Source organism: Rhinolophus sinicus, chromosome 2 (genome assembly GCF_057876585.1).
Source record: "Rhinolophus sinicus isolate RSI-liver-muscle chromosome 2, RSI-T2T, whole genome shotgun sequence".
Taxonomy (NCBI): domain Eukaryota; kingdom Metazoa; phylum Chordata; class Mammalia; order Chiroptera; family Rhinolophidae; genus Rhinolophus; species Rhinolophus sinicus.
The window spans coordinates 143,193,092-143,265,180 of record NC_142502.1 but is presented as its reverse complement, the minus strand read 5'-3'; the positions used below and the strand labels follow the sequence as shown (position 1 = coordinate 143,265,180).

Here is a 72,089-nt window from a genome sequence, read left to right as displayed (position 1 = left end):
TAATTATTATTATTATTATTTTTTTTCTCTTTGGCCTTGTAGTTTTTATGACTCTTTTTGTCATACAGATATTTTAAAGTTTTATGTGTCCAATCTATCTCTTTTCCTTTATGGTTTCTTCCTTTGCTTTTATGTTTAGACATACTTCCCTACCCAACCAACCAAAAGTTGTATTATCTTTTGGTTCTTTTATATTTTACTGTGTGATTCAAAGTAAAATGGGGATATACAGGAACAGGAAAGATTTTCATGCACATGTTCTACTTCCCAGGTTTGGGGGAGTGTTTCAGAACTGTAAGCTTATATGTTTGAAATGTTCATCTCAGGAACTGATTTAAAATCCATAACTTAAGGGAATGAAAACTCTTTCGAATGCATTCCCAATGTGCAGTGCACATGTACCTGATCTGCAATCGGCAATCATGTCAAAATGTGTCAGCTCATTTCATATTCTTTTTAACTATCCTTTGATTAAGGGAGTGCTGTATCAACTTATGTAAGCCTGCAGTCAAATCTACCTTCAAATTATTAGCACCTGTTGAGAAATGTCCTTCCCATTCTATACACCAGTTCATCATGTCTTATTTGTAATTCACTTGATGATTTTGATATATCATTATAAATACTATATGTGACTAAGTCTTTACACTGAAGCTTTGTTCTTGCAAAAATGGCAGAAAATGTGAATTGCATACTGTGTCCCTGATACAGATGTGTGGATCTAGACCAAGCAGGTGTGGTGCTAGGCTGAGATGATAAATCACCAGCCCCAAATATCTTTATGTTGGGAAACATGCTGTCATTAATGTTTGTTTACCTTGCACCATTGGGTCTAATGGAATGGGAAAATATTTGTGAATTCACTGTTATTGACAAATAATTACTAGAAATTAGTTTATTACAAAACAAAATTAATGATTTAGTCCAAGCACTGGCAAACTTTTTATAAAGAGCCAGCTGGTAAATATTTTAGGTTTTGCTGGCTATAAGATCTCTATTGCAACTACTCAACTTTGCCTTGGTAGCTGCCATAGACAGTACATAAACTCATGGGCGTAGCTGGGTTCCAATCAAGCTTTATTTACAGTTGGTCTGCAGGATTTGGTCCCTGGGCTGCAGTTTTCCAATTGCTATATAGTCAAAGAATTCATTCCATAACAACCGAATTTTTCAGTTGCTATCCTGGAAAATATTAAACAAATGCTCCTATTACTGGTACTTTAAAACTTTGACTTTAGTGTCTTAAGGTTAAATTGGAAAGCCTTTTCAGAATTCTTAGAAGAGTCATGATGTAAACATGGAATTATTGGTTAGGATTAGATCACATCAATCTCAAACAAAGGGTTAGGGTCTCACAGCTTCTTTGATATTAGTGGGTCATAACTTTCTTTCTGAACAAATCTTTCTGTCTTCCCAGAGCTGGGCATAGCTCTGAATTCCAGTGGGGGCCAGGCTTAGAGGCAGGGGAGTATATAGGTATCATACATTTGTTAGAGTTTGTCACTATGTGATCACAACAACTGAACACTCCAGAGCTCTAAATTACAAATTTGGATTGTCTGCTTTCATTCACAGAAAAGTGCCTACTATAAAAGTAGCAAATGCCAGATTTGTCCTCAGTATCATTGCTTCATGCTTTAGTATATCAGGATAACTGACTGAAACTTTTGCTTTTGTTTTTGATGAATTCTTTCATGGTGCAGAGTGTGACCTGTTTGTCAATCTCTGATTAGATGTTATTAATCACATTTCAAAACTAAATAAAATTTGGGGTGGGGTTGGTTTTACATATACGTATATGTACATATATGTATACATATATGTGTGTATATATGTATTTTTTGAGGGGATAGGATATATATATATATATATATATATATATATAAATATGTAAACAGTTTAAGAAAATAGCTTCTTGTGAACTCCCAAAGATCCACGAATATTTATTCCTGCAAAATTTCAGTGCTATTAGTGCTTAAAGGAAGTTGCATTTCATATTTTGAAAACTTCCTGTCTATGATCAGGTTTTTGTTGTTGTTCTTGTATTTTGTTTGTTTGAATATACTTGGCAGGCACTTTGTTATTGCTTGGCAGTTGGCTTATTTTTGGAGACACTTCAAAGCAACTGGAGATAATATATAATAATTAAGGTAGATGTTCAAGTTGGGGATGATATTTTTGCTTAAAAATAAGGTATAATGATAAGTAACAGGACTGATTTTTTTGTTATGTCATAGATTGAGGTTTTAAAGGATTTTTCAAATGTTTTAAGCAGTGAAAGCATCATTGAAATATGTATTTGCCTCCTAAGATTAATTTTTGAAGGACAACTTCCATTTAGTTATGGAAACGAAGATCTTTTTTAAAAAGTCTCATTACTTTATATTTACACCTTGAAAAATGCACCTCTTAATCTCCCATAGAAAGATCATTTGGAAGACTATAAGACACTGTCAACAACTTTGTAATTTGTGTCTCTTTCAAGAAATCTAGGGATGCTCTGCTGCTAATTTCCCAAACTCCCATCAGCCCCACATGATGAGATTTAATGATGGGAGTTTTCCTTTTGAATACTTATAATTTATGCTGTCCTTTGTAGGTGGTATTCTGAAGGTGACCAGATGAAGGGACAAAAAAAGGAAGTCTTTATTCCTCCCATGATGAAGCCAAGTGGTGGAAAGGAGCAAGCTGGGGGCTCCTGGGGGGCAGGGGAGAATAGAAGCATAGACAGGAAAAAGAGAGGACATATTCAAAGGGACAATACATGGGATTATTTTTATTTAAAATAGATTTAATTTGAAGAGGATGAAGTCTGTATTAACAAAGAAATAGAAGTAACCACGAAGAAGTTTGAACTGAGACTGTGGAATGTGTTTTTGGTGTTTCTCTTTCTCTCTCTTAAAATACATGTGCACCACCCCCACCCCCTGCAAATACAAACATTTATTGTTCATTTTCTAATTGCAAAAGAAATAGATATTTAATGAAGAACACTTTTAAAACAAAGAAGTCAATTGGTAAAAATTACCCATTATTGATCACACAGAGATACTAATGCTAAAACTTGAATGTGTGTGTTCTCCCAATTAGCTCCTTTTTCTTCTTCCTTTCTTCCCTTCTCTTTTTCCCTTTCTTTCTAAAATTTCCATTCATTTCCTTTTTTTAAATAAAAGAGCATCTATCACATTAAATATGTTTTGTAAATTGCCTTAGTATATAGCAACATATCTAAATATCTCTGACTATATCTCTTTGTCAATGTGCATTTTTGCCAGCATAATTAAAAAAAATAACTAGTTCAATTTTTGCAATTATAAAAACGATAAACATTTATTACTACAAAATAATTTAGAAAATATACAAAACAAAGGTAAAATTGTATTTAATACTACAGTCAAAAGTTGCTGACATTTGTTCTACGGGGCACCTGAAAGACGGTATTTATGATAAAATAAGCTTGGGAAATTTTGAATTAAATGCCCTTATGTAGGTTTTCTTTCACTGCAGTATTTCTCAAAGCCTTTAATATGTTAAGTATATTATGGTGCTCACAAAAAGGACATGAAATGTAGAGTTTCTCAAACTTGTTTGACTTGAGAATGATTTATTCCAACAGATGTTTTCTTCAGAACAAACTTTGGTAAACAATGTTCTTTACACACACACACACACAGAGGCATACTCACACAGTCTTTGTTTACTATTTACTTAGTTCTAGGTGGTTATTTTAATAATTGGATAATTAATTTAATATGTCATGGACATCTATTCACATCAATAAATGGGGAACTGTGTCATCGTTTTTAATAGCTGCAAAGTATACCACTGATTTTATGCACCCTAATGTTTTTAAACAGCCCCCTTTTGGTGGACAGTTGTTTCCATTTTCTTGCATTTGTAAATTATGTTGAAATCACCAATCTTGTACACCTCTTTCTGTAAACTTGCCCAATTATTTCCTTAGGATAAACTCCTAAAAAAAAGATAGTATAGGCCTTTTAATTTATCTGTATTTCAAGATTAGTTTCTTTGCTCAGAAATATAAGCTTTTCATAAAAAAAAAATAGGGTGAAGATTTACTTCAAGTGTATATGCTCATGAAGGTTGAATTAACAGGAGCAGAGTGGGCTATGAGATATGATTCGCTAAACGCTTGCAATTGTTCACAAGTTATAAAGAAGTGGTTGTCAAGACGCATTTTTCAGTATGGAAACTGGGAGCTTCCCTTATTTAAAAAATAAAGTGGAAAAGCAAGTTCAAAAAATGTTATCTCCTTTACCTCCTTGTAGAGAATTAAAAGCCTTGGAGGAACAGTACCTTCTGGGCTTTAAATAAAACACATTTTAAATTCAAGTTAACATGAAGAAATAGATCCATACTGTTTCTACAAGTGATTTGCCTCTTGTCATTAATTAAAGCCTGACATACTGTATCCAGTGTTTAGAATTATGACTTCATTCTACCAAAGGTCCCGTAGCTATTTCACTGGATTTTACATAGGCTAGGGTCTCATCCTGCCTAGAATAAAAAAGTAAGAAAGCAAATCTGTTTGATCAGATTTTCTCTGTCTGAATTTTGGAGTCTGCATTGAAGCTTTTGAATAATTATATACAGGACTGAGCAAAGGCTATTGTTTGCTTATGTGGTAGACTGAGATCAAGAATGTTAATGTTATCTCCAAGGACACTTTTTAATTTATATGAAAATTGTATAAACAGGGTCACCAGGGCTAAATGGGATGTCAATGACCTATGAAGATCAGAAAGTAAACAAAAGATCTTAAAATAAGCATGTAACCTGAACACCTCGAGGGTTGTTGTATATTAAAAGGCAATTGTTTATATAAAGAAAGGGAAAATTACTTAGTGCTAATTCTGTTTGTGACAAGCTCCTTCTTCCTCAATCCATCAGCAGAATGGTGGTGAATGGGGTTTCTCTCAGCCTATTTTGAAGGGCTGTGAAGAAAACCAACATGAACTGGCCTTGACAATCATTATGGCCTTCAGAATCCTACCCATTTCTTTTAAAGCACTGGTTAAATTCAGGCTGAATTCTTTCTTTAAGATAGGTGTTGTTGAAGTAGCAGGACAGCCAAGGGACCTGAGTAAGATTAAAGGAGTAAAATATGGTTGACAGGAAGAGATGGGTAGATTCTCTAAGGTACATGTTCAACGATTTCTTTGAAGCCCAAACTACTGTCTTCAAAAGGAATTACAGCCAGATGGGGAACAAATGGGAACATGTCTTTGGGTGGGTAACTCACAGAGTTTGGGTTCAAGGGTGGAGGAGTGCTGCATCCCAAAAAATTTCATGAAAAAAGGACAATGAATTAAGAACAAGAAAGCAGATTTTATCATGGGTTAACAGATACATATAATTATGGATCTGAAACTGAAGCAAATAAAGACTCACTGGAATAAATAGTTTCCCATAAGAAGCAAAGGATGTATTAGCGCCCCCCAAACTGGCAAGGGTATGATTCAAGGAGCAGTGTGATCTAGCAATTATGTACACTGCCTAGAATTCACTCCAGGAGCTCCTAGTTACACTGTGTGACTCAGGGGAAGTAATTTGACCTCTCTGTGCCTGACTTTCCTCATCATTAAAAGGGGAGTAATAATAACACCTACCTGCTAGATTAGTTGTGAAGATTAAAGAGTTACTACATGCAAAGTGCTTGACATGTAGTAAGAGCTTAGTAAACATTAACCATCATAGTTTTAACATTTGAAGACCCAATAAGATGGATGCTCTGCTAAATGATAACTATTCTGCTGCCTGCCATTCCACCTGATAGCTTAATTTATTTGGTTCTTCCTGACTTTTTGATCTTTAAGTTACCTTTCAAAATGTAAATCATCCACAGTCTCCTACCCAAAGCTGTTATCGATTAATAAATACCACAGTAGGGATTAATTGGCCATCCATATTGCCTGGCTGGGGTGGGTAACACTTCAGGGAAAAGGGGGAGGTGAAGAGGCAGTGGGAAAGCTCATAGGACAAACTTAACCCACCTTTTATACTTCACACCAAAATTAACCCACCAATTACAATTTCGCTAATTGTAAGGAAACTCTCTGAAGCCTCCGGTGTTTCAGTGCCGAGCACCGGAGCGAGAATGTACCTATATCCTCTGTGAAACAAATAGATGGCTGTGACACATTTTCTGGTTTCTTGCCTGATCACGGGAAGGAAAAAATTATCTCATTCAAAGGAAGTCATGAAAGGGGAGAGACTTGTGTAGGTTGATTGTGAAAAAGACCATGTGAAGGAATTCAGGAGTCTTTGCTTTGAATGCAGGGTTAGGAAAGCTAAGTTTGCACATGGCTGAGGCTGCAGGCTGGCCCAGCACATGCTTGAGGCATCAAAAAAGAAAAGAGAAGGGAAGGGAAGGGCAGACATACTCACACAGTCCAAGAAGAAGCTATTTTTATAAACATACATCCTATCGAAATACTAAGCTATATTTTATGGTTTAATGTTTCTGTTTTTAAATTACATATGGCAGAGTCGGGCATGATACTCTTCTTAATGTTTGGTGTTTCTATGGTATTGATCTGATCCCAGCTGCACTGTTTGTTCAGTGGACCAAGGCATTCATCTTTAAAGTCAAAGCCAGCTGAAAAGTTGTTTTATTAGAATAGTGATTCTCAAACGTTTTGATTTCAGTGTCTCTATACACTCCTAGAAATCACTGAGTACATTTGTTTTGTCATCATATCCTTAATATTTACCATATTAGAAATTAAAACTGAGAAAAATTCAGCCATTCATCTAAATAACAATAAACCTATGTTATATTTACATAAATAATTTTCTTTTTAATCAAAATACATTTTTCCAAAACAAAAAAACAGTGAAAAGAGTGGCAAAATGTTCAGCTTAATAGACGACAGATTCTCCTATCTGCTTCTGTGTTCAATTCGTTGTGGTATGTCACATCATGTAACGTCTGGAAAACTCCACTGTACTCTAATGACAGAGTGAGATTGAACACACAAAAAATATTTTAGGGTTATTGTGGAGAGAGTTGTGAATTCACAGGCTACTTGAAATGGTCTCAGGTAACCCCCAGGAATTTCCAGACCACGTTGTGAGAACTGCTATTCTAGGTTGAAGGCTTAGGCTTGGTCAAGACTGGTTTGACTTGACTTTATTGTTGTTTCATTACTATAGTTTATTGATTCTAAGAGGTTCATTTTATCACACTCTGAATTTGGGGCTTCCATTGATAGTGTCTTACAATAGCTATTATGTCATAATTGTCATTGCCTGTGCAAGCATGAACTTGGTCATAGCTATTCCTATTGTCACCATTTTGGTGGGATTATGTGAATTGTTGCCATTCTCTGTTTGGTTTAATTTCTGTGGAAAATAAGAGGATATCTAAAGGAAATTGTATTAAGAAACCCTGGATTTCATTAAACATTGACCCTGTGCTCCCTAGTTTTCAGTTTAATGAGAACGCTTAGATAGTATTAGGTTGGTGCAAACATATTGCGGTTTTTGCCATTGTTTTTAACCTTTTAAACCGCAATTACTTTTGCACCAACCGAATGAATACCTTTGTTTATTTGTGAGAAAAAAAGAAAGACCCTTCCTTTCAAAATTTTCCATATAATTAGGTGTTGAAATGAAAAGTTACTATATATGCAGAAAGGAAAAGACACAGAGAAGTGGGGTGTGTTTGATGTTATTGAAGCAATTTTGGAAGAATGACTAGAATTCTTCTTTTTTTTTTTTACACAAGACTGCAAGTGACTGCTTTATGGTACATAAGAAGGGAATAAACCCACAGTAATTGTGACTGTATTGTGTGCTGTTACTGAGAAATGTGCAAAATAATTGCCTATCACATGCTAAGCAATATACTTGCAGACCCAAGAAATTGCCAAATCTCTTGGTATAGAGGAAAGATGCTACACAGCATTGAGAGGATGGTATGACCAATTTATGCATCACATAAGATTATCATTAAGATGAGATGTCATAGTTTAATTGGTAGCATTTTTTTCTTTCTCAGACATCCATGAAATAATTCATGTCTTATCACTGATGTCAACTTAGATTGAGCAAAATTTTTAACAATATTCTTGATTGGTATATTGGTTTCCTGGATCTGCCACAACAAAGTAACACAAATGAGGTGGCTGAAAAACAACATAAAAAATTTCATAATTCTGGAGGCTAGAAGCTGTAAATCAAAAGTATCAGCAGGGTCATATATGTACCCTCTGAGACTATGATAGAATTCCTCCTTGCTTCTCTCTAGTGTCTGGTGATGGCCATCAATTCTTGGAATTTCTTGGTTTGTTGCTGCATCACTCTAATCTTTCCCTCTGTAATCACAGATGTTCTCTCTGTATGTTTATATTCACATGGCATTTTCCTCTTATAGGACACCAGTCATATTGAATTAAGGGTCCACCCTACTCCAGTATAACCTCATCTTAACTAATTGCTTCTATAGTTACCCTATTTCCAAATCAGGTCACATGTTGAGGTACTGGGGGTTAGGACTTCAACATATCTTTTGGGGGGAGACACAATTTGTTCCATAAAAAGTGGTAAAGAATATGTAAAGTCTATCGCAGAAAATTCTGTGTATTCCCAAATTTGTTTCATATTCTTCCCTCTTGGGCAAAATATAATTTTTATTTTCCAGTCCCCTTGCAGTAAAACAAGATCATGTGATTAGTTATGGGCAATGAAACCTGAAAATGAGTGACCTGTGTGACTTCTGGGCCAAGGCAGTGAAAAGCCCCTGTGTGACTGTTTAGTTTCTTGGTTTTTCTTAGGTAGTGAGTGTAAGAGCAGTTTGTTGAGATCTCAGCAGCTTGGATCTATGAGTTGCCGTATGGATGGTAGGTGAAACGTTACACTGTGGACAGTTGTCTGACCTACAGCAAACTTTATGTCAGTGAGAAATAAATTTGTATGTATTAAAACACAGAGATTCTGTAGTCATTTGTCACAGCAGCATAATCTAGCCTATCCTGATTAATACAAGAGGATGAACCAAGAGGTAGAAGATGACATGAAACTGTGAATTTCCAATTCATTTTCTGTAACTATATCAACTAATTCTTTCTAAGAATAAAACATTCCTTTCAACATTCAAAAATCAATTAATATAACACACCATATCAATAGAATAAAGGACAAAACCACAGGATTGTTTAAAAAGATGCAGAGAAAATATTTGAAAGCATCCCTTTTTATGATTAAAAGCACCTTTTTATGATTAAAAAACCCCCCAAACTCAACAAACTAGGAGACATGAATGTCTTCAATCTAATAAAGTGCATCTACGAAAAACTCAAAATTAAGTAAAACTATGTTCCAACTTGAGGCATCCCCTTTTTCCTGTTACTGTTTGATCTCCATGGCCCAGAACAGTGACTTGCTGCTTTTCAGAAGAGCAATATCTTTATTTTGAAGATATACCATTAACATACACTTGTGTATAGTAGTTATTAAAAGGATAGGCATCGTCGTTCTTCATTAACAAGCTTCCTAAATCTTAAAGGTTTATAATAACAAGAGTTTATTTTTTGCTCTTATGACATGTCCGTTTGTGGTTGGCTGGGGGCTCAGTTCTACCACACCTTCTCATTTCAGCATCTAGGCTGATGGAACAGCCACTATGTTGAACGTTGCTGGGTTTCATGACAGAAGGAAAGTGTTCTAAAGGATCTTGCACCAGCAATTACGTGTTCCATCCTGGAAGTGACACATGCCATTTTTGCTTACAATTCATTAGACAGAAGTAATCATATGGTGCCACCCAACTGCAAGGGGTCCTGGTATATGTAATTCTTCCATGGGCTCCCAAGACAAAGAATTTTAATTGTGTGATGAAGAGATTCATGGATTACTTGACTGTAAAAAATTCAAGTAGCAGAAAAGTAGGTTACTCAGAAATACCCCAGAGATAACCACTGTTATCAAGTTAAGTTGTATATTTTCTAGACTCTTAGAGAAATATACATATGTACACACACACAGAAACACATTTAAAAGTATTCCGGTAGAAATGCCATTCTATAATCCGTTTCCCCTTGCCCTTAGCCATATAGCAAGGTCATATTTCTCCACGTCAAGACATCTGAGTCCATCTCACATCTTGTAACTGATGCATACTCTTCCGCTTTATGGAGGAACCATGGTTTGTTTAACTCCCTATGGAGGAACATTTAGGTTCTTTCTAGTTTTTGATATTATTAAACATTTTGCAATCAATACTCTTGAAAATACATTTTAGCCAGTCATAAATGTTTGTGACTGACTGAATAAAGATGACAAAAAAAAAAAAAGAATGAAGACAAACTATCACCAGTGGTTTGAGATTCCAAACACATGGTTAGTAAAGAAAAAAATATATTATTCAAACCCTTTCGCCATGGTTCAGTGTATTTCAGAATGGCAATAAAGAGATAGGAATTCTTTATGTTAACATAGCAGGTCATTTACATTAGCATTTCTAGAGCTCCTTTAAACTCCCAGATTCCTGTTCAAGTAAAAAATTTTCCTGATTATAAGATTTAACATCCTCTCTCTGAGCCTGTGGAAATAAGGCATATTGTAATATTATTGCCTTATCTGAGAAGTCTGAAGCTCCTGAGAAATGAACAGGATGGTAATGTGACTCCTCATTTATTTTTATCTTCAGTTTCAATTCCTTACTATATATATATATATATAGAGAGAGAGAATGACTAGTTATTTAAGTGAGAAATCTGAATCTAAAGATAGTCAGGGTTTTAGCAGCTTAAAACAATCAAGAGTACGTCAGCTGGAACAGCTTCATGACTCTTGACTATGGAGGTGTTTACAGTCCCAGGAGGAGAGTGGCTTTGGCAGCTCTCAGTTTTGATGGGTTAAGTAGTTTGTAGTTGTTTGGAGGGAGTGTGTGTGTGTGTGTGTGGGGGGGGTGGCATGGGGGAGGTTACTGTGGAAGATAAATGAGTTCCTCAACTTATGAACTTACTCCCCAGGCTACTCAACTCAGCTTAGCTCTCCCGACAGTTGCTTGCTGGGGTTCTCACTGTGAGAGAGTCAGCACCATACTTGGAGCCCTGCAGGAAAAATAAACCCCACTGAACCAGCCAAAATACTGGGGAGGACTTGAGTAGTGTAGTAAATTCCAGATCAGGGGGGAAAATGTGGCTGGGGGTGTGTTAAATATAGACTGGTGCCTATCGCACATTCTTACTCACATGAGCTTTATAAGGGTGCATCACAAAAGACACCTGAAAGAAACCAGAAAAAAAAAATTCTTCTTCAGGCAGATCTATTTCATGCATGTCTAAGCTGTATATGGTATGCAGAGCATATTTAAAAAACTATGTTCTATTTCAGAAATAGAGACTGTAAATAATGTCATCAGGGATTATAACAAATTATGTCGGATTTAGGAATATAGGGTATGTATGGGTTATTAGCTTGGGTTGCTTAACAAAATGCCATAGACTGGATGACTTAAACAATAGAAATTTATTTCTCACAGTTTTGGGGGCTGGAAAGCCTGTGATCAAGGTGCGAGCAGGTAGGTTTCATTCTCAGGATCTTCTCTTGGCTTGTAGGAGGCCACCACCTTGATGTGTACTCACATGACCTCTTCTTTGTGTGTGCAGAGAGGGGACGGGGGAAGAGAAAGAGGAGAGAGAGAGTCTGAACTCTGGTGTTACTTTTTATAAGGCTACTAATCCCATCATGAATCCCTCTACTCGTGACCTCACCTAACCCTAATTACCTCCCCAACATACCATCACATCGGGGAGGAGGCGGGTGTCAACATGTGAACTTGGGAGGGACACAAACCTTCAGTCCATAGTAAGGGGTGTTAAATTCTTTGCTTGCTGTTCAGTATCCAACAAGTTCCTGGAAAATTGGACTTAAAAATTTTTCTATTTGGATAATCACTAAGCTAAAAACCTGCACTCTAAAAATGATGCACCTGCAGACAGACATTTATCATTATCCTCTTCATCTTACACTGGGCAGAACTTCCCTACTTTTATTCCCACCCTCATCCCTCACATAAAATCCTCATGGAATTTTTTTTTTTAAATTGTGGGTTCAGATGCACATTAAAGTAGAAGAAATCAGTAGTGAAAAGCACATTTGAGATGCTGCTCCCAGGGGCTGAGCCCTAGAGAAGCTCCTGCTTGTTAATTTCTCTACTATCTCTGCTATCCAAATCTTTACTCGGACTTCATTTTGTTTCTAGCTGAAGTCCCACAATTAAAGGACCATTTGGGCTAAGGAGTGTTAGCTTTTAAAATGCAAATATTTGTCTCTGTGTGTGTGTGTGTGTGTGTGTCCACTCGCGCGTGTTTAGAAGGAGAATGCCATATTAACAAACTACTAATTATTCTGACAATAGAGGAATTAGTTAATTCAAGTTCAATCCTTGCTGTCAGGTAGCTGAGGCTAACTCCACGGTGAGCCCAGAAATTATTTGAAAGGGAAGAGATGGAACATGGAGTAGTGGCTGTGGGGAAAGGTCAGAATGCGGCACCAATGTGTTCACGCCAGTACCTTTAGCACCTTGAGCAGTGCTTGCCCCACAATGAACACTGTAAATATTTGTGGGATGAGTGAAATGAAGAAAGACTATTGAAATATCTTTGCAGAGGATACTAGAAGGTGGGTTTTGAATTTTGTGAAAGGATTCCAACATAGCATAATAACTGCCTCTCTCTTTTGCCAATATATCCTGAGTGTGATTCCTTGTTTTCCTTCCTTTTCTTCTTTGTCAATCCTTGATGGCCTTGATCTTGGAGGCTGTCTGATCTGTTGCTATCATTGCAGGTAAACTCTTCACTCTCTGTGACTTACACTTGGAAATGAAGGGAAGCCTCTTGTAGAAAAAGGATGCAATTTTAGGAATATAGGGAAGGCAATTACTGATGGAAGTCTGGAGTCTTTCATGTATCTTCATTCCTTAGCTCAAGGTTTCAACATATTTGGTAGTACAGCAAACGAGCACTGGACATTTGTGTTCTAGCATTTGTTTTGCTCTAAATAACTGAGTGATGTGGCACCACGCTCTTCTTAACTTGTATCTTACTTTTCTTAGAATTCTCCCCTTAGTCCCTTTTGAACCAAGTGACAGTGTTTTCTGTACAAAGCAGACCTTCAGAACCTTGAATTATCTTTATGTAAAAAGATTTCAAGTGATGTCATTCCAGGCTAGATTTACTATGAGCAGTAATAGTATTACTTATTTTGGAAGTAACAGCATCAAGACAGATATGAATAGCTGATTTATTTTGTGTCTCATTCCTTACGTCTGATGAGTCATTAAATTATAATTAATGATGAGCATGTAAGGAAAGGAAGTTAAGATGAAGGAAGAACTAATAATTTTGGTCAAACAAGGAGTTGGTTGTGACCTTACTCAGGAGCAAGAAGCAGGCTTTGGGGAGCGGTCCATTCTTACCCAGAGTATTGCCACATTCTGATTCTGTGATGGAAGAAGTAATTCAGCCTCTCAGGTGTCAGTGTCCTCGTCTGTAATGTGACAGATTTGGACTGGATGATCTCTAAATTCAACTTTTTTCTTTCTTTTAACTTGTTTATTCAAAAACAATTATGGAGGGCATACCATGTGCCATGCATTTTTCTAAGCACTGGAGACACAGCGGTAAGCAAAACAGACCCTTGCCCTTGTGGAGTTAACTTTCTAGATGGAGAGAGATACAAACAAACACATAATAAAAAAACATAATCAAACCCACACACGCACAGACACACACACACACACACACACACACACACACACACATATTTCAGAGAGTGTACCAGCATGATGATTTTGAGGTTGGTCTGTGATGCTTCGTATAACAGTATTTTGTACCTTTTAATTGTTGATTAATATTCTATGTATAGATTTACATGGCTTTGATTTTTATTTTATTTTTATTTTTTTATTTTTATGTGTAGTAAATGTTCAATACATGGCTTTGAAATAGGGGCTTTCATGAATGAGACCTTTTTTTTTTCAAAATACAGATCAGAATCTTGCTGCTGAAAGGAAAGTAAGTGTAGAACTACAGGATGGATGGAATCTTCTGCACGGTGACCTCACTGTTGGATCACCTATCACATTTCTCCCGTTGTCGGGACACATCTTTCATTCGTGTCAATGGGCTTCTTCCTTCCCCCGAGGGTCAGTAGGAGGCTGCACACTTAACAGTACCTTGGCCTAGTCCTCCAGATACCTGGCTATCAATTCCAAAACCCCACTCCTGGGGACCACACCCTCCCGACCTTTCCTATCACTGATAACCTAGTTTCTTAGTCGTGCCAGCAGCCAGCCAGTGCCTTTGCCTGATCTCTAAGTACTGCAAGATAGAGCATAGTCCCCTGTCCTTGGCTGCAGGGGTCCGGAACACAGATGTTAGTTTTTGTGCTTAAGCAGGTGAAGAGATTTCACTGGTGGTGGTGAGGTTCCCAGGCTCCTCCTTGCGCTCGCTGCTTTTTTCTCGTCCTCCCACTTGTTTGTTTGAACGGCAGGACAGGCAGAGCTGGGGGGCAGAGACACTGCTCACCTTGGGGCTCGTCTTTGAGAAGCAACTGATCTTCCTGTTGATCAATTACTGAACAGAGCCAGGCTGGACAATCCAGGGAGGTGATTATGACATGAAAAAAGGCACAACTCCACTCACACAGTTTTAATGACGTGATAAATAAATTATTTTCCTAGAGAAATAGAACTTGCATTCTGACAGGTTACTTGGCCTGGAGTCCAGTTAGCTGATGTTTTTGCCTCTTGCAGATACTACTTTGCATCACTGGTACAGCAAGGGGTGCTCTAACAGCTCTGCCTTAGCCTTTTGCTCAGTCTTCCTGGGCAACAAGGAGAAAAGCAGGGCAACCCAGCCCTGGTTTGGAGCAGTGGCGTGTGTAGTTTCAGGGTCAGTTTTATCTGACTGCTCTTTTCTTCCCCATGATGTAAAATTTCCTTCTTCTCTTTTGAAAATCAGGCTTTCAATGGATGAGTGCATTGTGATATATTCAAATAGTGGAATAATATGTGACAATGAAAAATGAATACATGAGAATAATGTATCAAAGTGGCTATATCTTAAAAAGTATGGAGTAAAAAAGACCAAATTACATATGTACAATATGATACCATTTATACCACATTTAAAAATATGCAAAATGATTCTTTGTATTGTGCAGGTAAATATACATGTGTATAAAAGTATAAAGATATGCTTCGGTATGATAACCTCCAAGTTCAGAATCAGGGTTTAGAACCCCCAAGTTCTGTCGGGGGTTGGAGAGGAATGCATTTGGGAGGGTTATACAAAGAACTACAATTATGCTTGTAGTATTTAAATTTTAACATGGATGGCAGCCCCAAAGGTATTCTGTATTGTTATCCATACATTTTTGTATATTCAGAAACATTTTACAATAAATGAATTAAAGACTATTACAATGAGACTATTATTGGTATTTTATTCTCTAAATTATTAAACTTCTAAAGGTTTCATATTCATTTATTTTCACCAGTTGCCAAATTTCAGATTTTGGCAAAGAAATTAAGTTCAGGAGGAATGTTTTTTTTTTATTTCAAAAATTCTAAATGTCAATGAATTGTTCTTAGAAGGCAGTTTTACCCTGTGAAACAAATACTGGTACTATGTCAACCTGAGTGATGTGGAACACAGGATTTTAAGTAAATGCTGCTGTAACCCCCCTTCCCAAAGAATTCTGCAATTCACTTGTTCACTGATAAAAGTATTTAAGGAGAGTGCTATGTCTAATGCACTGGAATAGGAGTCATGGGGGGAGTGGGATGAAAAAAATTCACTTTACAAAATGTGCAATACCATATGAAAAGCAGAAATCACCACCGTGAATTCTAGCCAGTGTCTAAAGAAAAAATGCAGCAAAGTAAAATGGACGTGTATCCACAGGAAGCAGCTGTACCAGAATGAATGGGTGGGGTTTGTTGGGTCATTTCAACCTCATCCCAGTCTGGAATGGGGTGGCAAGAGTTGGACTTGGGTCAGGGCCTTCTGGAGCTGAGCTCAAACCTCTCAAACTGTCCAGGCCCCTCTGTACCTCCTTCTCTGATTCCCTGTGGTTTACATCCTGTGAGAAGAGCCCATTGTCTCGTGAAAATCTACAAAAGCCACTCTGAATTGGGGACCCCACTGGTGTGCTCCAGAGCTGTGGGAAAGGCTGACATCCAGTGCCCTTGAGAATGCAAGTGGTACCCTAGCAGAATGGAGATGCAAAGGCAGAGGAAGAGAAATGATGCAATTTCTTTCCCAGCTAAGGAGAAGGGTAGCAGAAATGAACGAGATCTGTGAGGAAATTTATATTAGGGGATAAACAAATGAGTTTTGTGCCCGCCTCTTTAAGTCTCTTCAATGCCATGTTCATTTCTCTTTTTTGATTACCAGGTAGTGCTGTCCTTAGTCTCTTGGGGCATACTTCTTTACCGATCCAGCACAAACTACCCCTCAGGGCTTAAAGACAAGCAGATGACAGATGATCAAGGTATGCCTCTCTTAATCAAACTGCCGTATTCACCCATCTAAAGAGCTGTTTAAAAAACACATCTAGCACATCTCAGCCTCCAACATTCATAGCTTATTTATGCCAACTTTCACTTTTGAAAAATTTAAGGAAATTCTCATGCAGGCTATGACCAAAGGAGAGGGCAAGCTACAAATGTCCTAGGCAGGGGAGGGACATGTCTTTATTTTAAATTCAGTTGTTGATTTTTTTTTTAGCTGCTGTCTTGACCTTCCAGCCAACTTAAGGATTGTGTAGGTTAACATTGAAAACGTAAACTCGTGTGGCCAGAGCGCTTTTTCTAAATGATGCTCTTGAGGTAGTTCTTCATTTGTTGGCTGATAACAACTATTGTTTCTTTTGACATTAAGCTGAAGGGAAGTACTTAGCACATTTTCCTTCTGTTTACCTACTGAGCACCTACCATGTGTCCAGCCCTGGGCTGGGCCCTTTCTACCCAATGCTAGCCCTCTGCCATTGTTAGGAATTTCTTCATAATGTTTCCTTTCCTTTCCTTTCCTTTCCTTTCCTTTCCTTTCCTTTCCTTTCCTTTCCTTTCCTTTCCTTTCCTTTCCTTTCCTTTCCTTTCCTTTCCTTTCCTTTCCTTTCCTTTCCTTTCCTTTTCTCTACCTGACTTTATTATAAGGACACGGTATATATATATATATATATATATATATATATATATATATATATATATATATGCTTATAACATACAAAATATGTGTTATTCAACTGTTTATGTTGTCAGTAAGGCTTCTGGTGAACAGTAGGCTATTAGTAAAGTTCTTTGGGAGTCAAAAGTTATACATGGCTTTTCAACTGTTCAGGGTGATGGTTCCCCAAACCCCTGCGTTATTCAAGGATCAACTGTACTTTCCAGTATTTACCCTTTGATGGAGTATTTTGGTTGTATCTGTGGTATCATTACATGGGATATCAACCTGCGAATTTGCTATCTTAGCTAATGAACCTTTGAAAACAGTGGAGTTTTAATTTTTAGTCTCAACGGAGGTGAAAGTGTGGCAATAAGACACACACACATTACATCTAACTCCTGTCAGCCTTTCAGTGGCAGGAAAACGGCTTTTCTGTGGTACAAAGGATACTTTCTGTCTGCCACTTGGAAAACTTGTATAAAACAAGCCCCAATTTGGGGTTGTTTTTGGAGGGCAAAGGGTGATGCTGTCTATCTGACTGCACTTGGTGATATATTTTAATCTACGATTTATGCAACCTGACATTGACGTTCATTTAGCTCAGATTACAAGCAAAGTAATTCACTCCTTAATGAAGTGTATCCTGCATGACATATTGACCATGTGAACTGACAATCATTGCTTTAAAACAGGCCTAGGTTACATTTTCTTTTGTCATTGAAAGTAGGTTGTCAGTTAATAAACTTGAAACAAAGCCTACTGGCCTGCCATTCTTCCACAAGTACTTTATTGGTGCATTAGGGAAGCACATAGTAAAATCAACTACTGTAATAGAGGGAAAGAGTGAAAAAGGGCATGTACTACTCAGTGTCATTCAGAGGAAGAGCCTTCCCACGCATTTACACAAGCCCCTCTCAACTTTCTACTTTGAAAAAATTTCAAACCTATCGAAAAGTAGACTATATGATACCATGAGTATCTGTATACTTTTCACCTGGATTCACTGATTGTTAATGTTTTGTCACATTTGTGCACGCCCTGTCTCTTTTGTGTGTATGTGTGTGTATTTGCATTATTTTAAAGTAAATTACAGACATCATGACACTTCACTCCTAAATACTTCAGTATGTATCCCCTAAGAATTAGGACATTCTCTCATATGACTAAAATACCATTATCACACAGTAAGAAAATTGACATTTCAATGTTATAATCTAATATGTGGTACATATTCCACTTTCCCCAGTTGTCCCCAAAATGTGTTTTAAAGTTGTTGTTTTAAAATCCAGAATTCAATAAAAATTTTCACCTTGCATTTGGTTGTTAAGCATTTATACAGAATGTTATGAGTAAAAATAAAAGCACAGGAGCTTTGATGCACGGTGATCTGAAAAGGATAGTGATAAAGTGCTCGTAATGCTTTGTACCAAAGTATTTCTAATAAATCCCATTTGTAAAGTAGATAGTCCATATTAGTGGTTATTGTTTTTCAAAGTGCTTCAATCTATTCCCATTTTACTATAAGTAAACTGGTGGGCATGTAGAAATATTACTACCTGTTCATGATTTTAAAAACTTCAATTTCAAAGAACTATTATGTGTTTTATTCTAAGGTTTCAAAATAGTTGTAGAAAATTCAGTAGTTTAGAGGATTCCCCCCAACTCCACTCAGACAGGGAAAAGAATCATGCATTTTCCTGCTTAAAGCAAAGTTTTTCAGTGATATGTTTAGAATGAATTATACGTTTCAGATAATTGAGTTTTCTTTTAATTTAGACTTCTACTTATTCTCTTGAAAGCGAAATGTGTTATAATTAAAATTGGAAAGAAACATTAATTTCAGAGGACATTCAGTGGGGCAAATGATGGTTTTATTACAGCTATGGACATTCAGAGATCAAGTTAAGAGTATGTGGTTGAATTCAGTGTTGCAAAGGCACTTTACTTCTATAATTACACGTGTCTAAGGTCTTGTAAAGTGGAGATATAATTGCTTTAGTGTTGTATTGAAAGGAAATATTGAGAAGCTTCATTTTGTGAACTACAGTTTATGTGAAACTTATATACTCCATTTTATATTATATTTTCACTAGCAGTGCAAAAACGATTGTAGAAAATAGGAGAGGGGAACTGTGACCTTCTTCGTTCATTTTGTAGAAAACAGTAACTTCAGTTTTAAAGAAGCAAAGCAGTATTATCTTTTTTCATACTAAATCATAAAAAAAAGGCTTATGATCAATGCAATACATTTAAACACAAAACCAAAAAAAGAAAACCCTTGTCTATTGGTGATTGTTACTGAATTTTAAAATTAGCCAGAAGTTTCTTCCTACCTTTCTTTTGATAGTAGAAAAAATACATTTCATCACATTTAAGACATATTTTTCACCTTTTGATATCTGAAATAAGGCTGTATCTTAAGAGATGTTATGAGATTTTTAAAATTAGGAGTAATTTTCCCTTTCCTAGTGATATTATATAAAACAACCGTGCTTCTCATTATGCTAGGTGAGACAAGTCAGACAGAGAAAGACAAGTACTATATGACATCACCTATATGTGGACCCTAAAAAAGTTAAACCTGTAAAAATCTGAGTGAAATGGTGGTTACCAGTCAGTGGGAGGGCGATAAGATTGATGATATTTAGGGGTACAAACTTGTAATGAGTAGTAAGTAAGCCACAGAGATCTAATATACAGTAATGAATATAGACAACAATATTATACTATAATTGTGTAATATAATAGATATTGTTTCAATGGCAATCATATTACATTATATATATGCATCAAAGTACCATGGTATACACCTTAAACTTATAAAATGTTACATGTTAAATTTGTTCAATAAAAAAGAGATAATTATGTTTCTTATAGTTGGTGGCTTCTTAGTTTCAATGAAATATAATACTCAACAATACAATATTATGCTATACTATACTATGCCTACTTATGAGTAATCCATATAAACAGGAAAATAGGTTCTTTGAGGGTTCTAGAACTGAGTATTTGTATGGTTGAGAGATTAGATGTGTGGTCCCAAAGAACTTATAACACAAAGGATGGGATATCGTTAGAGAAATCAACAAATATCAAACTAGATTTACTGAAAAAAATATCAGTGGCTGATTTATCAAGTGCCTTTTTGAGGAATGTAATTTATTGGTTTTAATCTATCGGCTTCTGCATGTTTATTTCTGGTTTTGTTGGATTTATTGGAGAGTGTCAACTTTCTATTCAGAGTGTCAACCAGTTCTACAATCAAAACTAATGCTTTCAGGCATCTACATCATCACTGCACTGTACACCTGAAGCTGAAGCTGAACAATAATGAACGTCAACTACAAGTTTATATGTGTGTGTGTGTGTGTGTGTGTGTGTGTACTTACAAGAAGCGGAGTACAGCATTAGGAATAAAGACAGTGGAAACGTAATGGCTGTGTGTGATGTCAGAGGGATAGTGGATGGGGGGCGGGGGTTGACACAGTGTGAAGGATATAAATGATAAACATCTAAGTATTACTTTGTTTTGTGCACCTGAAACTAATAAAAAAAATGAAATAAAAAAATTAAAAAAACACACACTAATGCTTTCAAAGTCCAGGCAATGTGGGTATCCGCTGGGTATTTACTGAGTCTGAGAGTATTGTTTCTGTGGACAAACCATTACTACTGAGAGCCATCTTAACCCTGGAAGCTGTAACTCACAGATTATTCTGAAGATATGGACTTTGTAGTCGTAGCATTTCCTTGCATTTAAGAGTGTTAGAACTAGCTGAAGTTTCCTATTGGGACATGTGTGGTGGCCCAAGGAAAACAACTATTTCAACATTCTGATCGAGTCTGGGCACAGGATAACTTAGTGCTATTACAGAAAGCGGATGGGTGTTGCACATACCCACAGGTTCTGGTAACTACACACACTTTTCATGTAGTTTAGGCTTATTCTGGCCTCTCAAATAACAATTCTTTGTTTAAGATACAGTTTCAAAGTCCTGCATTCCTACTGTCACTAACAGATGGGCAAAATTCACACACGGCCCAAGTTGGCCTGGCTGAATCAGGCTGCAAGTCTAGAATATTAACAGCATGAGCAAAGAACTTTAATTGTTTCATGAAAATCCAGACTCTTCCACACAATTTTCTCTAATGAATCCAAGATCCTTTTATGGAAACATTTTGCCTCAGAATCCTGGACACTAAGATCTGTGCATCAAGGGCTTCATTTGTTAAGATAATTAAGATCTTTTTAATTTATATATAGAAAAATTTTAAATTTTTATTTCTATACCTGTATATCAGAAAAAAATACATAAATTATAAGCCTAGTGAATTTTGACAAACTATACCTGCATAAATAGCATCCAGCTCAAAAATCTGAACATTTCCAGAATTCTGGTAGCTTCCCTCATGTCCCTTCAATTCAACTACCCAACTGGACCTTTGGTACCTTATTGATTTTAATCTTCAGGAATAAGCAGGCTCTACATTTTGCCCAGTCCCATTAATAAAACGGCCACAAGTTCTTCTCCATTTTTAGTAACGTGCTCAATACAGAAACACTATTTCTTCCCTTCTGTATTTCTCAAAGCCATCTTCAAGGGGTTGGTAGATCTGACGGGAAAGTGATGTCGTAGATTTTTCACAGGAAATTCTCACGTGATGCTGATGTGGTTGTTCCATCTTCATGCTCGCAGACTAACGGCTGCTTCATATTCTAGTTTCAGAGAGGGGCTGCTGGGAAGAAATAAAATAAGGGGTTTGGGGACATCTCCCAAAATAGTTGTAACAGAGGCAGAAGGGATCGTCCTGGAACAAGTACACAGTCATCTTGATATAGGATTTTAGTTGGCAGAGGGAAAGCCAAGGTTTTCTGAGTCGCATAAGCAGAGTATTTAAATGCATTAAATGTGTTCCCAGAGGGTAGCGGGGTAAGAGGGGCTGGTAGATGAGGGTAAAAGGGATAAAAAATATGGTGATGGAAGGAGAACTGACTCTGGGTGGTGAACAATGTGATGTATAGATGATGTAATACAGAATTGTACACCTGAAACCTATGTAACTTTACTAACAATTATCACCCCAATAAACGTTAATAAAAAAATAAAAAAGAAATAATAAATGCATTAAATGCTGGGGAAATCTATAGCCAGGAAATCTTGAATAAGTAACTCTTTAAAGGTAACGTGGACGACTTTCTACATGTGCTCCCCAAAGTGGCCATTGCTAGGATCAGAAGAATTGCCCTGTGAACTGGCTTGGGTTTCCTTTCTTGCTATTAATGGGACAGCAAGAGGGGTAGGGAGGCAGTTAGTCTCCCCACAGGGTGGGGAGGTTAGTTAGTCTCAGCTCTCCATGCTGACGGAGTGGCGTGGAAGGAAATGGACTGGAACAATCAACTCCTTTCCACAGGGTTGTCAATACAAACTTTAGAAAAATAATTCTAGAGAGGTTAATATTTGACTCCGAGGCCTTGATGGTGTATGGCATGTGTATGGGGGTGGGGTTGGGCATGTCACTGAAATTGGCAGTTGACGCATATCCACCATTCTGAGAACTGTATCCCCTGCCTGTATGATTTAGCATGACAACCAGATTACATTTATACAATTAATTAATGTTTGCTTGACCACTTTTATCCAATTTCTTTCCATAGCACATAAAAGAGAACCTGACATAAATTTCTCTTTCAAAACAATTGACTTAGCAACTGCTGACCTTCTGTTCTGTCATTCTAAGGATTGATTGGATATTGTTGAATTGTTTCATTCTACAGTAATTAAACATAAAATTAATTATGCTAGTAACCCATTATTTCTCTGAACCAAGGACTAAGTCATTTGTTTTCGCTTGGTTACTCTGAGACCCTGCCATCAGATGAACAGGGGGGAAAAAATCATATGTTGCAAACAGAAACTAAATATTTTAAGGCATATGTTAATGGCTAAAATATAATCTGAAAGCTTCTCATTTCCATATGCACAGCATATTGAATTTGTTTAATGTAATTTAGGCCATAAATCTTCTACCTTATGATACGGTCATTTAAATATTTTCTCAGGTGGCTAATCATTTGAAAACATGTCAAGGCAGAATATATGTTAAGAAAGAGAGACGGATGGATAAAGCTACCAATATCAGTGAAGTCATCATGAATCTCTAATTCTTGATTTGGTTTGCTGCTCAACTGAAATGAAATTTAGTTCACAAGTCATTTTCTTTGTTAGTTTTGTGTAGAAAAATGCTTAAAATTACTCTGATGTTAAGAGCATTGAATCTGGTACTGCGAGGCCTGCAAATCTGACAGGACCGAATTATCCAAATGTATGTGCTGATGGAAACCAAAATAGGTTTCTGCGATTTTCATTAGTGCAGGTCATATTAATTTAATTAACATGACTGAAGATGATATCACTGGGTGAGGCAGCAGATACCTAGCCTTGACCTATCACTCACCTGTAGGATATAAAATGATGCACCTGACAAATAGGTATGCAATCTCATATATTTCATATTTGGAATTGGCCTTTGGCTATGGGTTTCCCTATGGCTTTGGGATATAGTCTGAACTTCATCAGAGGAAATTCTTGGTGTTTTTCAAAATGCATGACTATGACCAGTATTTTAAATATTGAGCTGATTCTTGGATATGGTTATACCTTGTGTAATTTGGACTATCGTCTCTATTCCTTCTCCTGCTGAGCATTCTGTTTTTTTACCTGGCAGTTGTATTCACTCATTATGTTGGAAATCTTCTCCTAACCTGCCTGTGGTTCTAGGTGGGGCTGTGAATCATGATATCCCACTGTTTCGGTCATGAGGGCAGATGTGAGGCCCAACAGAACCAATTGATGGCCCTTTTTAGGATTTGTCTCATTGGAAATAAGAGAGGAACGAATGTCCTTTGGTAAACAAGTTGCCTACCCAATATTTATCTTTATTCTGCCCTTTTTCCTTATGGACAAAATCCCATTTTTAACTTTATTTTATTTTTTTTTTTAGAGTGGGGATGTTCCCAGTTGAAAATATCCATCCCCTCACACTCTCCTGGAGCCAAAGGTGACCTTGTTCCCCATCTCCAGCCAGTGTGATATAAATGAAAGCCCACTGTATGGGACTTCTGGGGAGTTATTGTTCTGATCAAAGGGGTCACACTCAGCCGACAAGTGACTTTTACCCTCACTCCTCTCCCTTCTTCTGCATGAAACATGCGTGCAATGATGTCATAAGCCTGCTAAGGACAATGGAGTAGGAATTGGGAGGACCTTGAATCATTGAGACTGTTTCAAGTAGCTGCACCAGCCTCATTCTGCTCATGTTCGGAATTCTTGCTGTGTGAGGCAGCTAAAACCTCGATTTAGTTATGCTACTGTGAATGGGTTGCTGTTATATTCAGAAGGACGTGGTCCTAATGGGTATAGACCTTTCCCTATGTTAGAACAACTTTCTAGAGAAGGTCCAGCTGCGAAAATGAGGTCAAGCCACAAAAAAAGTCAAGAGACCAATAACAAATCCAAGTCTTCAAGTCTCTTGTGTCTCGCATTTCTGTGTAGACTCAAGCTGTGTTATATGAACCAACGGAGCTCTCTTCTCCTGAAGTTTCCTAAAGTTTGGTTTCTGTCACTTGCAAATAAAAAGAATTCCTGGAGCTGAGAAAATAAAAACAAACATGCTCTCAATGCAACAAATATCCAAAACTTATCAGTGCTTCCATTTAGCGCCCTATCTGCTGGGATGGATGGAGGAAACTTGGGGTCTTGATTTGACAGAGCTGGTCCAGGGGCTCTGGAATGTCACCTAACATTTTTGAATCTCAGTTCTCTCATCTTCAGAACCACAAAAGTAGATTAGATGATCCCAGGGCTTCCCTCAGTTCCAAATGATTATGATTCCATGTTTGTTTTGACAGTATGGGCTGGGAGGGCAAGTATGAAATACATAGATCAATTATTAAAGAAATGTATTTAGAGATTTTCCATAATCACCCCCTCCTACAAATTAATCAAAAGAATGCAGTTATGGCACAAGTACGAATTTGCTGTGGACCTGGTCACACAGGTCCTAAGTGTTGTTTGTCTATGAAGGTGGTATGTGTGGAGTGAAGGAAAGAGACAGGCTTTCCTGGGGGTTAAATTACTTCTAAGCATTGAATTGTAGATCAGAAGGTGACTGTCATCATCACATACTCAAAACCATCATAATAATAACGGTAAGTACAGATCACTGTACTATGAACTCTGCTGTGTTTTTTTCATGCATTATCCCATTTCAGTCTCATAGTAATGCTTTGAGGTATATAATTATGTCATTCCCATTTATAGCTATTTGTTTTACTTTTTTAGTCATAAACTGAATAAGTCCCCATTTGAAAATAGTTGGAGCTTAGTATTTTTTTTTTTAATAAAGCAGAGAAATCTGAATACCAATGTTGACTCTAAAGCTATTTCTACATTTTCTCACTGCATATTAAAGGAAATAATGGGTTCCAAAGGAAAAGCTGATTGGGAGTTAATTGTGTAATTACATCCAAAACGATTTAGTTTATTAATATACCAGTGCAAGAGAGACTTTTTCTACTACACGCGTCAGTGGAAATTCAGAGGTACCCACTGAATCAAAGTTGCATTGACCTGGGAGAAGATAGGAGATGAACAAAATCTATATACAAAATTATCTTTGTGACAAATGTTGAATTAGACTTAAGAGTCATCACATGGCTTCTGTCCAAACCATTTTTGCCTCATGATTGGATTTTGAAGGGAGACAAAACTAACGTTTTTTGAGTCCCTTCTGTGAGGCAGGCACTGGGCTAGGTCCTCTCTACAACACATCTCATTTAATCTCCAAGGCAGCCTTGGGAAATAGGTATAATTGATTCCACTTTGCAGAGGAGGAACAGAGAGATTAAGTAATTTGCTCACACAGGCAGGGAATGATGGACGGATCTGTGAATCCAGGTCTCTCACCTGCCAGAGTCTAAACTCTCACAGCAGGTGGGAATGTGGTGTGTCAGTTTTGCAAGTTCCACGCTGAGAACTGTGGTAAAATCTACATGTCTAGTGAATGAAGGTCAATGTCAGCTGTAGATTGCAACTGCTTTTGTACTCTGAGTTGACAACAAGCTGAGAATAAAGAGTTTAACCTGAAGAAAGTGAGTTGAATGGGCTATAGAACTAAATCTGTTTTTATCCTGCAAAGATTTTCTCTGGGAGCTCTGGACCCATGTTAATAGCAAACTTTTGGTACATTTTACTCAGCTGATGCCCGGGCTTTTTCCTCAAAGGAGATAAATGTAACTTTCTTGAGTTGGTGCTTTCCTAGTAGCATGAGAAAAAGAAAATCAGAAAAGCGAGATCTCCTAGTGGACCTGTTCTGTCTCAAGGACAGGGTATAAATTAAGTCATTTCAGTGCCACGTGAGTCTGAAACATTCTCCTTGAGGTGAGAAAAAAACAAAGAGAACAATTTCGTATCACTCTGATTGGGGAACAGAGGATCAGAAAATATTTAGTAATCCCAGTTTACCAAAAGGTAGTGGAATGGGTCTGGGTCCACCTAAAAATAACTGGTGCCACTTATGTCATCTCATTTTCCTTCCCCTCCATTCAAATAAGGTCTATCAATTTTTAAAAACTTCCAGGGAAGTAGATAACAAAAACTTCCTCTTAGTAACCCTCTAAACCCACCTCAGTACTTAATAACCCTGATGGCAGGACATTTTTCCCTCTAGAGCAAACCTAAATCATTACAATACAGGCTAATTCCATTTCCTGTCTTGTCTCCAGTGAGGAGAAAGGACAGCTGTGTACCATCTTCCCGAGAGTAGAATTGAACACAACTGAAAAGAGAGGTGCCAAATCATCTTCAGACTTTCGTCGTTCAGGCAAAATACTCATCGCATTTACATATCAGTAGTTCTCAAACCAGCGCCCGCAGCATCTGCTAGGAACTCGTTAGACTTGCAAATTCTCAGGCCCCGCCCCAGAACTGCTGAAACAGAAACCCCCGAGCGTGAGCCCAGCAACTGGTGTCTCAACAAGACTTCCGGGAGATCTAGACGCTCCCTAATGTTTGAGAACTACTAATACGGTAGATACTTTGATTAGATGTGAATGATTATTACTAATAATAAGCCTAATGTATAATTCATAACAGTCTTTTAAAGTTTGGTGTATATGTTGATATATAACTATGCATATATTTACGTATCTATTTATGTGAGACTTGTTGGTTAGCAGTTGTACACAAATGTCTGTGTAATTGAAATCTTTAACAGATGTAAATGAAGATACCCTCTGTCCAGGCACAACTGTTCAACTCTGGCAGTTTGGTTGTGCCTACCTGGGTTTATATAATACGTGTTCAACTTATAAAAATAACAGAAATATAGGTTGGAAAATAGAAAATAATGAGAAAACTCTCTAAACAGATAGCCATTTTTAACTTTTTTGTTATCTCTCAGATGTTTGTCTCCTATGTAAAAGATAGATGTGTTCTCCCAGGTGAAATCATACTATGCGTATGGTCCTCTAATCTGCATTTTTAACTTAAGACTATGCCATGTATGCCAACAAAACCACACACACACACACACACACACACACACTCACACACACAGAGTCATTTTTAATACCTGCATGGCCAAATGCCTATTGGTAGAGCATTAGGTATTTTCAGTTTATCTTTTTTTTCTTTTTAACCATTGTAGAAAATGGAAGTTCCATTAAGCAATGAGTAAAGTGGTGAGGTAAACCTCAGATAAATATCAATATCCTCGGACTTGTGTGGTCAGGACCTCACTGTTCTGTATCAGTTTTGTAAAAGTTAGACAACCAGGTATTAGCTGGGCTTCTATCTCATTACAGGGCCCTCCATTTATAATTAAACATGATAGGAAAGACTTTTCTTAGGGAGTACTAATGTGTGGTACATTCCACACAGTCTTGATATTTTTAAGAGATGTGTTTTCAAAATTTAATCAATTTATATTTAAGTTAATTTATTGGTATCTTTCCCCTGATTGGTTGTGACTGCAAACACATGGTTTTAGAAAGATTGAGGACCAGTTTATACCTGTGAGATATGGTAGAACTAACTAGAGAGCATAAGAATTGCACCGTTGGCTTTGGCTGCATGACTGCACAACTGGAGCAAGTCTTAGAATTTCATTTGTAGTACAACCTGTATAGAAGAGTTATGGCTAGAGGAATGTTTTGAGTTTCTCCCAAACATTTTGAGTGCTGTGCTACTGTAGCTGTGTGGTTTGTAGCATCCCCATTTTGAAACTTATCTTTTACAGAAACTTTTATGATACCACAATCAATAAAATGTTAAGCTGCCATTGTACCATGGACACTATCTTTTCCTCTAACTCTCAGTAAAGTGGAGCTATGTTAAAGGATTCTCTCTTTGTTCTTCACTCCAGTTTAGCTTTGGGGAGCTTGGCTATGCTAAAGAGAGATGGATGCCTTGAAATGTTACCCAAATCCCTTAACTAGAGTCTTGATTATTCAGATTGTGTTGCTCAGTCCAGATAACACCCATTCATGGAAAAGGTGAGAAAACACATCCAGATTGGAAGAATCGAGACAAAAAGCATTCCCAACAATTTCACGTGGGGGTACATTAACCATCGTGAAAACTTTGCCAATTATATACTTTTGGGCATGGCTTGTGTCTGCCTAGCCCAGGTAGAGAGTCAATAAATACTTGCTGAACGAGGGAACGGAAGAAAACATTTTCATGACCATTTCAATGGGGCAACCAGGAAAGCTGGTTTAAATGTCAGCTAAAAGGGTATAGAAGAAAGCTTGTAAAACACTTTACAAAAACGTTCACCCTGGCACATATCCTTATTTAAAAAAAAAAAAAAAACTACTAAAAATATTTGTTTTGGGATCTCAGCTCAGGTTGTTAAGATGTTCCAAAAATATGGCATTTATTTTCTGAGGTCCAACATTTAGTAATAAATATTTGCCAAGGTACATGTAGCCTAAATATCCAACAGCTTATTTAACAAAATAACTTGCCTAGAATAATCAAAAGTTCTCAAAGAACTATTGGTTATGACTAAGGTACGCTATTAAGACTTGACACACATCATATCCCTTTCCAAATCCTTTGAACCCTTAAAGATCTACTTTTCGTATGTTTCACATATTTGTAGTTGTTTGCTTTACGTATTCTTCCCTATTTTGAGCAGGAAAAAAAAAAAACCTCCACTATTTTATTTCTTTTCTTCCTATGCTGTCACCTTAAGATGTAATGTGTTTTTTCTTTGAATAGAGTAGAAAAAGAAAGATCTTATTTCACACTAACTTGGAAAGGTGTAAATTTTAAAAAATCAAGCATTCTTGTAGCAGACAGTGCAGTATTTTACAAATGTTAACTTATTTAATATTCATATGAATTGGGTATGACCATTAGCCTCATTTTGCAGGGGAAATTGAGGCACAGAGAGGTTTTATAACTTTCCCAAGGTCACACAGCTAGAAAAAGTGGAATTCAAACATAGGTAGTTTGGCTATGGTCCATGTTCTTACCCATGCCCTGTACTGTGAAGCTTTTCTGAGATTACTGCTATGTTGGGTCATCCAAGGTCATTGCCTTCACCTTAAGGATTGCAATGACCTTGAGAACCAAAAATGGGAGGTTCATTTTTGAGAATTTATAGACTAAGAGCTGCAGCAATTGCCTTGATTTTTCATTTTTCTCATATTACAAGTGATGAGCTTAAAAACCTGACATTTGTAAAGAAATAATAATTTCAGATTGGGAGGGGGGTTTTTCTACTGTAAGTGGGAATTTTACAGGAATAAATACATTTACTGAGAAAAAAAGTGTTTTGTATCTGAATTACAATGACTTTATTTTTCCTAATAGAAGTTGCATCTCAAAGGGACAGTTGGTGATGAACGCTTGAACTAGAACTAGGATGGTTGCATACACCTCCCTCTTCTCGTTTTGTTCTTCCCCTTCACCTAACCCTGTAGAAAATACAACTGCCAGGAAGAAAAATATGGGAAAACAATACTATTAAGTACAGCACAGGTGCTATTTTCATAGGTGCTCATGGTGTTGGGAAGTGTTAGCTTTCTTATTTTTTACATTCTCTATGAAGCATTATTGCCATTTTTCTGAGATGCACATACTACAACAGAGTCCAAGATTACTAGGGAAAGAGGTTTTAGTCCCTCCACTTGTTTGAGAGAGGACATTTTGAAAGAAGGGAGAAAGAGTGGGAGCCTCCTAGAGCAGGCCCTATCTGAACCTGGTACTCAACTTGAACAAAATTTTTTGAGTGAAAGAGTAGGAGCTTTCTGATTTCACTTATTTTTTTATAGTGAATCTTGTTTAACTTTCTTATAGAAGAATGAATAAAAAAGATAACCACCATGAGTTTCAGCTTGCCTAACACCAGAACTTCATTTGGCAGCTGCCCAAAAAATATCCCCCAAGAAAAAAATCTACCAATTCTATTTTCAAATAAAATCGGTAAGGAAAGATATCACAAAGTGTTGCAATCATAAGGATTTTTTTTTTCAGAGGAAGTAAGGTTTTATGTAATTCAACTTGCAGACCTCAACACTTTGCAAATTAAGGCAGCAAGAAGTTGGAGGCTCATCAGTGGGTCAAGTTTTGATCCTCAATATGTAATAAACATAGACAAATAATTACAAATATTTTCAAACTACTGATTGTTTTTGTCAAATGTTAACAACGATTGTTTCCCAGTTTCAAACTGATCATTGAAGTTAGTTTTGCTTCCTTCTCTTACCTTAGTAAAAATATTCTAAATTTGTATGTAAAATCCCCATATCCTTTTGGTTTCTGACTGAGTATTGACAAATATTACAAACAAGCAGTTAAATCCTGTCCATTAAAACTTTATGCCAATACTATTTGTATACACATAACCTTCAAGGTTATGTGAGGGTGATTAATTATAATCTTCATTTTTTTCCCTTCACGCTTGAATATGAAGTTGATAAGGAATAAAAATGAGGACAGCCAGCATGATCTTGGACCAAATCACCTGGATATCCTATTTGGTAATAATCTATTGAGGAGTCATTTACAGGGGAAGCCGATTGCTCCTGTTAATGGTCGTGTCAAGGAGTAGGGGGTCAGGAATGGGGAAGATAGGGGTGGGTGGAGTAGAGAGCAGTACAAAAAGAGACCACAGTGTGCTACGATGTGCTGCTGGTGTTTTCAGATTAAGATGGGGGATTAAGGAATTTTACTCAGCAATTTGAGATGCTTTGTTAGGGACTGAGGAGATTTGAGCTGCTTTGTTCTCAAACCACATGTTAGTGAAAAAGCAAACAGGCACTTAATCCTGACAGACAGCAGAACTTGACATCAATTTGCCCCTTGGGAGGTGACCAGGAGTTCTCTGTGACAGGCTGAAATGGCCAGCCCTTGTTTTCCTGGAGCCTAGTGCCAACATTCCATCCTAACCTGCATTTTTCAGCAGTGTGGCCATAACTTAGACAGTTGGGCTGACCAAGAGTTGTGAGATATTAGAGACCTGTACATTTTTTTTTCCTGAAAACAAAACAAAAAACCGTTTAAATGCAAACCTACAAAGTGTCAAAAATTTAAACATATTTCAAACAGTTTTAATATTTTGGCCACTCAGTTTTGAAATGAAATATAGAAAGGCTGAGATTCTTTCCTTTTGAAAATACTGGATAGTTTCCTCTCACAATGAAATCACAGGGCAACATACCAATTTTTGAGCCTATACATGATTGTGAAATAAACATCAATTCTTATGTAGATCTTTGAGAGTTCTATTGAACAACCAGTTATACTTTAAGGTCATGTCCTTCAAAGTCACTGAAGTAGGACAAAAGCAAACAAAAGGAATAGGAAAGAAACTGACTTTTTGAATTGGATTTGGTACATTAGTAAACTTATGTGTACACAGTTATATAGTCTGGCATATAATCTCAAATTGTGGTAATAAAACTAATTCTGCCATCTTGAGTTTGTGCCACCCTTAATCCATTAACCTAAAATGTACTTTTTACTAAGCTATTGATTTACTAAACTTTGGCATGTGTGAGAAAACCATTTTAAAATAAAAATTAAAGCTGAAAATTTGTAACGCATATTTCAAAACAAATCGGATTACATTAAAAATATTTTTCTGGTTGAATACTTAGATAATGAATAGCTCCTGTACACTGTAGGATGTAAAAATATGCTACATCTTAATTATAAAACAAGATTTGTCACCAGTGCAAGGTTGTTACATTTTCACACTATTTACACACAACAGCTTTGAGCCCAACCACACCTTTGCCTCTTGGGAGGTGACCAGGAGTTCTCTGTGATCGGTTAAATTGGCCAGCTCTTGTTTTTCTGGAGCCTACGGCCAACATTTCCATCCTAACCTGTATTTCTCAACAGTGTGGCCATAACTTAGACAGTTGGGCTGACCAAGAGTTTTGAGATATTAGAGACCCATACATTTTTTTTCTAAAAACAAAACAAAAAACATTCTAAATGCAAACAACCTACAAGGTGCCAAATATTTAAACATATTTGAAACAGGTCTAATTAATATTTTGGCTTCAGACCGCAATATAAAATCAGGAAAACCTATCTCTTCATTAGCTAGCTACTGACTACTAAACCTACCTCTACACTAACACTGTAGGTGATTTTCTCCATTTTCTATGAATTCAAAATTTTCTTTTTAAATAACCATAGAGTTATTATTCAAATAATCATTCTTTCAGGATCGGTGAGACCCTCTCTATGTTAAATATCACCAAACTCATTTTCAAATGAGCTGAAAAACATGATGCTAGAATGTCTTGTATAAGAAAATCAAAATCACTTCAGATTACCAGAGAGATGGTTATCTTTGGTTTTGAAGCTTTAATTTGAAGGAAACATACCTTTGCATTGGCCCAAGCAATAAACACATAAAGGCATTTGTATGCTTAGTTGCCAATTCTGAAGACCAGAGGTCATTGCCAGTAATTTGTATGTCCTTAATTACTTATTACAGAAACCAGTGGGAGAGACATCTGAAATTTAAAATGCTTCAAAGAGACACACATTCATTCATTTCATTTAAAACAGTCTACGCTCGCCTGTAGATGGCCTTTGAGTTGTGTTGTTGCTGTGTTTTTATGAAGGTTTTTCCAAGCAGATTATAAAGATCAAATACAGGGTAGCTGAAATCAGAAACACAGTATTCATTCATTTAACTCTGGTACAGTAGAGCAAATTCAGGGTGACTCAAGGGACACAATGTCTTGTAAAACATATGTACTTAATATAAGGGTCATAAAACTTATTAAATTAAAAGCCAGGTTAAAAATAGGAAGAAAATTTATGCTGCTGTCTAAAATAGCAATAATTTCCCTTTGGCCTTTCTCTTTCAAAGTAATATAGATTCTGGTCAGGAGAAACAAAAAAGTCAATTTACGAAATCTTCACGTTGTAGGACCAAATGCAAATGGCTTTTAACTGCACCATGCATTTTATTGGGCAAGTGATATCGCTGAAAATAGAGGAGCAACAAGATAGGATGTTAAACTCTGAGAAGTACACTTGTGTTTCGGCTTCACGGTGGCATTGTTTCTGAGCCTCAACTACAAACCACATTAGTGTTAGCTGGTGTCCAGGAAGAATAATAGCTTAAGGGATATGAGGACAATAGAAACAATATTTTTTAAGTAGTTGATCTGGCTATGGACAGTAGCATGGTGGAAAGAGGGCACTGCCGGAGCGTAGACAATCCGTGGTTGTTCAGTGAGGGCGCACAAAGCATCCCTGAACAAAATCTTCTAGCTTTGCTCAGGCCAGGTTTGGGTTGTACAAAATCTATGGAAACCAGAAAACTTGAAGTCCGAATTGACCTCCTATTTGTGTCTCACTCTGATGCTTCACTCTGGGCCATACTAGGGTAGAAAATGACACATTACCCTGACAAACTATTTCAAGGGTTTGGGACTGAGGGTGGCCTCAGTGTTCTAAGCACTCATATCCTTTTGTAATCCACACAGCTAAACTATATTGAATTTGCGCAGATGTTTATCCTCAACATGATAGCCATTTTTCTAGTTGGTGATCCTAGGTATAGCACCATAGGAATTTGAAACCAAATAAATATCAGTTTTCTCCTACTGTATTCACACAGGAATTTGTTTGGAATTTTATCTTCACACAAAAGTCTTATGGCTGTTTGTTGAGAAGGAGCCTTGCTTGGTCATGTGTCTGTTTGCTCTAAGATACATTCCTGCCCTTTCCTCGCTCTTTTGTATTCTAGGGGGCTTACCCCTGCAAAGTACATTGCCATATGGCTTCCACAAAGCTACTGAGAGAGCTACTGAGTAGGGAGGAGGGGAGAGGCCGATATATCCCAACCTGTAACCCCTAAGCTTCTTTGAAGGTAGTTCTGGTCATGGCTGTCTCTCCTCTGAGGTCCCAGAACCTGCCCCCTTCTCTGCGTCCCTTCCATCTAGGAATGGCAGTGGCTTCCTGCTGTTGCCAAACTCTTGATGGTCTCCATTTGGCCTTTCAGTTCTTCCAACACCTTTGTGACTAGTTCCCTAGTTTAAATCCCTCTGTTGAATTGTCTGTTGATGATTCTATTCTCCTGACTGAATCCTGACTAATATAGCAACGAATGTAAGTGCTTTTTCACTTATAGGTTATTTGTTCAAAATGTAAGAGATTCTGTTTGAAGTCTTTGGGGGGAGGGGGTTGTCTTTATTTGTCCATTGGCCAGTGAGTAAACTGCTGGCTCACAGTGGTCACTTTGGCAGTTGGTGCTCTTTGGTAGAAGTGGAACAAGCAGGTTGGAAGGCAAATTAAAGAGGTGAGAATCATCAAAGGCTCTTACAGGATTTCAAGGGTATGAGAGAAGGCACATTGAAGGGGCCCTGTGGACATGCTGTTGACCTTGGCTAACTCCCTTGAGGTGGATAGCACTAAAACTGGAGGCTTCCTATGGCCCTTGAAAAGACTCTTCTAAAACCCCATAATCCATTTTTCGTTTGTCCTTGAAGTCTTTTTTTTTTTTTAATTCTCAAGTAACTATCCTGCTAGTGTAAAAAATAGCCTCATTTGAACAAAGATAGGACGTATACATGTGCAACTCAGAAGTCCCACTAACTTCTTTCAATCAATAGAGGAATCTACAAAATCATAGAGCAAATTCTCTCTCTCTCTCTCTCTCTCTCTCTCTCTCTCTCTCTCTCTCTCTCCCTCTCTCTCTCTCTCCTCTCCCTCTCTCTCCCCACACACCCTCTTTCTCTACTTGGTCATATTCCTTAACAAAGCAAAAAATTGCTTTCCATGATAAAACTTCATAGGCTGATGTTTGGAATGAGTTTGCCCCAAAGAGTTCTAAATGCTAGGGAAGAAATATACCCAAGCCCCAAACCAAACACTTTGCCTTTCAAAATACCATCTTGAAGGTTGACATTTGCAAAGACCTTGGGAATATAGCATGTGGGGACTTTCATCCTGTTTTCCAGTGACAGCTGGGCCTGGTCCAAACAGCTCTGCCACTAACATTGTCATTGGGTGGCATGAGTGGTACTGGAGGAAAACATTATTTCTGCTTTCAGACTCAAAGCCTTTGGGCATCTATTCGCTGTTCAAGGAGCTCACACTGATCTGAGCCATATTTTCATCAGGCTCTTGGTAAGGCTTGAAAGCATGAAAATGGAATGCTCATTTTATTTTATTTTTTTTGAAGTCTTTCTTTTGAACCCACTAATTTTATGAAATTTAAGCACATTGTTCATTGTGTAATTATAGATGAAATATTAGAGAAGTGGACTAATTATACACAATGCACTCAAGCCCAATTAAACTAGCATCTGTGGTGAATGTAAGGGTATTCTCTTTCACTAATAAGAAATACTTTCTGAACAACAGAGAATAAAATCGTTAAATTGGATATGCTGTAGAGATTATAAATATCCTATTAGCATATAAAATGAGGATTAACCTTATTTAATCACTGCATGCCAGATCATCAAAAGTCATATTTAACCCCTGTAATGTTTCTGTATCCATTCTGTAAAATAATAATAAAAAACCCACTATTAATAAACATCGCTCACTAGATGCTATTCTCATGTACTAAATTAAACTGTTGGAGAAACTCAAGTATTTCCTTAGTTGCTTAACAAAACAGCAAAAGCATTTTTACCTATTCCTTGTGTTATTACAGCTGATTCAGATGTATGTCATTCTATGTCATGTCATTATGTTGGAAAGGTGCATCTCCCTGGCTGGGCAAACTAGCCTACTTCAAAATAAGTAAAATATACAATCCATTCCAGCTAGCACCACAAGTGACCTTTTGAAAATGTAAATTAAGTGATTGCACACACCCAGGGTGTGTGTTCCCAATGAAAATGTATGTGCTTGAGACCTAGGGCCACCATCGCTTGAGGTATTAATTGGCAGACAATGAATCCAGGGATATTTGTGTTTTAATCTGGGTCACAGGATGTTCCATTTGAAGATACTGGTGACTCTTGCTTTAGTGATAAATAATCAGGTCTGGGCAGAGCAACCTCTACAGTTCAGCAAGAACAAGAAGTTATCCAAATTCAAGTTATAGCTGATGAAAAATATTGGTTACGTGCAGTAACAAGAAGTCAGTGACAGCACAGCTGAAGGCAGCAAGTTCATGTATCATTCTCATGGACTGTGGTCTTTCACAGCTGAAGGACAGAAATCAGGGAACGGATGGGCGCCTGCCTCACAGGCAACTCTTTGTTGAGATAGAGCAAAAGAGCTGAAATCCATCTTGCTTCCTCTTTCTTCCCTCTCTTTTTCTTTTCCCTTCCTTCTTTTTTCCCTCCCTCCCTCTCTTCTTCCCTTGCTTCCCTCCTTCAAAAGTGTTCTTCATATTCCTTCCAAGATTTGAAGGCTGTTTTCCTTTCATCCTTGTGACAATCTTAAGGAGCCTGGAATATAAACATATTTATAAATATTGAGGATGATTGTGGCTATTACAACTTCATGTTCCTAAATAGGTACACTTATTTAAAAAAAAAATCAACACTTATACTTTTTCTTTTAGTGGAGCCTTCTTACTTTGCCTCGTTACTCTAACCTGAGCAAACATGTTCCACCCAAACTTCTGTGAAAACTCAGATGGAATTGAAAAGAAACAGAATAAGCTGGAGTAACAGGTCTGAAGGAGGCAGGGCCATGCACACTGTCCCAGCCCAGGATCAAGGACTGAATCCAGGAATGCAGAAAGGTCTGTGTGGGAAGTTGAAATATGAAAAAAACAACACATCATACACATGACATAATGCAAATTATTTCACAATGCCAAGAAATCAAAATGTATGTGCCAGAGAAACTATAGGGACCTCCTTTTGCGTTCTCAGACCACAGCTCGCTATGCCAAGGTGTTTTCCTTTTGGCTCAAAGCTATTTACTTGGTTCAATTTTTCTCCAGGTTCCTTGGCTTTTAAAGCCACTTGCACAATAAAAAATATATATATATTTAGAAAATCTCCTATGGCTCCTTTCTGTTATAGAAAAAGCAATGTGAAGTATATATACTGTGTTACTAATAACAGCTGTCTTGGCCCTTTTGAACAAACCAACAATTAAGAGTTTCAACTTTTATTTCTGTTCTCCTTAAACCCAATCGAAAGGTACTCTGCCTTTCAGGAGCCATTTTTACAATTCATGCGAAGAACTGGGTGAGTTAAAGAAAATCTTATGCCTTCAAATTTTCGATGAGGGTGTGGATTTGCCGTGACAATATCACTTTAAAGAGACCTATTTTTTCTTTTTTTTTTTGTACTCCCCAGGTCTAGCTTGCGTAGCAATCTAGCCTGGCCTCAGAATCATTACATTATGGGTAAATGGTTTGGTTGTGACACAGGATCGTTTTGACTTCAGAAAGGCAGTAGACAGTGTCTAGAAGGGGGAAAAGAAAAGGTCTTTATTGAGATGATCAAAAGGGACATAAAGGCAAAAACTGACTTTCACTGCTACAGGACTGGGGACCAGGCCTCCAGTGTCCTGATTGTAATTCATTGCTTGTTTCTAGGCCCCATGACAGAATTCTTCCATAACAGACAGAAGACTTTGTGAAATTGTAAATGAGTATGACTTCAAGCGCTCTGTGGAAATATATCCTCCCTGTACAGCCCATAGATTATTTCTGCTTAGTGATGGTGGCGCACATTTCCCGTAACTATCAGAAAGAACTTAATTCAACTCACACCACATCACTTTAAAATTGTGCAGCTCTCTTAATCAACCTTTTGTATCAGCCACAAATGTGCACTATGACCTAATTTGAAAATGTCTCAAAGTGCTGACTCAAACTGTTAGTGAATAAAGGCGAGTCATTCCCATTATGACACTAATGCAATGCAAAATAAAATGAGTTGCATCAGCTGAACATTAGTTTGCAAAAATATTAGTGATTGAAGCCATTTTCTGTTCATATTTTATTTATACGTATGTATGTATATCTGCATCCATATGCATATATTTATTTATTTATTTTTCGTGGTTTTTTTTTTTTTTGAAACAGCCTTGCAACACATTTTTAAGTGCAGAGGAAGTCACATTTTTAACACTGACAAAGCTGCCAGATTAAAAGTAGATCATATGTACACCATGATCTCCCCTCTGTAAGATGAAGACATATTCTTTCTGAATTCTTATTAGAGCATTCATTCACATATAAGCAATAACATATGAAAATTATCATCTTCCCTGTACTTTGGTGCCAGATTCCAACATTTCCAACAGCTCTGGTATTGTTTACTTCTTACTACTTTGTATCACTCACAAATTCTCTGGCTTTTGTCTTTTGGAATAACCAGGATTTGAAATTTATTTCTTTTATGGACCCTCTTCCCCATTCTTTTCACTTGACCCAAACAAATATATTTTTTGAGATAGGAATGCTCTTTAATAAACATTGGTCATTAATTACTTTTGAACGAAAAAAAGTAGGATACAGGACTAGAAATTATTTAGTCTCACCCCAGGGATAATACTTTATGGAATGCAACATAATTTTTCTTTTTCTTATACAGTTTAAGTGGTTTTGAAGAAAAATGTATGTGTTTATTTTATGCATATACATTCTAGAGCTAGTGTTGGTTTCAACCTATAAACTGATAATTAATACTCGAAAATAAATTAGCATGAATCTTTCCTAAATTAGAGAAATTGTCCCAATGGTCAGTCAGAAATACTGCCCTGTAACACATTCTGGGCTCTTGAATCCTGAAAATTCTGAGCATAAACAGTTATGTATTAGAGATCAAGTTCTTCTGATTTTATTTATTTAATAATGAAAACAAGCCAAGCACACAAATACAGAGGAGATACGTTGCTCTTTAAATTTTTCAAGAACAAGAAGTTTTGGCTATCAAGAAATTATTTATCCTGCTTTAGGATATCTCTCTATCTCTATCTCTATCTCTGCCTCTGCCTCTGCCTCTCTCTATATATCAGTATAAGTGATAGGTAGAAAACACAGCTAAAAGAAAATGCTGGCAAGCTTAGTTTATTCACTTTTTTGAAAAACAAGTGAAACTTTAAAGCAAGATGTGTAGAAATTTGCTCTGTGATGATTTTAGTATTTTAGTCCATTTTCTATTATATAATATGTAGCTTGGACTGTTTTTATGACCTGTGTTTTATTTCCACATGAAGATAATGTAGATTTTTAAAAAGTAAGTTTAAAAAATTTCAGAACGGACTTGCCAAAAGCAGCATTCGGGAGCACGGGCGCTTCTGAGCACACACACAGACACACTTTCCATTTACCTGAAAAAGAGGATCTCCTTGTTTTAGCTAAAATACAATTGTCTTATTTTTAAGTTACAGGGGGGAAAAAGGCATGTGGGTGTGATTGCTGCAAATGGATTGCCAGCCTCTTAACAGTTCATCATTCTTAAATGATAGAAGTGTAGCAGCACCCTTCTGAGAAAAATCTTTCCTGTGGATTTTACTTTGTCCATGCCAGGACAAATTGCGTGCTAAGTTGGAATAATTCTGAGATGTAAGACACCTCCACGACTGTCCTTGGAACACTGAGGAGCTGACATTTCTCTTTGGAAGACGAGGGGAGAATGCCCCCTGCCCTCTTAATTGATGATTTACTGTGCTCTCCCCTGGGGCCACAACTGATGATCTGTAAGCTTGTTGAATTTTGAAGCAAATACTAAATATAATCAATATATAAAAATATATATATAAAAAAAAGAGAGAGGAAAAAAATGCAATGAAAATTTATGACCTTAACATTCCTTCAGGGTCAAGCAATTTATCAAATTCTCTCACTTTCTGGTTTCAATTACACAGCCATTGTGGAAGGAACTTATTTTAGCAGGTTCATTTGCCTCAGTGGGGAATACAGGACTTTGGCCTAATGCTTCACCTTTAGTGCTGGCCATTTGAGCCTTAGAACAAATACCAATCATCACTCTTTGGGAAAAAAGAATCTGCATCGGCGTGGCCTATTGGAATGGGGTTTCTGTCAAGGTAAACGGTTGTCGGCAATGACTGTGGTAGAGTGGCGATAAATCCCATTTTATTGCTGAAAAATTCCAGCTTCTCTCCATGCCTGACAGCTCCCCACATTCTCATACCCATTTGGGCAATTTCTGCGCTATGTCCATCTGGTTCTCATTACCTCTCAACCTGCCTGCGTCTGATCCAGAAAAAGTGCAGGTCAGAAGCAGGGGAAAAGAACTGAGGTGATGGACAAAACAGAAAGCAGGGGGGTGGCTCTTGGGGGTCGGAGTAGAGGTGAGGGAACAATAGGAAAGTGGGAATCCCAGCTTAGGCTTGGACCCGTTGCTGGCAAAGGCCCTTTAGATACATTACACAGTGACAATGACAAAACCAGGGCCAGGAAGCCAGAGGAACCTGTATCTTTTGATTCAGGTGTTTACAAGGCACCTGCTTTTAGGTGGAGAAGAGAGAGAGAATGTGGGAGGGATCGGTGAATGGGAGCTGATAAAGAGAAGCAGAGAAGGGACAGTCCAATCCGTCTCCTCTATTAAGGGCCTTGTATCACAGGGTGGAGGGCCTGGTCTAGAAGAGCATCAAGTTAGGTATCAAGCATCACGGAGCTTGGAGCTCTCCCTGTCTACACAGTTGGCGTGTTCTTAAATGTGGGGCTAAAACTCTGCTGGAGATGCAATTTGGGTTCAAGAATAATTTTCTAAAGAAGAAAACTAGGGTCTCCAACAATAGTCTCCATTCATTTTCCTAAGAAGATTAATATTTAAAGATGAACTTGTCCTAATCAGCGCATTAGGACAGTGCAATGCACAGGTTCATTCATGGAGTGACAGGACTAGCACCGAGTCACCAGGATATTCAGAACCCTACATATGATCACTTTCAGAATTGCTGTGTGTTTATGCCTGCGGAAAGTTGGCCTCCTTCTCCCAGGCTTCAATCCTATTGATCATAATTGCTCTGACCTAAAATTACCCCTCGTCACCATAAGACGCCTCTCCGGGACAAAAAGAAATAAATATAATAACCCCCCGATAATAGATATAAACAATCAGACAACTTAAATATTAACCTAAATTAGACTAGGTTGGAACTGTATAACTATATACCATGTTTCCCCGAAAATAAGACCTAACCAGAAAATAAGCCCTCGCATGATTTTTTCAGGAGGACATCCCCTGAACATAAGCCCTAATGCATCTTTTAGAACAAAACTTAATATAAGACCCAGTCTTATTTTCGGGGAAACATGGTATGTATAAATATAAAATTTACTTTGTTAGGATTGTTTTTGTGATGAGGTCATTATACTTACTACTAGAAATAAAATTATGGAAAGTAATGGTGAAGAGCTGAGAACTTTTACTAAAAAAATTAGAGTGAGATGAATGGTTAGATGGTTGGTAGTTATGTCACCACCTGTTACGAAGGCAAATTGTGTATGCAAATATATTACAGCCAGGAAGATTGTGTATTCTTAAATGTGTTGGAGAGCTGTGGCATCGCGGTGATTTGCAGATAGAATCTCTTATACTAGATACGCCTGGGTAGACAGTATGTCTTAGTGGCTTCTGGATCCCAGGGGTACAGAGTTCATTCCAGGTCTTCAAAATTCACTTTTTGACAGTCAGACCCCTGTATGCTCCCATGGATATCTGTTTTTTGTTGGTTGAATTTTAATATAAAAATTATGTTAAGTTTTAGTTGCTGAGCCGGACTTCGTAGACAAGAAATACTGGCTTCCAATATTTGAGATTTAATTTCAAAAATTTCAAGCCATGTATGCTCAAAAGAAATTCTATGAAATGTATCTGAGATTGTAAGTGAACTCCACATGGGACATTTATGTGGATAAATTGTTTATAAAAATTTTAAGTTAAAATAACAATATGATTTGGACTGAAGTAAATTACAGATGATCAAAAAATGGAAGTTTGTTATTTGGCAAATTTAAAATGAATATTTTGGTCAACAAACACAATTCTAAAACAGAATTTCCATGTGTACATATTCAAAGGCATAAACCTTTGCTTAGTATCACATATCTATTAAAATGGCCATCAATATATGGTATCTCTAATTTGGAAAGTAATTTTAGATTCTTAGCCCAAAAGAATCTCACTTGAACTTTACTTTTGTGGTCTGTCCATATCTCAGAGATATGTGATCATTGGAACTCTAAGGGATATTTGTTTCTTTTAATAGCATAGCAGAAAATTAATGGCATGGGGGAGGGGGAGGTGACAGCTTAACTTGATGCTTGAAAGCTGTTTACATATAAATGTGTGCCCAGATTGCAGTGTCCTGTAAAAGAAAGGGAAAATAAAGAAACCAAAGCATTCATATGGCTTTTAGGGAACTTAAGACACGTGGAAGAAAGTGCTTAGAAGGCTATTGAAATATTTACAAAACAAATCATTTACATTTAACTTTTGTATATGTGAAACCCGCAGCCCCTACCAAAAGACAGAACCAACTTTAGCTATAAGAAATATTTCGGCATCAAAATGGTTAATAGTATTATAGCTTCAAAAGAGCCTATTGGCTCACCCTCAAGGATGCCCTGCAGTTGTTGTGAAAGTCATCAGATGAAGCTAGCCTTCTCAGCTAGCCTTTAGATTTGTCTGCTAACAGTAAAAATAGTATAATAAATCGGTAACATATGTTACCAGGCAAGGAAAAGTGATATAAATAAAGAGACTAGGAGACCCAAACCAAGTACAATGTGAAAAGAATGTAACTTTCAATCTATGCGTTGGCTAATTACCATTTGAAAAGTAATTTGAAAGTGTTACCGTTATTTGCTTATATTCTTCCTCATTTTTCTTTTTTTCTCTTCAGATTGCATTCTTACCCAAATACTCTTCGTGATTGCCTGTTTTGCGGCTTTGGGGTAAGTCCCAGTTTTCCACAACCTTAAGAAAAAAAAAAATGCATAACATAAAAGATGCCAAAAAGACTTATGTATCCTGATGTGCGGGTTTTGTGAAATATACATGGGTTTGTTGGGGGCGGGTGGGCGGGTAATGAAATAAAGAGAAAGGGTTTGTTTCTGCAAGGATCAAGAGTGTGCGAACGTGTGCATTGCAAACGAGGCTCCCATCAGGAAAGCCACCTCTGGAATGGAAATGACAAAGCTTGGAACACACACAATCAATTATTTTCACTAGCATTTAAAATATAGAAAACAAAATCTGCTTTGGGAATTGACTGAATATTTTATTTAGCTTTTTTATTGAGACATCCTTTGAAAAATGGCATAATATAAATAGTTTTACAAAGCAACAATATAATCAATCTCTAAACTAGAATATAAATCAAGGATTTCATTAACTGCTGGTAGCCAATTTAAATTGTAGTCTTGTCCATAATATCTATCTATCTATGTATGTCCAAGTTATATTAAAAACCTTTAAATGGCTTTGTAATATCAGCTACATCTAGCTATTATAATAATTAATGGTACTGTTTTATAAATCAATACATGCATTCTTGATAAATTCATATCCAGTTAATGGTGTAATTTAAATAAAAAATTAATGTAATAAAAGACATACAGAAACGGGCAGGAAATCTTTAAAGGTTAAGAGACAAATTTGTCTAAATTCATTTTTAACCTGTTTTGAAAAAGTTTATATTTAAAATCAGCTGAGAGTTACCTTGTTTCTATAAAACAAATCTTGCCGTGTCCACTTGTATCTAGTATTGAATTTGTAAGATTTTATTTTTTCAACTGCTAAGTTTTAATTACATACTTATGATATTGTGGGATATTTTACTACTGTTATACTCTTGCAATTATTGAATATGCCTTAGAAAAATAGGAACAAGACAAATTAAAAACCTCCAGCCAGTAATTTACTTTTAATACATGAATTAAATGTAAATGCTTTATTTTTTTATATCTATAAATGAACTCTTCTGAAAGTCTCCAAAGCTATATACAAATTTTATTTAAGGGGAAAAAGAACTGAGTAGTTCAGCGAATTTGCATGTGTAAGAGCCCCGCGTTTTTACTGCTTTCACTGAATGAACACCCTCGGAATTTTAGAAAGAAAAGAAAAATGCATTGAAGAGTCCAAAATATATTTTAACGCTGCACACGGGTGGAGAAACATTCTACAAGGAGAAGGGTATATTATTGTTCTAATTCTAAAAATACATACCAAAGGCATATTAAGGAATAACAAGATTTAGAAACATAACTTGAATGTTGTGTGTTATCAAATACAGTCTTCAATCCTTCCAAATAAAATTTCATTGGGTTTACAGAGTAAGCACTTTACACAAAATATCTTTCAGAATTATGCAGACCAGTCTGCCCTGCCATTCCCGGTGACATGGTGCAGAAATGTTACTTTAATCCACTGAGCTTTTTCTGACATTTTTTCTTAACATTGCTGAGCCTTATTTAGAGCAGCAAAGGAGCCGTGTGCAGTTTCCTTTGACACTGATGGGTGTTTCAAAATGAGAGAGAGAGAGAGAGAGAGAGAGAGAGAGAGAGAAGAGAGAAGAGCTTTGCTGCCAGTCACTTCATCAATAGAGCTACATGGGCAATTACTGTTTGTTAAAAGTTTACATTTGAAATGAAGCTAAATTTTAAAGCTGGCTCATCCTTTTAGAAGAGCTGCTGGTTGGAAGAGGAGGGAAGAGAATGAATATTCGTGATTACATGTTAAAGTGCACTCAAGTACTGGAACCATTTAAAATGTATTGTGTTTTTAGACGAAACCTACAGCAAAACCACTCCTAAGAGGCTTAATTTAGGTTTTATAGGAGAAACATAAAAAAGACCAGGTTACAGCAACACGCTGAAATATGGGGTACATTTTAAATATCTTCATTTAAAAACGTATGTTTATTTTCCCTCCTGGGATCACTAACGTGTGTCTTGACAGGGAAAGCAAGGGCATGCTACATTCTTAAAATTATCTGTTAAAGGGATCACATTCCAAGACAGGTTTGAGCATTTTTATTACTCAGATAACCTCTTAATTATGTCACTGCCTTCCACTTGTTAATCAGGGACATTCAACATAGTTAACCAGAGAGTGGTCGCCTTTAGAAGATTCCATCATCATTAAGAATTAGAAACTCATTTTATTGCCATCAGCATATTATTGCATGTATGATTTTAGCACTGCTAAAACTTATTTACCTGCTTGAAATACAAAACACCTAAGAAAAGGTCTTGATGCTTATAACAATGTTAATTACTTCAAACTGTGCAGCTCCCGAAAAGCTTTAAAGGATAATTTCACTTTTCCTGTCTTCCTCTTTCTGCCTCCCCCACCTCTCATGCAATTCCTATTTGAACCAATTTTAGGTTTCTTCTGCAGCCACTAGCATGAGAGATACTCAGGGACTCTTTCAGAGAGCAAGGTGTAAGTGGAGTAAATAAAATCATGTTTCACTGTTGCTTTATCAACCCTCCTAGGTAGTTTTCCTGCCAGCTAACCTGCGCCGTTAAAACCCATAAAATTATGCAATAGTGACTTCTTTGGAGGTTCTCTAATCAGATAATGGCCAGTGTTTAGGAGGGAAGGGCCCACGGCTATGTTACTGGCACTTACCACTGGGGTTGGTCATTACTTGTCTGGTAGAGACCAATAAACAGCTGATTACGATCCTATAAGGAGCCAATATTTTACATTTATCATGGTTGGTTTTTTTCTTTTCTTTTCAACTTCTTTTAATAGCAAGTATTTGTCAAGAAGATCTATAAGGAATAACCTCACAGGCCCCTTAAAAATAAGAATCTTCCTAGCATGAAATGATGACTTTTGTGGAATGGTGAGAATGATTTTGGTTTTTATAAGAGCCAAGGTTTGATTACTTTAAAGTCCATTTCTTTCAGATGTGGACACTCCCGGACACTAGCCCTCACTCTCCTGTCCCCTTCTCTCCTCTATGACAGGTTCAGAGTGCAACCAAGGAGTTTTAAAGTGCAAATATTTATATTTGAGCTCTGGCACTAACAGAGTCATTTTGCTTCCTCTGTTCGCCTGTGATAACTGATGCTTCATACCTGGAACTACGTTTCATTTATCTTTTTACACATGCAGATACTATATAAATAAAAGATAGTTTATGGAAAGGAACTGTCCATTTGAAATAATAATCCCCAATTTGACTATATATATAATCTTTTAAGGCTTAAAGAGTCAGAGATACAGATTTCTACACTTTCAAAGAAAACTTGATTGCAACCAGGAAGTTTGTGCATTTTTGAAGGCATACTGAATTGCAGTGCCTGAATGGGTTAATAAGGCGAAGAATAAAAAGAAGGTAGGAAAGAAAAAGGTATGAATTTTACATGTGCTTTAAACTAATGTATTCAACCACATGTTTAGACTTCTTGTTATAATTTTATTGACTTTCTCTTTACATCTGAATATAATTTTTAATAGCTAATAGCAAATTGCAAAATAGTGAGTTTTCTAAAGTGCCTTTTCTTCCCCGATCCTCATCTTAGAATGATCAGCGGTTTATCAGAAGAACTGGACCCTGATTTCACAGCCTCATACAAAGCCAGGCCATTCTTGAACCAAACAAACAAAGGGGTGTAAGTGATTTCATTTATTTTGATAATCCTCCTCCTGCACGGGAGCATTTTGCTGTCTTTGTCAAAGTGAATGACAACAATTTGGCCAACTCTCTCTGAGCTGCACTCAACAGTGACAGGCAAATTATCAGAGGCCCTGCACTTCTTATTATCAGAGGAGAAGCCATCAGGGGGACGCACGGAGGATACCTCTCCCTTGTCACTATTTGTCAGTGGGACAAGGGCCACTGCTATGGGTAGCTGACAGGTAATTTCAACAATAACAATTACTCCTATTACTGGTGTCATAAACAATTCGCCCAAGGCATGACAATAGCAAAGCTTTATAATTCAATGCCATATAAATAAATGCCAGCAGGTAACAAGTAATTTAGCTCCAATCAAGCTTTCACCCCGGCATTAATATTGTTATTGCAAGAAAATGGAAAATTGAAAAAATTCAATATGTTAATGAATTAAGAGCGGTTCAAGGGCTAGACAGGAGGGGTTGAAAAAGGGAAACCAAAATTATTATGGTATCATATTTGGTGCCATCCTGGGGGCTAAATGGCAGTACAATTACTTTAAGCAAAGAAAGGGAACCAGGAGTGCTGTTGCCTTAGACGTCGGACCTGGGAAAAATGGGACATGGCTTTTCAAATTCTACTTCTCTCCAATTTCTGAAGACTATAAGTAGAAATATGAGAATGCGTATGTAACGTAGCATTTCACTGGCTTTTTTTTTTTCCACCTGAAATATTTCATGTGAAACAGAGGCATGAGTATCAAAGGAACATGTCCAGCTGTTTAAGAAAATTGCATCAGCACCTGCTTCCTTTACATTAAGTCTCATAATAAAACTGTTTCAGTAAGGCCTGTTTTTATCTGTGGTGAAGGTAAAGCTGAAAATCCCTCTTTGCTTTCCAGCTGTCTACCTTTTGGAAGTGGACTAGACGATAGAGTCCTATCTTCCTCTATCAAACTTCCTGATCAAACGAATTTGCAATTTCAGTATTTGTCCAGCGAGACAATGTGCCATCTCAGTGACAGCAGTGAAAGAATTTGAAAATCTCTAATTAGGAAAACTGCAGAGCAATTAACGCATGTCAAATTTCACTTCATCAAGTGCCACTCTAATTTTCCCTCTAAAAATTAATGGATTTTTTTTTCTTTTGGTATGTGTGTGTGTCCCCTTAAGGCAATGTTGATTCAAATCTGCTCAAGATGCAGTGTTGCACAGCTAAGCATCTTCTTGATTACAATCCGCCACACTTCTAACTGTGCTCATTCTCACTGCCACGGATACTTTGTCAACAGTCAAATTACACCACGCTGATAACAATGCATAATGGTGTTTCCTCCTCCGAGGCCCCTGGCAAGAGATGGGGTTCATAAAATGTGATGTTTTCTTCTCCACTGTTCCTAAAGGAAGTTTGTATGACCAGGTCACACTAATCAGGTGTTAATTTTTTTGAGATTAACTTGTTAATTTCAAGAAAAGGAATGAAATGATAGAATATGAAAATACCTCATTGAAAAAAAAAAAATCAGAGGAAGAATGAGGAATTGAGAATATCTGTGGCCAAAGTTTTGCTTAAACACTTTGTTCAGAGACATTTTCAAGAGCACAATTCTTGGTTAAATACCAGTTTTTTTTTTCTTCTTTACTTATGGCCTATAAACATTGGAAGCCTCTCTTGAACAGACAGTATTTAGATTGTGAGAGAAGTTTGTTTAACTGCCATATTTGCCAGAATCCTCAAAACATCACAGGACACAGAAGATAAATGACTTTTTTTTTTTTTTTAGGTCAGGATTGTATAATCCAGATAAATGTTGATTCATTTTAACTATTTTTTATCCTTGTTGCGTGTTGCCGATCAGTGTGCCTGAGTTGTCAGCACATGTGGGAAATATTTCTCACTGAAAAATGAAAGAAAGGAACACACAGTGATTAGAAATGATTTTACGTTCAGCCTTTTGAGAGGTCATTCAGATTTGATATTTCTAAAACCTGATCAGATCCAGAACAAAAACGGGGAAATTGAACAAAATGCTAAATGTATCTCTTTGCAGATTCTTCAGGGAGAGCATTCACATTTATTGACATCCCGATGTTCTCATCATGTAAGTATATTTTTGCTTATACGTTTTCTTTAATCATAGTTATTCAGTAGAAAAAAAACCTAAATTCATGCAATATATCTACTTCACTTTTTAAAAATTCACAGGTTGAGTCCAGCTTTTCATTCACCGACAACTAACTCAAAAATCTCAGACTTGATATTTTGAGGTTTGCATTTCCAAATATTAAAAATCTCTTCCTTCTCTGATGGCCCCACCCTAGTTCTTAAGCAGTCTTATTTCAGACAAAAGAAAATGACATCTCCCTTTCAACTGGCAAATGTTAGAGTCTCTCAAAACCAATTGGGGGCTCACTGGAAGTTTTGCAATTAGATTCACACAAATTGAATTATTTTCATTCTTCCCAAACATCATTCTTTGAAATCTATAAATGTAACAATATTGGGTTTAGAGTTTTGTGTAGCTTGTTTGCAAATAAAGGTATCTTGATAAAAACCAAGCCCTGTATACTTTGGAAAAACAAAACCCTGGAACAATCTCATGCTAAAACATTACAGAAGGATTGTAAAGGGAAATTTAAAGGGAGAAAACGTGATTATATAATGCAATCCAGCAGTAATCAATTTTACCTTCAATATCTTGCTTTTGTTTTCAAAATGCTAAATAAACAATACATAATGCATCCCTCATCAGCCAAACCATGGAGGCTCTGTGCTCAAATAACAGGAAACATATTCAATTTTCCTAACAGAAGACAGTTCATTAAGCTGTGCCACATCAAATAAAACTTTAATTTCTCCAGCATCAGAGTCGCAATGAAAGCAATTGAAGAAGATGAGCCATATGGTACTTCTATCAGCAAACACATATTGCTCATTCCCCCAAAGTTTTCTAATTCTGCTCCCCAGACCTGTGTAATATAGATAATGTGCTCCGAGAGCAGCAACCATGAGCTATCTAGTGTACACTTCTAATACTGTATTTAATGGGAAATAATGAATCATAAAAGCCTAGAGAAGACGGCTTTTGCTAACCTAAATCTCAGCTGTAATTTCATTGTTCTGTGCCTAAGATGCTGTTTGCCCTTTCCAAACAACAGCAGTTGAACATAATTATGCTGCTTCGAACCTGGGCTTGAAAAAACATCCTTAATATAACCAAGTTTCTATTAACTCCTGAAATTCTGAATTTAATGACTCGCCAATGCAGACGTTGGGATAACGAGTCTGTGTTATTTTAAAACCCAAATAAGTATTTTCTCCTTCTCTTTGGCCAGACTGCTCAATGCATTTATGTTCCCTCCTCCACCCTCTTCTGTGCGCCCCCCTCCCTGCCCATGCAACAGGAGTGGCATGATTAAAAATGAGGAGATTTTCTTGTTATTAGCAAATTTGACATTTGCCTGATGAAAGGCACATAAAATGTGAAAGCTGCACAGTATTCAGAAGAAATGTCTCCACTCCAATCCAAGCTAGCGAGATGAAATAATTTAGGTAAAGGAAATGCAAAGATCCTCGTACCTCTCTACTGCAGAATGCTAGGATTGTATTATAAATGAAAGAACCAAATATTGCTGAGCTTTTAGAGCGATAGTATTTGACACATGTGCAGTGTATAGTGTTTCTTCTCTCACCTTAACTGCTTTGATTATTAACCTAAACATAATATATATGCTCAAATGCGGCAATTTCTGTGTCATGGGTCCAGCCTCTGTCTGGGAAGACCTTGGGGCTGGGGCTTAACTCCTATTTAGGAATTATTTAAAAATTTAAAAAATGTTCCTTGGCCCCCCCCGCCCCTAAAACATGTTGGTGATTTTAGTTTTTCCATTTTAAAACTCATCAAATCAATATTTTACCAACACAATGCTAATTTAAAACACCATCAAATAACACTGCAGATACATATTGAAAACATATTTTAATGGTTTTGTTTGTTTTGGCATCATATGAACCAAGGACGATTAAATTAAAAAGAGACTTTTAAAAGTTAGAGATTGCCTTTTTAAAGCTTATTAAAATCAGCATGTTACATGCCTGTCTCTGAATTAGCTCTCTGCACACTTGATTGCCATCATTAAAACTCATTGTTTGGGTGTTGCTCTGTGATGGTTCAGACCCTTCTTCAAAGCCAATTCTTAGTAGTTATTAACTTGAAATCTCTTTCCATTGAAACTTAAAAAAAAAAAAAAGAAAAAAAAAGAAAAAAATATTCATTCTAGCCTGTGGAAGAGACAGTCACCAAAACGTGAAATAGCACAGCGATACAGCAACATTAAACCAGGAAAAGACCAACAGGTAAAATAACAACTATAGTAACATCTAAAAAAACACTCAGAAAAAAAAAAATCACAACAACACAGAAGCAGTCCATTGATTATATTTCATGAATGCCTTAAAACAAATGTTTAAACAGTTTTCTGAAACAGTGCAGAAAACCTGGGCATGCTCCATTGGGCTGCAATGACAATGGTCTATTGCAATGTAAAACACGCTGGAGGATAAAAAAGGTGCTTTTTGTTACCATTTTATCAAAGCTGTTCATCTTCGAACTGCAGGCAGCATTTTGCTGGAATTGCAGATATTTCTCTGTCCAGGCTCCTTTGTTTGTGCATCTCATTTGCATATATTTATCTCCAGCTGAGGGTGCTTTCTGCTCATTAAGGCCTCCCTTCACATTATTTCATAAGCCAGCTGCTAAGAGGGATTTCACCTGTGGTGACTGAGAAAAGAAGGGTGAAAAACTAAATTCTTCATAAAAAAAGGAAATCTTCTGAGTCTCTTCCCCTATAAATGGGCACCATTTGTGTTAAACAGCCTCTTGTCATGATAGATGCCTCCAGAGGTCAGGGGTTAAAGTTGATTTGAAGGTCAGCAGTAAAACAACAGACAAACCAGACGCCAAACTGGTTCCTTAGCTGTCGGTGGGAGCTGTGGTACAAACAGGTCTTGAACCTTTTTCAACCTCTAATAAAACAGGGGATGAATCTGAAGTGGATCAACCAGGCCCCTGAGGCAGCAGCACAGAAAAACACAAATAATATCAATATCAGGCAGCCACAGGAAACAATGGGGCATTTCTCCGTGCTACATGCATGCTGCTATTGTTTCAAGGGCTAGGGAATTAATTCCACTTATTTATTTAAGGCGTGTCAACTCACTGCCTAAACCTGTTTCAGTGTCAAGATGAATAAAACTTTTATGGCTCATAAAATAGAGCCATTCATCTCAATGTTCTTTGTGGTGCGTGTATTTTTTTTCTTTTTTTTTTTTTCTGGCATACTGAGCTAGGCCTCTGCTCCTAAATGGTTACATCTGAACCCACTGTTGCTATGATCCGCACCATATTAGAGAAAAAAATTATTTCACCGGCAAATGGATCTCAACAGAAATGACATAGGAAAGCATTTTAGCTGCAATGTAATAGTCCCCAAATTCCTTCTAAATACTCCTCATGCGGTTGCATCTGTTTTAAGCATGCATTATTTATACAGCAGAAGTTTTGTTATTTTAGAGCAAAGCAAAGTTCAAAAATGATAGAAATGAAAATATGAGTTTCCTAGAATATTATCTATTTCATTTTACTTTAGAAACGCAACCTTGTTAGGGTAGCCCTTTCGCACACGTCATTTTTTGCCCAAGTTTTCACAGTTATACAGTCAGCTTGCTCTGATGTGATAATCAACTACCTTCTTTAGCTCCACTGATCTAAATTTTAGGTTTAATTTTAAACATAAGGTGGCAAACATGAATGGGAAAGAAAATACACTTAAGTACATTTTGTATTATGAAGTTTTTTAAAGTTTAGTTGCAGAATTAATTTTACTTTTGATTTCTTACTAGTGATTTTAATAATATACTGCTTATAAACAAGTTAACACTTATGAAGTGCCGCACACAGTGCTAAGCACATTCATTTTCTCATGCAATTATTAGTGATGCTTCAACCCAAGTTACAAAAACCTATGTAGAATGGGATGTAATAATAACACTCTTCATTACCTAGAACATATCTTAGTTAAAACAAAAAGTTCCCATCAAACAAATATCACCAATATAGCAGATGCTTTAACAGGTAACATCACAAGGACGTGATTGCTTTATATTAAAATGAGCTCAAGGAAAGAATTTGATACTTCACTAATTCTCCAATCACAGCGTACATCATGTACATCGCAGCTCTTTTTGCCCTATTGCAATGTAAATTGATTCATGGAGGACTCACTCACTGAGGTGTCCGGTTGCTTTGCTTTTCAGAGTTCTGCAATGAATAGTGTAGCTTTTACTCGTGATGCTAGATTATTTCTAATTTAGTCAGTTGGTATGTCAGACTTTCCTCCACAAACTCAAGTTTTTCCAGCAAGTAGATTATTTGAGAACGCCTCAAACAGGAGTTGTGTTTTCACATTTTGCCAGTGCACACAGATGCGGCCCTGGGGAAGAGGGGTTCAGTTTATGGGTGTCAACTGCTGCTCAAGACTGAATTACTGTTTACTTTCCATTTGATCTGGTGCATGTGCCAATCTCTTTGCCTAGGGGTGGCCCATTTACCAAGCAGTCCTGTTTGAAAATGGAATTGCTTTCAAGTGGGCCACCAGGCCCTGAGAAAAATATTTCAGCTCAAAATTGATTGGGATTTAGTAATCTGTGGCAATGTGTTCTCATTTAAGTATGGAGCAGGAGATATTTTTTCTTCTATAACCAATTACAGTTTAAAAAATGCAAGACGCCTTGCTTCACACAAGGAGCTCAACTTGTGGTTGAAGACATTTCCCAACTTATTAAATGTTGTTTATATCCTCATCTTTATAAACCCTCTGCCTTCCCAAAGCATTTTATAGCTCCCTCTGTATCTGACTTATCAATTTTCTCTTGGGCCTTCCACATTAAATGTAACCTCATTCCCACCCCCAAACCTAGAACCTCTAAGTAACTGGGCTAAAGCAAAAACACCGTTTACTCCCTGCCAAGTCTGCACCCAAGTCTCTCATTTTTCTTTTACTCTAATCTAATCACTGATTCTTAAACTTGGCCAAATAGTTAAAAATGTTAAGTGCTAGCAGAGCCTTTTACCTCCCCCTCATATCTGTCTCTGTTTATGGAATGGGCCCAGTTTCCTCCTCTTCTCCTTCAGCCCGGGGTCTTCAGGTCAGAACACTGTAAATACACACAGCACTGGCCCAACCCATAAATCTGAGCAAAGGGCAGGCTTATATATTCAGATAAGCGCAGTGGGGGTGGGAGCATGGAAGGATGGAGAATCAGCAGAATCTGACGCTCCACAGCCGTGTTCAGAAAAAGAGAACAAAAATGGCCAAGAGCCTTTAATGGGGAAGGAAAAAAGATTTTAGTCTTGAAACATCCTAATTTCTAATGGACGAGGTTGGTACTACTTCCTCTTCATTTTTCTTTTTCTTTCTTTTTTTTTCTTTTCACTTTTTCCACATTGCTTATACTCACATCCTTACTGACCGTATTGTCTTGCAGGCAATCAAATTAAACAATAAATTTCATTTATTTGCAATGTCTTTTTTTACTCTTAAGTGCATTTGTTTGTGTTTTGAACTTTGTGTATGTGGTATGTGTGTGTGTATGTGTGTGTGTGTGTGTGTGTGTGTGCCTGTGATGTGATATGAATTGGAGTCATTTTACCAGAAATTCTTCTGTACTGCAGTTTTTCAAACCCAAGGTCTTTGACTAAATAACCATGTTGTTAGTTACCACATTGAATCCCAAAGAAAAATATGTCTGAAAGAGTTGGGAGTGACCAAGTGAAAAATACATGGTTCTATATCTTTCAGCCTTCAAGGCTTCTCCATTATTCCCAAGTCCAAGTCTTTTCTGTAGGATTTTTAGATCTCAAAATTATCTGTGACTCCTGAAAGACCATGCCTCTTTGGAGATGTCCCCTTGTGAACACGGATATTGTCACAATGGAAGAACCTGAGCAAGGTGACCATGGCTGGGACATACTTTCTATCACTCCTCTGTCCTGATTCTTCTTTAGATGCAAATACGTCACCCCACAAATTTGCCTTAGTCATTTACGATGCTAGGAGCATGTGGCACTTGATATATTTTCAATCAATGTTTTATATTTTATTATATATACATGTATGTAATTTTTATCTGATTTCTTTAGGTTTTTCTTTTGGCTAATAGAAAACTGATTTTTTTTTTTTTAAAAAAAAAGGCCAGTTCATGTTCCTCAAAAGAACTTCTTTTCTTGAGTTGAAAAATTATTGAAAATTCCATGTAGGTAAGAGAATTTAATGGGAAATAATTGCCAAGACAGTAATTGGGCTGGCAGCCCACAGCATTTTATATACTCTAGCCTCACCTTGGACAAATTTTTTAAATGGTCATAACAATAATAATAATTATTACTATTTATTGAGCACTTATTTTTGGAAAGCAATGTATTAGGTGATATATACATATCCATATACATATATATAGATATGTATATATATGTATATATACACATGTATGTATATATATAAATTTTAATCTTTACAACAGTGTGGCAAATGAAGTGTTATGGTCTCCATTTATAAGTGAAATACTCTGGTTTAAAAGTGAAGAAACTTAGCCTAGAACAAACATGTAAGTCCAGAATTTGCACATGAGTCTGGCCCTAGAGTTTTCTCTTCTTAGCTGCCTCTTATGGCCTCAAGTTCTACGTTCAGGAGGAGGGTCTGGGGTGGAACAGTGTCTATTTCGTGGTGGTATTCCATGTCTGGGCTGATTTTCTCCAGCCCGCCCGCCCCTCCTCTCTTGAAGCCTAGTCGTGGCATTGTCGGAGGCTCCCTGGAGTCTTGGCCTGGCTCGCATAGGCCTCCTGGCCCACATGTCTAAGACTGGACTCCTTGATTTCTCACCCAATCTGTTTCTCCTCTGTGGTCCACATAGTGTTTCACGTAGTGTTTCCTGGGAGCACGCTCTACTCCAGTCTGTAGTTCAAGCTAAAGGCTTTCCAGCTGCCTCGACTCTCTCCTGTGTCACTCACCATCAGCCAGCCTGGCCGTGTAGTGACATGTGCAGGGGGGCATTACAGTTCCCCTACCTGGATTTGAATCCTGGCTCCCCTGGCTATGAGCTGTGTGTGGCATCAGAGAAGTTACTTTACTCCTCTGTGCCTTGATTTTCTCGTATGGAAAATGAGGTCTGAAATACCACTTTATCAGGTAGCCTAGTTCAGATTTTTGATATTGCTTAACTGAACTGTTACAATAGCCTTCAGAATGACACCAGATGGCAACTCAAACCCACAGGAATAAATGAAAAGAACCAAAAGTGGTACATAAGAATGTCAACATAACAAATATTAAAAAAAAAAAAGCCTGCAGGTTGGTTTCTCTGTAGCCAGGCTCTCCCTACTGTAACCCAGCCTCCTCACTTCACCAGAGTTACCATTATAAAATAATAAGCAGGATACTCTCCTGCTTAAAACTCTTTAAGACTTCCTGTTGCTCTCAAATCTAACTTTTGAGTCAGGCCAAGGCCTCAGAATGCCCTGCCAAGTGGCCGTTCCAGGCTCATTTTCCACCGTGGCCCCCTAAGCAATTTGCACTCTGGCAGCAAAAAGTTATACCTGTGATATTCTTTTATGCCTTCAGATTTTTGCCCGTGTTGTGCCCTCTACCAGGGATGCCATTCCTTTCTATTTCCATCTCGTGAAGTGCACTTGTCTTGCATGGCTCAGTTCAAAAATCACCTATTTTTTTTAGGGCAATATAAATTGAATCGGTCACTTGTAGAGCATATCCCTCTGTTTGAGAACCTAACATATTACATGGCCTTCAGATGCACTGTAATTATGTGTCTATCCCTAGGCTATGGACTCCTGTGGGCAGACAGTGTGTCTGTTTCAACTTGATGTCTTTTGTTCTAGAGCCTCACATATAGTGGGAGCCCCCAAATTTAGATTAATATAGAAAATACCATTCTCACTCCTAAAAAATGGCTAAAGTAGTGTGAATGAAGTGCCTATAATGCTGTTTACTTGTTGAATTAATTCTTGTTATGTTAGGATGATAAAGACAGTGAACTTGTAGCAAAATTAAATGAAAAACTCAGGTGCAATTATATTGTTCTTCTCCAGGATGAAGCCATAATGTTTTTACCGAGTACACATGTCACATGTTACATTTTTGTGACACCTTAAGACAATCTGCTAATGGAAATTCTTTAGAACATCAGTGAATTCTCTATATTTGATGCGATGTGTCATTAGAAAAGGATCCAGTTTCTGTCTTATCTGTTTTTACTCTAAGCTTGATATTTCATGGGAGGCAGTAAGTATATTAGTGATTATGATCATAGGCTCTGGAGCCAGAATGCCTGGGCACTGCCACTAACAAGTTGTGCAACTGTTGGGAACAATTTCCTTGGGGCCTGTTCTCTCATCTGTAATAGGGCATCATAGTAACGTGTACCACAGGGAGTGGTTGTGAAGATCCAGTGAGTTAAAGCATCTAAGCCCTTAGATAACTGCTTGACTTATAGTAGCTACTGAAGGAATGTGCCCTATTATATGGTTACAAGAGAGGCCCGGGAATCCTGGCACAAAGATGGGGGAGGGAAGGCATTCATCCTCAGGGAACAGTGAAGTGAGATGGAAGAACCTTGAGAGGTTGTGAGAGTTGGCCCATTTACCTGCACAAGGACTAGTTATCCATTCAGACATCAGTCTAACACTTAAGCAACTTAGCATTTCATTTCATCATTTTACACATGGGGCTAAATCTAGGAACAAACTCTAGTTTTAACTTAGCAATTAGGATGATTGGCTCCAGAATTGTCCTACCTGGGTTCGAATCCCAGCTTCATGAAGCACTGGTTGTGGGACCTTGGGTAAGTGTTTTCATTCCTATAATTTTAAGTTTTCTCATCCAGCAAACAAGGAAAAAAGGAATAATTTACCTTCTACCTGTTGTAAGAATTGAATGAAAACAAAATCACTTGACGTGCTTGTCGCCGTGCCTGTCACATGGTGAGTGGTTAGTATGTGCTAACTACTGTTTTCTTGTTGAAAGTGTTATTGGAATATTTTTACTCTATGAGGTACTTTGTTAACATACTTTATTGTGAAATACGTCATACCCATAGAAGAGTGTAAAAAGATTTATGTAGGTTTAAAAAAATGAGGTGGACACCTGTATACTCACAACTGCAGATTAAAAAATAAAACACTACCAGTTCCTTAGAGTCCCTGGCAAGCCTTCCTGAGCACATTCCTATACCTCCCCTCAAGAGGTTACTGCTCTCCCCAACTTCAGATAATCATATAGTTTCTTTACTTCATCATTTTAGTTCTTATAAATGTACCACTTAACACTATGTCACGTGTGTGTGTATATATAGTGAGGGTGCCAAAAAAAATGTATGCATATTTTAAGAAAGGAAAACACTATTAAAATGGTAAACTGAATATATACCGATAACAAAAGATGAATGCAAGTCACATTTGACTTCTGAAGTTACAAGACGTGTTCAAAGTGGTCACCATCAGTGTCCAGACACTTCTGATTACAGCGAACTACTGCTTGAGCAACGTTGACCAGTGTCCACTTGTATCCATTTTTGTGGCACCCCCGGTAGATATCCTGTGTCTTGTTTTTTTGCATTCAACAGATGCAACTGTATTGATGTGCATAGCTCTAGTTCATTCAGTTTGATTTCTGTATAGCATTGTATTATATCAACATACTACAATTTATTTTGTTATATTCTTTTTCTATGATGGGCATCTGGACCATTACTGATTGGTTGCTACTATTATAAACACTACTGCACAGAGCGTTTATGTACATGTACACGTGAAAGACTGGAAGATTCTCCAGGAAGTGAAGCCTAGGAGTGGTGCTGCTCACTTGTAGTTTATGTACATATTCATATTTATTAGGTAATGAATGGTAAACTCTTTTCTAAGTAGCAGCACATGAAGGAGTTTTTGACATACATATTTTGGGTCCTCATAAAAATTACTCTATGGAGTAGTCAGTCTCAGATTTTATAGTTTTAATATAAAATCCAAATGATCCCTTTCTCTTGGTCTTCACACTCTTGGTCTTCATACCATTTCCATTGCATTTTGTGCTTCTACCTTTCATGCTTTATTTACTGCATCTTTTCTTCTAGATTGTCAGCTTCGTGAGTACAGTGGATATGTCTTTCTGACTTACCATCCTTTCCTCAGTCCTTGCAACACAGTAGGCACTTAATAAACACTTGTTGAATGACTAAATTGTTTGGAAAATACAAGGACAAAGGAAGATCCATGAGAAGTAATTGAAGCTTCAGAATTCAAAGGAAAATATCATGGCTTCTAGGTTTATTCGAACCATCTAGTAAGGAATCACATTTTCTTTTCAAAACAAATAACTATTTTGTTTTATCATGTACCAAATACTAGTCACAAATATTTCAGGCAACAGGAAAAAAAATGTTGCCAGATATGGCAAGCCCTGGAAATTTATAATTTGGTGACTTCATAAAGATCTAATCATGCCAACATTACGTTTCCAAGCATTATTTTATGAAGCACTCCATTTATAGGGAATCTCATAGCCAGAATTTATTGTTTGTTTAGATGTTTCCAGTGCCCTCATCACTGAGGTCCCTGGTTGCATGTGTAGTAGATTAAGAGATACAATAAACTGAAAAGACTAGACCAAGCAACACATACTAGATCTAGGCCAAACTAAATAAATATGTCTATCTCTAAGTGCTAGAGTTCAACAAGAACAAAAACAAATTCTTACAGATAAAATAAGTAAAATTTTCATAAGAAAGGTACTTCAGCCTTAATTTGTTCTGAGTTTGTCCAGGTTGTTTAATCTATCAGCTAGTACTCATAATTATTTTATACCTTCCAATTATATTTTGAAAATAGTATGGGCCACAAGGAAGCACAACCAAGAAGTTAAAAGTAAAATTTCCCAAGGTGTGAATTAAGGACAAGGCATGTATTTCCAACTCAGAACAAATGATTCTAAAATCCCATTTGAATCTACTATTAATGAAATCAACAAGTGTGAAGCAGAACTAAATGCAATTCTTCCTAGTGTCAGATTAAAAGCCAAATTTCCTGGGTTGAGTTTCTAGTTGTATGATGGTGGATGAATTGCTCAGTTTCATTGTGCCTTTGTTTTCTCACCTGTAACGTGTGGACAGCGATAGCATCCATCTCATTGGGTTGCTGTTGATGTGTGTTAAGTTCTGAGAACAATGACTGGCACGTGATGAGTGCAATATACATATTAGCTGTAATTATTGTTAAAAAGTGAAACAAAACAACTTTTGTATGGTCTTACCTTTTTACTTGACAACAGATCACCTTTGTCCATCTCTATAGCTTTAGTCTTTCAGTCTTTCACACTCATTTTTAGCTTAGGTTTCTCCTTTCAAATGAGAATGCTTCTCTTGCTTGTTGTTGGCCAATTCTGATCCCTTTTGACTTACCACTTATAAGTTAGAACGCTACAATATGCTCTGTACCCATTTGACCCCCATCGCTTCCCATTGCAGCACTAGCTGCACTGTCTTGTACCTGCCTTTTTGTGTTCATGTTGCCAGGTCATCTGCAAGCTTCTGAGGTCAGGGACTGGAGCTTTCGTTTTGGCAATTCCTGCACCCAGTACAGATGGAGCCTGTTATGTGGTAACGGGGTCAATAAATATTTATGGAATAAGTAAATGAATAAAGCCTAAAATTGACAAGGGACAATGATAATTAGGGACACCATAAATCTTCATTTTATAGCTGGTGAAACACTGTTCCCAAAGAATTTAGAGCAAGTAGACTTAAATCAGACAACAAATGTGTGATGGTTTATAAGAATTAGAAAGGGTGAGGTAGGATTCAGAGACTGTTAAACCTAGGAAAGACTTCTTCAATAGATAGGTAATATACCAAAATGATTCAACCTTGAAACTGATGAGTTATAAAATCCTGCTTTTGATGAAAAAGTTCATTAAACTAATGAAAGTTCCAGGAGGAGAACTTGTCTCAAAGTGACTCAGAACGAGCCAAGAGTGTGATGGAAACTGGTTGAAATTTTATTATTAATTGCTATTTATTGAACACCTACTATTTATTGGGCATTTTCATTTGATGCTTTAAATTCATAACCTCTTTTAATTTCATTCTCACAACGTCTCTATGAAGTAGGTAATATTAGCCCTACTTTGTGAACCCGGAGACTAAGGCTCAGGGAGATTAAACAACATACCTGAGGCACACAGGTTGGAAGAGACAGCACTGAGTGGGTGACTCCAAAGGCCACCAATCAAAGGAGGGGCAGCTTCATTTATTCTGCAGAATCACATCATGGGAGAAAGATTGGCTTCATTCTGAGTGCCCATTTTAAGATGGCCATAGACATACTAGAGCACATTCTGAGGGGGAGGCTGATGATTTCGAGGTGACGATCACATCCTTGTGTTCTCAGATTTTTGAATCAACTGAGGAACACATAGAGAAGTCAGACAGAAATCCAAATGTCAGCTTTTTCAGAGGAAACATGAGCTGTCGTTAAATAGACATGCAACTCCCATACCCCCGACCCCAGCACTAAGTGTAGCTGCTAGAACCACAGGCTTTTGAGGGGGTTGAGCCTGCCCAGTGAGTTCACCAGAGGGAGAAAGTCCCACTCGGAAGACTAGCAGGTCTGAGGTAGAAGGCCCTGTATGGACTTAGCTACCCATGTCCAGTGATGTCTCCTGAATTAATCAATCAGGCGAGCCAGTGCGACTCTAAATCTCCTCAGAGAAACAAAACCAGGAAATGAAGCCCTTGTCCTTAACACTGGCCAAAATGCTAACTGACACATAATGGAACCAGTTGGGTGAAAGGACTGGTCTGATGGTTAATTTTATGTGTTCACCTGGCTAGGCTGTGGTGCCCAGTTGTTTGGTCAAACACAGTCTAGATGCTGCTCTGAAGGTATTTTTTAGATTAATATTTAAATCAGTAGACTCTGAATAAAGCAGGTTACCCTCCATAATGTGAGTGGTCCCCATCCAAGCATGTGAAATCCTTAAGAGAAATGACTGAGGTTTTTTGAACAAACTCAGCACTGCAACATGAGCTCTTACCTACATATGTGGAATGCCAGCCTGCCTTACAGCTTTCAGACTTGGAGAGAGAGAGAGAGAGAGAGAGAGAGAGAGAGAGAGAGAGAGAGAGAGGGTTCACACTGTATATATACAGTATACACTGTATACTGTTCACTATGTGTATATATATACATATATATGCATATATATGTATATGTATATATATATTAGAAAATTGTTCCCAAAGAATTTACAGAGAGCAGACCTCAATCAGACAATAAATGTATGATAGTTTATGGGAATTGGGGGGAGGTTGAGGTGAGATATTCAAAGACCACTGAACCTAGGAAGGATATATATATATGCCAGGGGTGCCAAAAAAAGGCATACACATGACTTGCATTCATCTTTTGTTATCAGTATATAATGAGTACTACAATTTTAATACAGTTTTTTCCTTTCTTAAAGTGTGTATACATTTTTTTGGCAGCTTTGTATATATAACCTTCTATTGGTTCTGTTTCTCTGAGGAACCCTATTAATACACCAGGGAATGTTGAACCTGCAGCTGAGAAGTTAGGGTGGTGGCCGTAAATGCTGTCTTTGCATATCTGGTAGATTCCCATAGGGCAGCGTATTGGGCTTAATCAATGTGTCCCGTAAGTGTGGATGATCTTGAGATGCTCTGAACATATAAAAATTGTTTAAATAGAGCCTGATGGCCCTTGTTAGTGGTGCTATAGAAAAGACGCTCATGCTATGAGAAAGCTGACTCAGATGGCTGCCTGCTAGGGGACTTCAAACTATTTTGAGGGCAGTGACATTATCTTATGCCTCTGTTAAATAATTATGATAATGTGATTTTTTCCCCCCCACTTTTTGGCATTTGTGAAGTTCTTTCATGTTTATTAATTTATTGGTTTTCCCTTAGTGCCTAGCATACAACCATGCAATTATGGAATTGAGTTAAGAGTGTAAGAATGGCAAATAAAGAGCCAAATTTCAACTACAAATTAACCTGTATTTCTTTATTTTCTTCAAAATGCTTTGTCCATGTGTATTTCTTTTTAAAGTACTCATTTTGTGTGACCAGCATATTTGCAATGTCCTATTATTACTTGGTTATTTAATTATAAATTAAAATGCATAACTCACAGGATTTTTGAACCAGAACTAAACAAGAAATTAAAATACAAACAAGAAAATAACCTAATTTGTAAATGACATTTCTCCAAAGTCAATTATCTTATTTTCATAGGAAACACAATTGGAAGGAGGAATCTGTTAAATTCATCCAAAAGAAAAAAAGAGTTATTGGAATATAAAAAGTACTGCCTCTTTAAATGTTAATGAACAACAGCTTTATCGCTTCTAAAGAAGAGGATTTTGTTTTCGGTTTTTCTCTTCCAGTAAAAAATCTCAACTGCCTCCTGCCTGGCAAATGGACATGGGCTTGAACCTGAGATTTGAGACCACATCAACAGCTGCTCTGGAAACTTTTAGGCAATTCTCTCCCGCTTTCCTTTGAGCACGATTATATGCTCTCCCATTTTCTCCTTGAATTATCCTGTCAACATTCTTGGTCTTGCCTGTGTCAATATAGCCATCATGTCACACCCAGCTGCTTAATTTTGCACTGTGAGGAAGAGAAGCGTCTTTTTGGAGCCCTGACACCAGTCTCCTGTTCAGATCACCTTGCAGGGCAGAGAAACAAGAACCTAGCAGAAGATGTCACAGGAAGGCAGAGGCTGAGGGTATTTACCAGACTTGATATTTCATGTTGAAGATGACACTAGCAAAGTCTAGGATAGCCCTGAGGTGACAGACACCATCTATTTGGAAGGCGCGTTCAGCCCTGCAGCGCTGCAAAGCAGGATCTTGGTGCTGAGCCAGGATTCCCTCATAGTTTTACAGCACAGGTTTGTCCAAGTGTGATCCCTGGACCTGCACTGCAGCATCAGCATCGTTTGGGAACTTGTCAGAAGTGCAAATGCTCAGGACCCACCCCAGACCGGCTGAATCGGAACCTCTAAGAATGGGGCCCAGCAATCAGTTTAACAAGACTTCAGGGGATTCTGGGGCACACTCCAGTTTGAGAACTCCTGGTTTATAGCACTTCAGTTCCTCACAAACCCAGATATGTGAGCATTTGGGGTTTTTAAAATAAGACGAAAAATCACATGTTCATGGAGTATTTTCTCAGGAAGGCTCTGGTCACATCAAAACATAGTGTGTGTGTGTGTGTGTGTGTGTGTGGTGTTTGGGGACAGTAGTGATAATCGGTAGGACCAATTCAGAGATCTCTGGGCTCCTGACTGCAGTGACGCAGAAAACAGGGGATGTCTAAGGATTGTCTTCATAGGTTTATAGACCTGCACTCCTCACTCTGGATCCTCAGGGCTTTGTAGAGCAAGGATGGGCCAGCCTAGGCCTTGGCACCATATGGCCTCAGGGTGTCCAGGCTGAGGGCAAGATGGACAGCCGTCCCTGCTTGGTTGGGACTAGGTGGGCTGTACATTCCTGCCCCTCCCATGAGGAAAAAATGGGCTGGGTCTGAAGACCAGAGCAGGAGTCTCAGAACCACCTCCATGGAGCTGTGTGACCTTGGGCAAGTCCTATCCTCTCTGGGCCGCCTGTGAGAGAGTTGTCAGATGAGTAACGTTTTTAGAGAGGGGAACCATGATGGTGCTGACCTCATGGGCCTCCTCACTCCCCTCATTTCCTATTGTGCACTGAGGACTTCAACAGACGGTATCTTTCCACCAGGGATCTCTCCTCCCAGAAAAAAAAAAAAAGTTTATAAAATCAGGGATTTCTAGGTTCACTTCCAGCTCTAAAAATTGACAGTCAGACCTTGGCTCAGTGTCCTAACTTTGAAGCCTTGTGGTGATAGGTTTTATATATTGTTGGGCTGGAGCCCTTCTCTGAAGATTTGTTTTCTGGTGGTGGGCTTAGCAACTCCTTTTTTTTTTTTTCTTCATCTATTTTCTTTTACAAAGAACAAATGCCCCCAAGTACAATTTGCACCGAGATTACTAGACTCTCAACTTAAACATTACCGAAAGCTATAATTTAGAAATTCTTTTATCTATCCCAAGCTAATAGTTTTGCATGTCTTTATATTGTTTTCATCTGTTTCCTCAAGCCCCCTCCCCTTCAGTTATTGTCTCTGGAATATGTACAGGCTTGTTTAATTTTAGTGCTGAATTTGGGATATGGAAAAGATTAGTCTTAATTATACTACTTATTTATTGAAATGTAGTATTTTTATGTGGACCTTCTGTGCTACAGGAGCAGTGTGCACTTCTGTGAGGACGCTGCAGAAGGTTGCTGAGACGAGGATCCTGTCAAATACCATCTGAATCTAAAGAAATACAGGAATGATCTATTTCCAACATCTCCAGACCAAGTTCTCAAATCCTTTCTTCAACATGAAACATTCACCCTATCCTGGTAGCCATCCAGTTCAGTGCTATTTTTCTCCAACTCAGTGAAACCCATTAGGACCCTTCTTCTTCTGCTGCTACCTCTTTGTTGAGGTTCTTACTGAGTTCTTTGAGCATCCTATAACCACTGTTTTGAACTCTGTCTCTGGTTGGTTGCTTGCCTCCATTTCATTTAGTTCTTTTGCTAGGGTTTTCTCCTGTTCTTTCATTTGGGATATATTTTTTCATTTATTTGTTTCCTTATTTTAGTTGCCTCCCTGTGTTTGTTTCTATGTATGAGGTAGATCTTCTATGTCTCCCAGTGTTGGCCAGGTGGCCTTATATAGTAGGTGCCCTGTGGGGCCCTGGCACAGTCTCCCTGGTCACCTGCTCTGTGTGCTTCAAGAGTGTCCTTTGTGTGTGTTGTGTGTGCTCTTCTGTTACAGTTGAGACTTTATTGCTATTGGCACATCAGTGGGTGGGATTGACCCCCAGGCTGACTGGCCGTAGGGTTTGGCCATATCCACAGCTTATGAGCTTCTGTGTGTGGGGTTACCCCACTGAGTGGGAACCACCCCAGCAGGCTCTGGTGCCTGTTGGACCACCCGATTGAGGGGCTAATTGTGTGATGCTCTGCTGTGGTCTGAAGCCAACCTCCAGGTACGTTGGTTCTGGGGCTTCTTGTGAGGGGCTCCAGTGCTGGCCCAGGTCAACCACTGCCTGTGACCGAACGGGGACTACCTGGTAGAAGCTACAAAGAGATCTGTGGGTTTTCACTACCTGTGCTAAACCTGGAGGCATGTGGGATAGGCAACGCTGTGAACTGAGTATGGCTGTCACCAGTACCAGGCCTGGGGTAGCTCTGCCAGAAGCCTGGACACTCCAAGGCCTGATGCCACCTGTCAGCTCCCTTAAAGTTCAGCAGCTGATAAAGCCTCATACAGTATGCAAGTTGGATGAGGCAGGATATTAGGGACCCACTAGAGTGGGAAAATTTGTGGACAGCAAGTTAATGTAGACTCTGGTTTGGTGCCAGTTCTGAGCCTGGAGTGACTCAGCAAAAATCTCAGAGCACACCGAGGCCAGTTGTCGTCTGCCTGGGGCCCGTGGACTCCGATAATCTCCCAAGAAAGAGTGCGTTGCGGGTTTGGCTGGCTGGTCTTGGAGAAAGCCTTTGGCATTGGGGAAGTTCAGTGGGGTGGGGTCCCAGTGAATCAGCAGGGTGGAGCCCTGGAGCTCACCAGACCAATCAGATTCAGATTTAGCCTGTGGGGGCGGGCTCAACATATTAAAGATGGTGCCTGCCTGCTGGCTACATGGGAGAAGAACCCCTCACAGGGAGAATGGGACTGTCCTCGAGCCCTGACCTTGAAGCCACACATGTCAGTCTGCTCCCCGTATGCCTCTGATGCCCCAAAGTCACTGTCCCTCCGCCAGAGCCCAAGGTGAGTGCCTGCATGCAAGTGAGTCTGTGTGCGTACCCTTTAAGAGGATGCCTGGGTTTCCCACAGCCTCCTGTGCCACCCAGGTGGTCAAAATTCCTACTGTTTTTTCACAGCCAGAAGTTGTGGAGGCTTTTCTTCCCAGCAACAGTACTCTGGGCTGGAAGCCTGGAGTGGGGTTGAGATCTTTTGCTCCTTCAGCGGGGGTAGGGTTGAGGTATTCCTCCCAATTTTCATCCACCACAAAGAGGTTTGGGACTAGCTCATTTCTCATGACTGCCCTTTTACCAGTCTCAACGTGGCTTCGTCTTTGTATCCTTAGTTATAAAGCTTCTGTGCAGCCAGACTTCAGATGGTTCTCTAGATTGATTGTTCTATAATTTAGTTGCAATTTTAATATGTTCATGGGAGGAAGCAGGTACAGTGTTTATGTACTTTGTCATCTTGGGTTTCCTTCCCATTAGGCCCCTTCTAAAATAATCACCACAGGGCCTAACAAAGATTTCCCTCTGAGGGAGATTATCTGTATTGAATTGGGTTGAGCTAATGGGGCATCATTTCTCTTGTTGGCCTAGTGATTACAATCCTGTCCCTCAAACTGCACCAGGTCAAACAGCAGCTCAAATGACTTTTTAAAAAGATATAGTGCCAGTAAAAAATAGAAAATAAATCCCTGGTCAAGCGAAACCGAGAAAAAAAATATTCTAGCTCAGTGAATTTCTCACTTTGTCAATAAAATGATCAACCTCAACTTTTTCCATATTTCTTTGTGCCATCTGGCAAGTCAGGAGTTGGAAGTTTGTAGATTTGGATGTTGTCATAGGGCCCAGACACCACATGCTGCTTTGTCATGGGAGCAGGACCAGTTACGTGATTTGTGGGGCTCAGTGCCAAATGAAAATGTGAGTACCCATTGTTAAAAAATTATTTTAGATTTCAAGATGGTGACAGCAGAGCCTTAAAGCCCGCACAGAGCTCTTCAGAGCTTGATGCTCTGTCTAGCTGCACAGTCACGTTTATGAGGGTGGCCCTGGTTCAAAGAGAGAGCCAGTTCAGGATGGGTTCATTTCCTTCTCTTTGTTTCTTCAGCCCAAGTCACTTAGGTTTGTCTCAGAGGACTGCATTCAATTGTCCCAGCCCAAATAACTGCCTCCTTCCTTTCCACATTTGAGACTATCTCGAAGCAACACGTATATTGTGGTGCCAAGTAGCTTACATTGCCAATGAGTCCTCAAAGTCCTGATGAAAGTCATCAGAGGGGGGACTTGGAGAGACAGCCTCTCGGCTCCCCATCAAGGCTGCTCTGCTCACCCTGAGGTAATCGGTTTGCAGATCTTCAACTCCATCTCCAACTATGGAGTTGTGTCTCCCTTTGAGTCTGACAAAATCCTTTATAATTCCCTTAAATGTTCCAGGCCTTTTTAGCTTTCTCAAATAATTGTTATCAATGCTTGCCAAATGCCTTAGATCTTTCCCTCCTTGTCTTTACTGTAAATACTTTCCTTACTCTTCAGCAGCAGTATTATGGCTATTCATAGTAGCAAAATCTCTACACCTTTCTGGTTTTCTTTATTCCTATGTTCTCAAAAAATTCCAAGTCTCACTCCATTGGTATTTATGTAATTGTTTTAATAAAATGATTTTTTTTTTTTTAAATAAAAGAAGCCCAATACCTATTCTAGTCTCTCCTATAAAAGGTTATTTGCCATCCCCACTCCCAATGGTATTACTGGTTTCCGATCATACAAAAAAGATGGGTTTTTGTTACATTTCAAACAGGGAATCACAGTTGGCCTAATGATAACTTTTCCAAAAATGGGAGCATTTGAAAATTGCTGTCTCTAAACCAAAGTGCTACATACCCTCCAAACTGGAGGTCGTCAGAGGAGAGGTGTGAGAGGCATTTTTATAGAATATTACTGCCAATGGCAGTCACCACTGGGCAATGAAGTTTACAGACATTAGCAAATAGATAGTCTAAAATAATTTTAAAAATCAAGTTCTGGAATTCTGAATTATCTTGCCAAAATAAAATTGGCAGATGCATTGAACTTGCAAATAAAATTCCAGGGTTGTGCGACCACTTGTCTGGGGGTATACTTGGAATTTTCATTTCTTCAAGTGGGGTTCATCTCTCTCTGGGCCTTAGTTCCTCTTGCTGACAGGCTGAGTGTGAGGGTGGCTGCAGTCCCAGGCAGAAGAGTCAGAAGACTTGGGTCGCCTTCTCTACTTTCTTTGCCCATTAATTCCTATGTGACTTTGGCCAGCTGACGTTGATTGCCACATTTTCAAAATGATAACTGTGTCTGTCAAAATGGACCTTTTTTTTTTTTTTTCTTTGTAGGGAGGTGAGTTACATGGGCGGAGGAAATATCTGTGAGAGCATTTACAGATATTTGAAAGAAAGTGTTCTTCCTTCAACTGTGATCGCCCCCCTCTAGATCTTCCTATTGGATTTCTCACCACTTCTCTGTTCTTTTGAAGTATCAGACAGTAGGAGTCTCAGCTTTGAATGTGTTCTCAATGTGTAAGCAATTGTGGACTTAGGTTTTGGATCCATGGCTTCTTGGATTGAAAGTTCCCTCGAAGTCTGAGGGTGAGTTCTTTGTCAATTAACCCACCTCGTTTGTGTTGCAGTTCTGTGTTACGCATTCTAGCTTGCACCTTGACTTTTCTTGTTGAGTGTGGTTCTTTTGTTTCTTGAGGTGTTCTAGGGGTGGGCCTCTGTGTGGAAGTGAAAAAGTAGACTGATGGAGTTGAGGCCACTTGTGTTTCATGTAGATCGTTTTCTTATGCTTAACAATTATTATGCAACTTCTATTCTGATAACAACATTGTTATTCTTCCTCTTAATGAAATGATATTGGAAGGAAGTTGCCCTTTCCGCATGGCTGTAAGTTAACAAGCAGCCTTCTATCCTTCTTTTGGTTCCCCCAGAACATCAATGCTCTTCAGAACTCTGCAGATTTCCTTCTGCCAGACTTTCCGTCACTCCCTTATGCGACCAAATACATTTTGCTAACGTGGGGCAGTTTCAGTTTGTCTTGCCAGAAAATAAATCTTTATTTCAAAGCTTCCTAGCTTTTCATCCTTCCCATGTTACTCTAAACACATGTTCACTGGGTTTCCATAAGCTCATCAAATAATTTCTTACAGACTCTTTCCACTTTATAAGAAGGTTCCCTCCTGTCTCCCTTGACATCTCTTTCGTAAGCTCTTTTCCGACATACCCAAATCCTTACTTCCTGGGAGAAAGAATTGTTTAGTGAAAAGAACACAGGAGTTGGAGTTTTTAATGTCAGTATTACCTATTTCTGCAATTCATTGTGAAAAGTGAAGTCATCTCTCAGCCCCAGTTTCAGTGACTGCAAATGGAAATAATACAGGGCACTTTCCCCACAGAGGTATTGGGAGGTTACTTGAGATGATACATGTTAAAGTTGTTTGTGGATATTTTTACTTCAGTATGTTGGTTTTATTCTCATTTTTACTTTGACAGATTTTCCCATTTCATGCAAATAACACGTAGCCTATTTATATTATAGTGTGAATTTAATTATTGACTCACAAAACATGTATTTACTTTCTTCTGACATTAATAGTTGGTACCAAGCCAGGTTTGACCTTTTTTTTTTTTTTTTTAACCCAAGGAATTTGGAGTCAGAAATAAAAGGAAAAATTATAAGGGAGAGACTGCAGTATAGTTCAAGTCCTAAAGTATGCTAATTAACACATCTGTTTGCCTTTGGAACATCTGGGGAACCAACTACATATTAATTCTCTTAAAAATGATTTATTTAAACATTTATTGAAGATTCAGGTGTGTGATTTTAATTGCACAATTAATTAATTATTGGTGAGGTCCTTTTATTTTTTCCTAGTAATCAACATAATAAAACACTGTAAATTATGGCAGGAAAGAAAATTAATAAATGTAACTTTAGTTTTCGTTTCTATTCTGAAAGTCTGTTTAAACAATTTATTTTTGATGTTAACTAGGTATTCCTTCCTTCCTTCCTTCCTTCCTTCCTTCCTTCCTTCCTTCCTTCCTTCCTTCCTTCCTTTGGTTTATATAAACAAAACACAATAATGAGAACAATGTTATATGGAAGAAGTTAATCTAAAAGTGTGTAAGCTGTGAAAAGATGAAAACAAGGGAATGGATAGCAAAAACTAATCTGAACTATGTCTATAAAGTAACCAGGTAAACAGAAAAAAAAGCTGATAGTGTGTGTGTGTGTGTGTGTGTGTGTGTGTGTGTGTGTGTGTCTTTATCAACAATCTGGCACATTCATGCCCAAAGAAGGGTTCATTCCTTCCAGCATTTTTTTGATAGAATGTGCTTCTGTTAATTATTATTTATCTTTTGAGATTAGCTATTTTTTTTATTAGACTTTGAGTAAGCTTATCAATTTTTAGTTAATAAGATATGAGCTTGATGTTCTTATAATCTGGTCAGTGGTAAATGTTGTCACCCAAAGAGAACCATTGGAAAAATCACATCTCCCCATCTTCCAATGTACTGGTACCTGAATATTCTCCATTAATCTCTCATTTGGGTGAAGACTTCAAAAGTTTCTGGTAAAATGCAAATATGCTCTTGGGAAGAGTATATCATGCAAACATACTTCCCATTGATAATTTTACTTGAATGGGTATCTGGCAGTAAAAGAATGGGACACAGATATAGTAAGTGTGGAACTTTAGGGAGTTCAGGAGGTAGGGACATGGCCCTCCAGTTAGACCCAATTCCTTGATCTTTGGTGGGGGGACAGTCTAGGGCTTGTGTCTCTGTGGGAGGAGGTTCAGACAGGAGGACAGGGCGCTA

The 72,089-nt window shown here is 37.8% G+C and overlaps 1 long non-coding RNA gene across 1 annotated transcript; it reads left to right on the top strand.

Moving 5' to 3' along the window:
* Positions 1–43,304: 43,304 nt before the first annotated feature.
* Positions 43,305–64,634, top strand: LOC109438339 (uncharacterized). The gene is made up of 6 exons (XR_012496390.2): positions 43,305–43,441; positions 43,547–43,598; positions 46,860–46,993; positions 47,181–47,270; positions 49,326–49,376; positions 63,805–64,634. It is a non-coding gene; the product is annotated as an uncharacterized LOC109438339 (long non-coding RNA).
* Positions 64,635–72,089: the final 7,455 nt, after the last annotated feature.